General features: G+C 37.0%; 5 protein-coding genes, 1 long non-coding RNA gene and 2 pseudogenes across 6 annotated transcripts; 5 read left to right on the top strand and 3 right to left on the bottom strand.

Moving 5' to 3' along the window:
- The window catches only part of LOC112178486, a 6,765-nt pseudogene extending 6,157 nt beyond the window's left edge, over window positions 1-608 (top strand).
- Window positions 609-13,868: 13,260 nt separating this feature from the next.
- Window positions 13,869-24,021, bottom strand: LOC112176715. Its single transcript, XM_024314774.2, has 9 exons — window positions 23,984-24,021; window positions 23,557-23,876; window positions 22,777-23,307; window positions 21,346-22,524; window positions 19,468-19,623; window positions 16,296-16,400; window positions 15,892-15,939; window positions 15,354-15,787; window positions 13,869-14,480 (listed from the first exon to the last, which is right to left on the bottom strand). Exons 2-9 carry the CDS (start codon window positions 23,861-23,863, stop codon window positions 13,869-13,871), a joined length of 3,372 nt encoding a protein of 1,123 aa, XP_024170542.1. The 5' UTR covers window positions 23,864-23,876; window positions 23,984-24,021.
- A 1,678-nt stretch (window positions 24,022-25,699) lies between these two features.
- On the top strand, window positions 25,700-27,149 carry LOC121048919. The gene is made up of 4 exons (XR_005804037.1): window positions 25,700-25,749; window positions 25,904-25,959; window positions 26,076-26,218; window positions 27,013-27,149. It is a non-coding gene; the product is annotated as an uncharacterized LOC121048919 (long non-coding RNA).
- A 9-nt stretch (window positions 27,150-27,158) lies between these two features.
- On the top strand, window positions 27,159-34,196 carry LOC112178485 (annotated as a pseudogene).
- Window positions 34,197-37,933: 3,737 nt separating this feature from the next.
- Window positions 37,934-58,234, bottom strand: LOC112179747. Its single transcript, XM_024318222.2, has 10 exons — window positions 58,212-58,234; window positions 57,902-57,932; window positions 57,476-57,801; window positions 56,706-57,230; window positions 55,088-56,158; window positions 53,800-53,961; window positions 45,812-45,916; window positions 45,537-45,584; window positions 45,005-45,441; window positions 37,934-38,673 (listed from the first exon to the last, which is right to left on the bottom strand). The coding sequence occupies exons 3-10, from the start codon at window positions 57,786-57,788 to the stop codon at window positions 38,071-38,073; spliced, it is 3,264 nt and encodes a 1,087-aa protein (XP_024173990.1). The 5' UTR covers window positions 57,789-57,801; window positions 57,902-57,932; window positions 58,212-58,234; the 3' UTR covers window positions 37,934-38,070.
- Window positions 58,235-58,953: 719 nt separating this feature from the next.
- LOC112175662 (40S ribosomal protein S6) lies at window positions 58,954-60,990 on the bottom strand. Its single transcript, XM_024313375.2, has 6 exons — window positions 60,895-60,990; window positions 60,745-60,809; window positions 60,340-60,397; window positions 60,148-60,256; window positions 59,777-60,049; window positions 58,954-59,350 (listed from the first exon to the last, which is right to left on the bottom strand). Exons 1-6 carry the CDS (start codon window positions 60,898-60,900, stop codon window positions 59,112-59,114), a joined length of 750 nt encoding a protein of 249 aa, XP_024169143.1. The 5' UTR covers window positions 60,901-60,990; the 3' UTR covers window positions 58,954-59,111.
- A 3,401-nt stretch (window positions 60,991-64,391) lies between these two features.
- On the top strand, window positions 64,392-64,823 carry LOC112178484 (putative fasciclin-like arabinogalactan protein 20). The gene has a single exon (XM_024316625.1). It carries the CDS (start codon window positions 64,392-64,394, stop codon window positions 64,821-64,823), a length of 432 nt encoding a protein of 143 aa, XP_024172393.1.
- Window positions 64,824-67,223: 2,400 nt separating this feature from the next.
- On the top strand, window positions 67,224-68,431 carry LOC112175661 (annexin D5). Its single transcript, XM_024313374.2, has one exon. The coding sequence runs from the start codon at window positions 67,327-67,329 to the stop codon at window positions 68,263-68,265; it is 939 nt and encodes a 312-aa protein (XP_024169142.1). The 5' UTR covers window positions 67,224-67,326; the 3' UTR covers window positions 68,266-68,431.
- Window positions 68,432-71,879: the final 3,448 nt, after the last annotated feature.

The raw sequence follows: 71,879 nt of genomic DNA, 5'->3' as shown, positions 1-71,879 counted from the left end.
TATGCATCGGATTGAAGTGTGCAGTACCTTAGATGTACAGCTAGGTGGCAATGTGAATGAGAATGAGAATGGCAGGATTCTTGTAATTTTACATATTTAAAAATTTCCAGTGCAAACCAATACTTGATGCATTTAAACTATTGTGCCTTGACATCGTTAAGATTCTTGTATATCTTTTGTTTGAAAAGGATGCGTACAATCTGAATTTAAGCAGTCAAATGTCCTGATTCTCTGGTGTTTGTCTTCTGATGTAATCTGTGACTGTTATGGTCGAGATTGCGTTGATGTTTATATTTTACCCATTTATGAAATATTGCCCAAACAATGACAGTGGTCGAATTTGTTCTGGATCACGTGTGTAGGTGCTACTGTATTCTACATGAAGAGAATGTCCTGGGAGCAATTTTTAGTATCTGGGACGAACTCAAGATGGCGAAATCATGGGAAGAAGTTGAACAGGTTGTATGGGGCGAGCTAAATAACTACAAAGGCTTTCCTGGATCATCCACATCTCTCTCTTTGTTGGAGCCGAAAACTCCCTCAACATTGTAATATTTTTGAGAGCAGACATTTATAAATATGCTAGTTTCTTTCTGAATTATTCACTAGTTATTTCTTTATTTTTCTCCATTGCTATTTCTAATTTATTGCTATGTCTCACGGTAGTCTCAAGATAATACGATCACAACGTTAAGGCAGCCTTTGTTTTGAGTTCATTGAAAATTGAGACTATTTAAGAGGCACGTAATGTAAAATGTAAGCATATTTCTCAGGGTAGAGAGTAATGACTAATGAGAGGGCATAATAGATTAATAGCCAACATCAAAAGTTCATTGGCCTCATTGTTCAAAATTTAGAGAACGGAATGTTTTTGTAGTTAAGAGGGTGCTGGAGGGGTCAGTAGCCTGACATCAGGAGTTGATAAACTTTTTTGGTCACACCCGGTCCATTTAATAGGTCTGATAGAATTTTTTTCTCTTGTTGTTTTGGTGCTTTTTTTTTGTTAATATTGTTCTCCCCAAACGCATTCCATGACGCTCTACAGACTTGATTCACGGTCATCTTCTCAACATTGGTACAAGACTTCTCCTAAATCCTGCCTGTCAATCGCCTTGTGGCACAACTCAACTCATTAGCAGACTCATCTCGTGGATGAATTGCACATTAAGCTCTACAGTTATCCATACTTATGAAGTCCCGAGAGATGTACAGTAATTACAATGACTCTTGGTTTGTTGAGCTAGGAATGTACAATATTTCCCACTAATACTCTCTCATGACAGCAAGAAAATTAACTTCCGGAGCTAGCCATTAAATAGGACGACAAAAGATATGAATTTGTTGGAGATAGAAAATCTCACATTTGTTAAAGGAAAAACATATTGTGTGCCTTCGTCAAAGCAACTGACGGAGAGGGAATCAAGGAATCAGTGATTACCATCAATCAGCACAATTATAGATCAATTAGCATTCAATGTATTTAATGTAATTAATATTTCCGTTGTAACTCTATCCCTATATAAAGGGACTATGAAATGAAATGAGTAGACCAATTCCAATCCATTTTTACTTTTATACGTTATCAGCACGCTCAGAGCAAATAGCCAAAGATAAAAAAAAAAATCCTAATTTTCTAGTTTCTTTCTTCTTCCGTCGAAAAAAAAAACCAAAACCTAGAAATTTTTTTTTTCTGCCGCCACCAACAAAAAAAAAATTAATTAATTAAATTCCCAGCGCCGGCAACGCCCTTGCAGTGCGCCTTGCAGCCTCCCATAACCGGCCTGCCTCACAGCCGGTTCGTTCCACAGTCAGCGAACCCCATGGCCTTGCAGCACCCATCTCCGCCCACAGCAGTCTAGCGTAGCCTTGCGCGGCCTCTCACCTCCTGCCCACCTCTACCTACAGCCCAGCCTAGCCGCAACACAGCACAACGCCTGCACAACCCAGCAGCGCAGCACAGTTCCTCACTGCCCCGCCTCTGCAGATCCCAGCACAGATCGCTGAAGAATCCTGCAGCCCATCTGCAGCAGCGCCTCCGCCAACGCTCGCCGGGATCCGCTCGTCTCCTGCACCGGTCCCAGCCCCGCCCCGGCGTCCCTGCCCAGCCCAGCCCAGCGCCCCCGCGCTCTCGTCCAGACCGGCATCTACACGAGTTTCTTCTTCCTGCAAACTGAAAAACGAACAGAGAGAAGAAGAGAGGAAAGAAAAAGAAGAAGAAAAAAAAACAGAGAGAAAGAAAAAAAATCGGCCTAAAGAAAAGGTCCGGGCGGAAAAAAAAGGGTGAATTCCAGCCCGAAAAAAAAAAGAAAGAGAAGGGCCCAAGGATACCCGGCCCAAATAAAAAAAATGAAAAAAAAAACAGAAAAGAAAAGAAAAAAAGAGAGGCCCTGCGGCCCAGAAAAAGAAAAAGTAGGCTTGCAGCCCAGAAAAAAAAAAAAAAACAAAACAAGGCCCATTACTGAAAAAGAGGAAGCGGCCCAGTTTTTCTCAAGCCCAAAAACATTGCTACGCACGCCTGCATCAACACACTCGTGTCCTAGAATTGTTTTATCAAAATCAAGTATTTTATGATTTTAACAAAGCATGCTTTATACTTTATCATTTATGCTTTTATTATATTAAGCATTAATTAGATAATTTTGATTGTTTTAAGCATGCCTTATTATTTATGTTTTATATCATTATATTTAAGCATGATTTATAATTATGTTTAAGCATGCTTTATATTTTATTGCTTATGTTTTTATTATGCAATCGTGAGCATGTTTTGTGAATTTTATTTACTCTTATATAATTATTCCTAAGCATGCATTTATATTATGCTATTATTTATATTTTATTTTACGCATGATATATTATTGCTATTATTATGTGTAGTATATAATTTGTTGTATATTTGTGAAATTTGAGCATGTCATGTAGTTTATTTTTATATGATATATTTAAATGTACTATGATTATTTTTAATGCAACATATCAATACCGTTTGGCCATGATAATGAAAATTCATGCGCATTATACACTCACTTACTGTGATAAAGTATTTTCACATAGCATCGAAAAACAATGTGACCATTACGAATCTTGGTCTTGAAATCTAATTCATACATTTGGAAAATAATTCACGTGGATGTCTTTATGACTGCGTAATTTATTTCTTCTCTCTTGTTTATGTAGATGGCTGATCCAACTCGACCTGAGTTTGACATTTTGGACTCAGACGGACTTGAGTACCACCGTTGGGTTTCCGATGTAGAAACTACCTTTGTGGCAAGAGACTACACTGCCACCATCAAAACTCCCACTGACCCCAAAGACGATGGACCGTCTGATAAGGTGAAAGCAAATGCCTTAATGTTTTTAAGGCGACATATTGATCCTAGCCTACGCTGGGAATACCTTCAGTTGAAGACACCCAAAGAACTATGGGATGCCCTTAAGGGACGTTACATTCATGACACCTTGCTCCTAGAACTGACCGTTCAGTGGAATGAAATCTGCTTGCTTGACTATAAAAGGGTAAATGACTTCAACAAGGATATGTTGCGCCTAAAAGCACGTCTAAATTTCTGTGGAAAGGAACTCACAGAAGATGATATGATCCAGAAGACACTTTCCACTTTTCCTACTTCAGCAATCATACTAGCGAACCAGTATAGGCTGGAGTATAATAACTAAAGAATCACAACCTTTAACAAGCTGATCAACCTACTGCAAGTGGCTGAGAGGCATAATGAGGTTCTGTTAAACAACAATGCCAGGCCTGTTGGAACAAAGAAAATTCCTGAGGCTAATTATGGCAAAATGAATGGTGGAAAGAACCCCAATGCAAAGGGGATTGGACGTGCTGATCCCTACCCACGTGGCAACAATGCACCACGTGGCAAGGGACATGGAGGTCATGATATGGGCCGTGGAGGGCCTCCCAATGTATGGCGCAGAGATGGTGGCGCTGGCCCTAGTGGTCATGGAAACAAGGTGCAAAGGGCACCTAAGAACCCTTCAGTCAAACAGAATAGAGTTGGCAATGAACCATGCTATAGGTGTGTAGTCATTGGGCATTGGTACAAGAACTGCCAAGCAAGCAACAGAGTAGCAGCCAATTACAAGAGGTATAGGGAGTCTAAAGAACAAGAGGCTCACTATATGGAAGAAGGAGGTCATGACCTAGACGTCAACCTCACAATTGCAGACTTTAATGGCAACAAGGAACTTGCTCAGTCAACCGATGCCCCAGATTTTGACTGATCTGCTTTATTGACTTTATTTTCCAAAAACAGTTGTGAAGGCATAATGCTTCATTCATAATTAGACTATTACTTGGTCTTAAAGTTTATTTCAATAATGGTTTGATGAATTAGAACAAGACCTTGATTTGATTATCGTTGGCTCATTAATAAATTTTGAATTTTATTCTTAAGCACTGAATTTATTCAAATTTATTTACTATACACATATTTACATGGTTCGAAATTGCAATATAAAGATGTAAAGCAATACATCTAGAGAAAAATTATTATTAGAATGAAAAAATTATCATTCTACCAAAATAGAATTACTCTAAAGAATCTGAGATATATTTAAAGTCAAAGACGCTCTGTATGCACCAAGAGCTAATCGAACCTTGTTAATGTTTCAAAGCAATTTGTGCCAACGGTTATCATGTAAAAACACACCGTGAGAATGGAACTGAATACCTTGATATTACATCTAATGACTGTGGAAGGAAACACATCTTAGAGAAATTTATGAGTCAATTTAGTGGACTGTACCTCACTACGATTCGGATCATTGAATCCTATACTGTCACCAACAATGAAATGTGGGACACTGACTCATACAGGCTTTTGCATGACCGCCTATGGCACCAAGGTCGTGACATGATGATCTGTATTTTTAAAGAACTCACACGGACATCCCTTCTTTCGAGTGAAAAATGGGAGAAAAATCTGCCACATTGCAAGGTGTCGGTTCTAGGATTGCTCAAATGCAGTCATTGCTTTCTGAAGTACCAGAAGCACTACCTCCCTCCCATTATGCCTCATTGACTATTTCAAAGGCACATCACTCGTTTTGCAAAGCCTGCTCTTTAGCAAAAACAGGATCGAGACCTTCCTATGCTAAAAATACAAAACAAAACATTCCATTCTTACAAAAGATACAAAGAGATGTCTGTGGACCTATCCATCCAGAATGCGGACCATTCAAGTACTTTATGGTTCTGGTGGATACTTCGACAATCTGGTCACATGTCGTTTTATTGTTCACAAGAAATGCTGCAATACTCCTAGCACAGATTATACATTTAAGGGCTCACCACCCTAATCACCCTATCAAGTCTATATGGCTTGATAATGCTAGAGAGTTTACATCAAAAGCATTTGATGATTATTGCATATCTATTTGGATCGATGTAGAGCATCCTGTACCCCATGTGTATACACAAAATGGTCTCACAGAAGCCACCATCAAAAGGCTACAGATGGTGGCTAGGGCATTGGTTATGCACAACAACCTGCCTATATCTGCATGGGGTTATGCAATATTGCACGCAGCTTTACTTATTCGTTTAAGACCCACAGCTAGCCAACCATTTTCTGCGTACCAATTGGTAACTGGATATGAGTCTGACATTTCACACTTACGCATATTTGGTTGAGCAGTATATGTGCCTATTGCGCCCCCACAGCGCACCAAAATGGGTCCTCAGAGACGATTAAGTATTTATGTTGGATACGAATCCCCAACAATTATACGCTATTTGGAAACCTTGACAGGTGATCTCTCTACCGCTAGATTTGCGGATTGTCACTTTGATGAGACAGTCTTCCCGTCGTTAAGGGGAGATAGGAAAAAGGATTTTCCAAGGGAACGACAGGAATTGTCGTGGTTTGTCCCCACTCTGTCTCATTTTGATCCCCGCACTTCACAAAGTGAAAGTGAAGTGAAAAGAATAATCGATCTTCAGAACGTAGCAGATTCGATGCCTGATGTGTTTACTGATATCGTAAAAGTGACGAGATCACATATACCAGCTGCAAATGTGCCTGCAAGGTTAGAAGTCCCCAACAAGGGGCACGGTGCCGCAGATAGAAGCACTGCAACCGCACTAAGTGGAGGTGTGGTTGAGGCCGTGGCTCCCCAAGGAAGAGGGGGAGGTCACTTGGTTCGATTGACACTCACCCAAGGAAGAAGAGGGTGAGTAAGGCACAAACCAATCATCAATATATAGAATCCATCTCATGAGATTATCTCTGATTATAGTTATGTCCATGAATCAATACTGGAGGACCTCCGATGTTTGAAATGATTCCAGAGAACAAAGAAATCTCAAAGGATTACGAGAGTACGTATGAGTTGATAGAAAGATCTTCCATACACATTGATGATATATACTGTTGCTCAAGGAATCATAGAGCACGATGATATCGAACCACGCTCTGTTGAAAAATGTCAACAAAGAGCAGATTAGCCTAAATGGAAAGAATCAATCCAGGTAGAATTAGATTCTCTGATAAAGAGACAGGTATTTGGTCAGGTAGTGCTGACCCCACCAAGTGTAAAGCCTGTAGGACATAAATGAGCCTTTGTCAGAAAGAATAATGAGAAGAATGAAGTTCTAAGGTACAAGGCTCGCCTTGTGGCGCAAGGTTTCTCACAACGCCCTGGAATTGACTACGAGGAGACATTCTCTCCCAAAATGGACGTTATAACGTTCCGCTACTTAGTTAGCTTAGTAGTTTCCAAAGGACCGGAAATGCAGCTCATAGATGTGGTTACTGCATATCTCCATGGGGATCTAGATTCAGAGATATATAAAAAAGTGCTTGATGGCCTTACATTACCCAAGCCAAGTGACTGTAAACCACGAAGTGCGTTTTGCAACTAGGTTGAAACGCGCACTTTACGAATTAAAACAATCCAGACGGATGTGATATACCCGTCTAAGTGACTACTTGATTGGGAAGGGATATAAGAACGATGAATTATGCCCCTGCGTATTCATGAAGAAAACAAGTTCCGGATTTGCAAATTGTAGTAGTACATGTCATAACTGGTACTCTTGATGAAATAAGAGAAACCGCAAGCTACTTGAAATCCAAATTTGAGATGAAGGATCTTGGGAAAACTCGATTCTATCTAGGTCTTGAACTAGAACACCGAGTTTGTGGAATATTAATCCACCAGTCTGCATATGTCCAAAAGTCAGGCGATATGACATGGACAAAGCACATCCTGCTAGCACTCCCATGATCGGTCAAAGTTTGGATGCAAGGAAAGATCCATTTCGTCCAAAGGAAGATGACGAACAAGTGTTGGGAGCTGAAATTCCCTATCTAAGTGCAATAGGCGCATTATTGTACTTAGCCCAATTTACTCGACCAGATATTGCATTCTCAGTGAACTTGTTAGCTAGATTTAGCTCAGCGCCAACGCAGCGTCACTGGAATGGTATCAAGAACATTTTCGATACCTAAAAGGAACCATTGACTTGGGACTATTCTTTCCCTACAGAGAGACAAGAGGGACCGCAGATGGAACTGCAATCCCTAAAGGAAATGTTGATGGCGAAAACGCCACTCACTACACTAAAACGCCAAATGACGTTTTGGTCGGTTTTGCTGATGCTGGATACATATCTGACCCACATATCGTTCCCAAACTGGTTATGTATTTACCAATGGGAACACGGCGATATTTTGGAGATCAACCAAGCAAACCCTTGTGGCTACCTCCTCGAACCACTCAGAGATCATTGTTGTACATGAGGCGGTTCGTGAGTGTGTATGGTTAAGAACTATCATTGCACATATTCGAGAGATTAGTGGTTTGAGTTCTACCACTGAAGAGCCTACTTGCATTTATGAACACAATGCAGTTTGCATCGAACAGATCAAGCTAGGTTGTATTAAGGGTAATAACACAAAACACATATCGCCAAAGTTGTTCTACAATCAGCAACAACAGACCCTTCTCAAGATTCAAGTGAATCAAGTAAGGTCTGAGGAGAATGTGGCAGATTTGTTCACCAAATCACTGCCTAAGGCCACATTTGAGAAACATGTGAAAAGCATAGGAATGCGAAGACTTTCCAAGCTCACTTGATTAATGTAAAGATCAGGGGGAGGTATAGACGTCAGGGGGAGTCTAACACACACATGTCATTCTCAAATGTAGAAGGTGCGTTGTGCTCTTTTCCTTCGACCAAGGTGTATTTTTGTCCCAAGGGTTTTTATTGTTACTTGGCAAGGTTTTTAGTGAGGCAACAACTCATGCACCATTTTGTCTTTGACTTGGCACAAGGGGGAGTGTTAAAGGAAAAACATATTGTGTGTCTTCGTCAAAGCAACTGACGGAGAGGGAATCAAGGAATCAGTGATTATCATCAATCAGCACAATTATAGATCAATCAGCATTCAATGTATTTAATGTAATTAATATTTCTGTTGTAACTCTATCCCTATATAAAGGGACTATGAAATGAAATGAGTAGACCAATTCCAATCCATTTTTACTTTTACAACATTTAAATAAAAATTCATTTACCAATAAGATTATTAGTCTCAGTCAAAGATCCATGCGGTGAATATGCAAATTGAAGTCTCGTGCGGAAAGATAAACGCTGGCGTCTGCTCTGACAGAGTAATAGGTATTTCAATTGTCTAAAAAACTAAGGTTAATTACAGAATTGTCATCATTTTTTTGTGCGCTCCTCTCTCTCACACATAATTTTGCATGTACAGACCACAAAATGCTCCTCACATCACCTAGTAATATTGATAGTCCCTATAACCAAATTTAAAAAAAATAAATAAATAAATAAAATTTGATTAGATACCATACGAACTAAGACATACAAAACCAACAAGGCAAATAAAGACAAAGAAGAGAGACGCAGGCCAAACAACTATCCAATCAAAGTGAGCTGAAGAAGCAACTAGAAAGCAGTCATTCTCTATTGCACAAGAGCTTCCATGTTTGCTGAAGAAAACTTTCAGGGTTTCATTAGAATACTTGTTGCATTAACACCTGAAAATCAATATAACTGACTGTCAATAATATTCGCGATTAGGGTCAGTCACTAAAAGGAAAGTGTGGTTACATTAGATCAAGTCACTTAGAAACAAAATAACCAAACAAAATTAGTACATGTGTATTGCTATCTTTTTAGAAATAAGGTTGCGTATTCTCAATAGCAAACTCTCAATATGAAAATGTTAGTGACCCTCAGCAATAAAAAAATACTACTGACCGTCACTAATGTAGAGTAATTGTTGCTGACACCCAAAACCAAATATTTAGAGCAAAATAGCACTGCGACCAGAAAAAAAAAGAAAATATCATATAAATTTGAAACAAGATAACCAAGCAAGACAAGTATAGTAGCTGGAACCCCTATAAACATGTATTGCTATCCTAAGATAACTAAGGCTACTACTTTTTTCCTGTGAATTAAAAACAATAGGGATGAAATTTGTAATTTAGAGGGAGGCCTTCGAGCATCTCGGAGCGACCTTGTGGGGACGAAACCTAGGGATGAAATCAGTTGCTTTGTTTCGTGGCAGTGAACTTTTGTTCCCTAGACCAAGCTTCGGCGCAGCTTTGAAGAACCTGGTCTGACTGCCGATTTGCTCTCCAGGTTAGGGTCCAAGGATTTTTCTTTTTTAGATGATGGTGATGGTGGAAGCTAGAGGTCTGTCGTTGGATTGGTGACAAGCAGCGGCTCTTTCGATGGCCGGCGTTGCATCTCGATCTGAGGGGAGACAAGGTGAAGATGGTGGGTTATGAGTTGATGGGCCTCTGCCTGCCTGGGTTGCAGCTTGCCTGGGCTAGCCCACTATCATTCCTTTTTGCCTTTTGGATCTGGCTAGATGCAGGCCTCTGAGGAGTGATGTAGGCCTATGCTATTTTAGTTTGAAGCTGGGCCTGTTTTGGTTGCTGCGATGTACAAATGGTGGAAGGGTCAAAGTTCCAAGACAGTGCTTTGATCTAAAATTGTGTAGTTTGTTTTGTTTTTCGAATAACTAAGCTTCACTGTACTCTTAACCCTATTTCATCCTAAAATCAGTTGCTTTGTTTTAGGGTGGGATAGGTGAAGGAGTTTTTATTTTTGTTTTTTAGTCTTTTTTTGCTTTGATTTGTGCATCGAGTTGTAATATGAGGATATTTTTAATTCCTCTAGCTTGATTGAGTGAGGTCGTTGATATTATTAATGGAACCTAATTCCATTTCCCTCAAAAAAAAAAAAAAAACTAAGTCTACTGATTGTCAATAGCAAATAATGTTATTGATTGTCAATAATAAATGTGTAAGTTACACTGCAAACCAAACAGCGGAAATGAATGTGAATCAAAATATCATAAAATCTTGTTGAAACAAAATAAAAAATTAAGATTCTTAAATGAGTTGGAAATGCCATAACATGTATTGTTATCCTATAAAAAACAACTTTACTGACCGTCAATAGCAAATAAAGCTACTGGCGATCAATAGCAAATAAAGCTACTGGCGATCAATAGCAAATAATGTTATTGGCGATCAAATACAAATTTGTACAGTGGTGTTCACCTGGTCAATTACTGACCAAAGAATTTATGCTCAAAAACCCTTAGATTTACATCCAAGGGTGGAAAACAAAACACCTCAACTTAATAATAATTCTCTCTGTCATTGGATTTACATCCAAGGGTTGTTGAGCATTATTTTCTTGGTCAATAACTGACCAGGTGAACATTTTTGCAAATCAGTAATTTTTACTAACATCCCAAACGAAACAAACATATCAAATGAAATGTGATTGAAAAATATCTTAAAATATTTTAAAACAAAAAAGCAAACAGAAAAGTACCCAAACAAAATATCATTTTTTTGTCAACAATAATTATTATATGTAGGTCAATAATAAAGAATCTCAAACTCAGTCAGGCATAAAATCATGAAGGTATAAGGAGCTCTCGAGATGACTCCCTCTTTAGGTGTTTGAGACAATTACTCTACCTATTAGCAAGAAAATCAACATGTAGAACAAATCGATTCAAAAAGAAAACTTTATACTTCAGATTCTTACAATTGATCATTGGGTTCTTTAAAAAATTGAGAAGTTTTCCTCTTTATCACACTAATTTGTAGTAACATTGGTGACCTAGCTCACCATCATATCTTGACCTCCAATCCTAATCTTCTAGCAGAAACCACAATAGATGAGCAATCTCTCTCTCTCTCTCTAACACACCCCCCCCCCCCCCCCCCCCCCCAAAAAAAAAAAAAATCAATCATATGAAGGCCAGAGGAAAATCAGAAATTGTTGTCATTCTAAATAGCAATTATAGGGGAAATCTTAACCCTATTTCTCATCTAACACTAACTTGTCAATCGAATAACATATTCATTAGTCATGTTATATGATTACATCCACTTTCCACCATCAAGTCATCACGATTGTTTCATGCTTTTCTTTATTGAATGCCCAGTCTTCCGCTTATGACGGCTATAATTTGACACAAACTGGAAGGTCTGCCCACATCTTGGCTAAGCACAGACATAGGGATAGGTACCTGTGTGTACCCTAATGTGCTCAGTCTGAGCCCATTCCCACTTGAATGTCATCTTGCATCCCTTCCAGGGGCACCAAAGGGGGTAGTCATCCTCGTGAACTCGACAATGATGCAACAAATACTTGTGCGAGAAGAATTTCTTTCCACACCCCTTGACTAGACATAAGTTTTTCTTGTGGAGATTAAGCTCTTGTTTCGTGCCAAAACTCATGGTGCAACCCTCAATGTCACACAAGAATTATGCTTCCTCTTTACCTCACAATTGAAGCATTTTTGTGCCTCCATAGCTGAAGCATTCTTTATCTTCACAGCTAAAGTAGTGTTTACCTTTATCCTACCAGTTCGTTTCTGCTATCTTGCCTTTTTACTTCCAATTTCTGGATGCTCTTATACCTTTTCCTACCGGTTTCTGGCTGCTCTTTTGGAGGTTTTTCCTAAGTCGCGTGCTAGGCCCACCTTCTGGTTCCTCAACATTTACATCAATTGTGTTTTGTTCAGATTGATTATTTTGGATCCTGGGAGTCTTTTGCTGGGTTTCTTGTAGAGGGCGGTGACATTGGTGACCTAACTCACCACCATATCTTGACCTCTGATCCTAATCTTCCAATAGAAACCATAATAGATGAGAAATCTATCTCTCTCTCTCTCTCTCTCTCTCTCTCTCTCTCTCTCTCTCTCTCACAAAGCAAAGAACTTACCTATATCAAAAGTCCTTCAGTCCTTCAATTAACCACAACAAGTGGTCAAGTTGATAAGGGTTTCTAAGTGTGGAACTCTCACACTCGGGTTTGAATCTGGCCGACGCTGATTGGAGTTAAATCTCAATCTATTCTTGGTGGCGAAGGGCGAAGGGGAAGAAAGCATTATGATATGACCTCGGCACGGATTAGTCTCTGGGCTTAGAAAGTCTTTGAGGATATTGTGTGATCTCGATAAAAAAATTTTTTTATTCAATTGACTTGTTTTAATATTGATTCATGATTACATGATCCAGGCATTTAGACTGAAGTCAGTTTATGAGTAAATGGCCAATTGATTTGCTTGCAAGTAATAGAAGAGTAAATATGAATGACTTGGGATTATGAAAATGAAACAACCATAACCAAATAGAAAAAACCACAAGAGACTTGATCCACCTCCATGGTAGACTGGCAGTGCAACGAAACGAACCGGAACCAAAGAAAACCATCACAAGGTGCAGATCTAAGCTACCTCGATGGCAGTGCTAATTGAAAATAGAAGTGGTTCATTTTCTTTTCAAATTTAAAGGGGCAAAATTGAGACTGACGTAGTTTAGAAAACTGAGGAGTAATTAGTATAATTGAATACGTAATACCTATAAAGGAGTAATTAGTAGACCAATGATAACTCGAGTAAAAGTAATTACATGATCAATTTCACAATCACAATCAAATTCACAATCCAAGCCCGTCAGCTTGTGGGGGTGTGTTTCACGATCCCTTAGGTGGTTTTTTAGGGAGTTTTTGTCAGTCACTTGGCTGAAATTCTTCCTTTTATTCTGAACTTTATGATGTTATATTGGCTATCGAAATTGCCTTTGCTATAGGGTGGTTCTATTTATGGTTGGAAAGTGACTATTAGCGTGGTAGCTTGCTTCTCTTCTAGGTCTTTTTCTCCTCCATGGGATTTAAGAGTTCGTTCGCGCAATTGTTTCTCAATGTAGTCATATTTTTAGAGAAGGTAATGTTGTAGCTGACAAGATGGCAAATCTGGGAATTCCAAGTGCAACGTTTACTTGGTATGATAATCCTCCTACTGAGCTCCATAGGTTTCTACAAGCTGATTATTTGAGCTTTTTAAATTGCCATTTTTCATAGTGGGAGGGTTAACCCTTATTTTTATGGGTGGAAAAAGCAAAAAAAGATAAGGAGTGCCTCTTTTTCTTGTCTTTTAGTACTATGTTTGTTTTGGAAGCGGTCTTGACCTAGTCCCCCGCTTCTCAAGGATCTTTTGTACTTCCAAGTCCTTGGGAATTATCATACGTACTTTCCAATTTTGTGTTTTCTCTTGGCAAGGTTTGGTCTAGCCCTCCTTGCTATGTGTCTTTTTTTTTCTTGATTATAATAAATTCGGGTAAGAGCGGTGAGTTAGCTCTTACATCACTTCCTTAAAAAATAAAAAAAAATACTAACATGACTACTATTAGATATTAAGGTGCAGCAATGAGGCACCTAGCTAGGTTGAAACCTCTTCCCATTAAAGAAAAAACATGACTACTAGACTTTTACATAACATATTACATGAAACCTAGGATAATAAGACCCATATCAAAAATAGCATCAAATTATTAAATCAGGGTTTGACTTTATTTCTTTTGTCAAATATTCCAGGTCCATAAGTAGACATGAAAATTTTTCCGAGGAGAGGAAACAATAACCATACAAATGATATGGCTGGAACACTAGCAAACAAAATACTTGGTATAACAATCCATGCTTCTCCGTCAAGCACAATGACAAGTGCACAAGAAAATGCAATCATCATGGTGGCAATAGAGAAAAAAAGTGTGAACAGGCCAATCATCATCTTTGTGGGCAAAGATTTGAGGAAATCATCTTTTGCATAACGTGAAGTGAGTACTCCCAGGAATGTAATCACTGAAGTTGTGGAAGAAACAAGTGATATAGTATCTGAAATTATAAGAACCTTGAACAACTTTCTATATAGTACCAAGGGAAGGCCTGTGTTGTCATTATTTCCCCCAGGAACTGTGAAAGCTACAGCAAACGTCATTGTAACAATAAGAGCACCTACAACTGTACAAGAAGTTGCTGTTCCTTTCGTCGAATTTTCTGCAACCTCTATCAATTTCTTGTGATTCTTGGTAAATAGTTCATGTGCTGTTATACTGTCTGAACGATTTCGAGATTCATGATAGTCGAGAGGTATAACACTTTCCACCTCCTACATTAAATTGAATAAAGACTTAAACATATGAATGTAAATAAAAATGGTATTAGGTATAGTGCGCCTTTTGTCAAACTCAATTTCAACTCTAGCATTCAGTTCAAACCGGGATTAGGCTTCGAGAGGCTTTTGGAGATGCTTTATGGAACCAGGTCAGGTCTTGATCCAGTTACAAAATTTAATATGGTTTTTGACCTCTATGCATCTTCCGGCTTTGGATTTATAATTTCTGACAACTTCTAATTGACTAAGGATCCAATTTAGTAAGACTAAGAAAATTAGGCTCAATCACTATTAGAAGTAGATCAAATGGTGCAAAACAAAACAACTCAACCTAAGAATAAATATTTCCGCTATTAGATTTATATCTAAAGATGGTTGAACATAATTTTTTTGGTCACTATTGACTATGTGAACATTATTGCTCATTCAAATAACACGTCTTCTTTCATGATAATAAAAAAGATTCTTTCATAATAGTAAAAGAAATTCTTTTAGGTGGAGGGATTATTGATTTCCTGAGGAGGTCATTAGATTGGTTTATATGGGATTGTTTAGTCATCTGAATTATTGCAGATGTTAATTTTCAGTTGTATTTCATCCAGCTATATATGTTTTATCTCCTATTGTTTTCTTTATTATTATGCAACTTTGTTGTTTTCCACTAAAAAATATTCCATGGAGAGTAAATTAGTTTTCCCGCACTTCAATTGGGTGCACATTTTCGTCACAATCACAGTGATAAACACATGGTTATTTTTTGTTTTTCCTACGAAATAATTGCTGGAACATTACTTTCATAAAAATGTAAATTCGAAAAGTAAATGTAAATATGTGTGTGTAGGTGTATAATGAGAGACTTGATCTTACCTTAAACCATTGTAGTTCTCTTTGCATTTGCAAACTTGCATCTTGAATATCATCAAATTGTGGAAGTGAGGATAAATTCGCGGCAAAATGTAGCATACTGCCAGAGTTCAAAAACCAAGCTGCAATCTCATGTCGCTTTTCTTCTTCAAGCCCATATATAAGACTATAAACCTCTTTTTGACGATTTTCGATGGCAAAATGAAATATGTTCCTCCCCTTTTCATCTTCAATGTCCAAGATTAGTTTTGGATTTGCTTTACACAGTTCAGTAACAAACTCATGATGCCCTTGTTCTATAGCTTTGAAGATTGATTTTTGCACCATGTCAAGTTGATCCGGTGTGAGATTATCAATTCTTGTCGCTTCACCCATGCAATGTAGAAATTGAAAGATCCACTTATGTGTCGATTTCATTTCATATATACAATGGATTCCTAGGTCGACATTGAAAACAAATTTAAACTTTGTTATTTTCTTTAAAATATTACATTTAAAAAATAGATTAAAAATAAAAATAAGGGGTGTGGATGTAGCATACCGCAAAATATATAGAGGCTCTTAGCAAATCTTCTATATAAACTCATAACTGCATTGCATTGCATTGCAAATTCAGATATGTTGGACCAAGCTCTTAAAAGTAATATGTCAATTATAATTATGACTGAGTGTGTTCGTGTTTGCTGTAACAACATATAATTTAAGACAGAATAGGGAAAAATATTAAACTTGATTTACTTCATTAATGAACTACTTGCATGAACCAATTTTAATTTATCAAAACAAAATAAAACAAACAAATAGTATATATATGTTTGTTTACGATTTTGAAGGGATGGATGGTAGAACAAGGTAAGAGATCTTGGTGCTGCAGAGAAAATTATATTGCAGATTGAAGATCTCTCATCAATATGTATTATGATCTTATGTACATGTACAACGTACCTGAGGAAATGAAATCCCTTTTATTGCTATGACCTTCTGTTGATTCGGCAACATTTATAGATATATCATGAATGTTAACATGATCAACTTCTCGTATGTATATACCTATTGCATAAAAAAGAAAAAGAACATAGATGCACAATGAAAATTGAATCATAAATTTGAAATAAGAATCTTTGATGTACTCTATATTTCAAAGAATCAACATTACAATACAGTTGGTAATTGTATCAATTTGTGGATAACCACTTCTATTTATTTTATATTATAAATTGAGATTAAAATATACACAAACTACATTCTTTTAATCTTAAGCATTATTATTTGGGTGACCAAATAAACATAACTGTAAGTGTATATATATATATATATATATATATATATATATGAGGTTGTCTCCGATTTGGGAACGACCTCGTTGCAGTGTTTGGAGTATAATTGATCAAGATTTGGGATTTGGTGGAAGGTTGAAGCTCTGGGGGTGAAATTGATGCAGAAGAAGAGGAGGGGGAGGGGAGTGAATTGGGATTATGAGTTTGTAAAGGAGTGGTTGGGGAAATTGGAAGAGCGCTAACCCTAGCTTTGGGCAAGGGAAGTGAAGAAGATGATGGGGAATTGGTCTCCATCGCTCTGCCAGCAATGAAGGAGAGAGCTAGGAGACGAAGCCCAGGATTTTGAAGAAGCTCTTAGCTCTTGAAAAATATGAGTGAGAGGGAGAGAGAGAGAGACTATGAAGATACCAAACTACCCTTTGAAAAATGTATAATGACATAAAGTTAACAGTCTTATTGACGGCATGTACGAAATGTGTGTTGGGTTTGTTAGTCCAGATTGCTAATTTTTGGAACTTAAGGAAGCTTAATTATCAGTGGCAAAAACTTCATGCACTGTTTGTAAAAAATTTCCCTATCAAAATATGACATATGTTTTTAAAAAACAACCATTCATATTTTAGATTGTAAGGAATCGAATAAGTACTTCACTCCAAACATATCAATCTAGTTAAGATATGTGTGTGGAACCATGTCACAGAAGAAGTTACTTGGGAACTTGCTTAAATGAAGAATGCATATCCACTTCTATTACAAGGTATGTCATATTCAGAAGATTAATTCCTTTAAGGGGAAATCAGGTAAAACTCCAAATTTTACTAGGATTTATTAGTCCAAATGACTTGAAATCTTGTGGACTATTGACTTGTAGATGTGTCTATTGAATCTTGAAAATGTGCTCATTGCTGAGTTTTCTAACAGCTTTCGATAACTGAGATTAGTGACCTAGAAAATAGCTAAATTGAAAAAATAAAAGTTGTTAAAAGTTTCTTAGTAGGTATTTTGAATTTTATGCTATTTCTTTGATGTATTTCATCAATTATTAATATTTATATATTCACTAGGTCCTAAAGAATACTACAAAAATTATTATTATATGCATTTAGCGAGGTTATTATTTTAGTACAATGGCTCAAGTTGGGACAGGAGAAATTTGTTATTAATTTATCGAACATTCATTTAACAAGGTTTCACTATATTAAATTCAGTTCATTAGTTTAGAAATAAAAAATAAAAAAATTGGTCAACTAGTTTTAAGTTCATGGTGAAGTTTTAATTAATTATAAAATCGGTATATGTTTAGAAAGTCTTTGAGAATTTGTGACTTACCACTTGTGGCTGCTGTTGAAGAAGACCTCATCTCTTCATATTGTAATTTGTAGTTCTCTACTTTTACGTGCAAAAGATATTCGAATTTAGTGAATTTACAGATTATAAATATTTTTATTCGTTATCAGCATATATATTTTCTTCACTTGGTGTTTTTTTTTTTTTTTTTTGAAATAAGTGCTTCATTGGATTAGATGACCAGTTAAAAAGACAGAGACTACAAATACTTACAGATAGAAATAGGCAGGGCAACAACCAAAATTCATATCTAAGCATTGCAACTCATGACAAGGCAAATTGAGCTCAATTTTTATAGAGAACCTATAAATAAAGATTAACTCCGTGTCTTCTAGGGAAAAATCATCAACTAGCCCTCCATCCGCCTCACGTAATTGTGGTACGAAACATAATGCTACTTCCCAGCAAACAAATAGGAGCCAAGTTCTCATCCATAAGCCACTTTCACCGGTCCAACTCCAGATAATTACTAATTCCACTGGAATCATGATCTAAATTAAACTGGTATTTTAGAGACCATAAAAGGCCCAACACCACACAAGTAGGTCAAATTCTCAGGCCAGGCCAGCCTAAAGTACTAATTAATGGATGAGCGTGTCAAGACACCCTCCCACTTGGCCCAATTCTAAGGAGAACAAGACCTACTCTCATGGGCCCAAAAGCACCCAAATGGCCCAGGCCCAAATCCTGATGCCAAACCTAACCCAGAAGATCATCATCTTGTGCTCGCAGCACCGTCGTCAAGTCCAGAGGACGCCCACCCCAGCCTGCCATTCCCACCACCACCGGAATGCAGCCGAGCACCAATCAGCTAACCATAACACCGATACCCAATCACCAGATTAAACCGATCTCCTCCACTCGCAAATCCAACTCAACTCCGATCAACAGCCTCGTTGAATCAAAATCAGAAACCGACCTTAAAACTCTCTCCCTACACCAGAACCAACGACTCTTCTCGACACGTTTTCTCCAAGGAAATTCGATCACCATTTCTCACATTGATCGACAACGATCACAACTCGAGATCGCAGACTCGACGAATCAATGTCAGCTTCCTCAACCCCTCTCCTCACACCAAGAGCAACACCCAGAGAATCAACCTCGCCTGGCCTAAACTGGCATCTAATTTGGACGATCAGGCACTGCCGATTTGCACAAAACCCGAAAGCTAGGGTTCAACTCGTTCTCACTTGTTGTATTATGAATTAATGATTTTTTTTTCTTTCTTTAGGATTTTGGGGAATCTACTACTACTCGGAATGTTGAATATAATTTTGTTTGATCGAATAATATTTTTTATTTTACAAATATAAGATAATGATTGTTTTACCCACTATCATCTGGTCTAACAACATTATTCTTTGCTTTGTAAGTAGAGGTCTTGAGTTCGATTCATAAATGAGTAATTGTTATGTACTCCTAACTGTTAATAAAATGAATATTAATTACTTAATATTAAGACAAAAGAAAATGAAGTGTTTTGTACTCACAATCATAAAGCCACCTTTGCCAGCATGTGAGTCGTGTTCCACTTAAGAATGCAAAATGCATACGAGCCAATTTCAACATAGGACTAGTTTTATCAGGCGGTTTAGTGATAGTGAATGCCAAATTTGGGCAACGTTGAAGCAAGTCCCATGCCAAATCTAAAGTAGAGTGAAAGCAAAAGAATTGCACAACAATTAGCATGTATCATATAATATAATCATATATCATCATCGTCGTCGTCATCATCATCATCATCTATACTATATTTAAGAGAATACATTTTGTCAACCAAAACTACCTTTCTTAACATATGTACCCTTTTTATATTAAAATACATTTGATATCAATTTATTCAGAGAATGCAATTAAGTCAAATAAAAAGTAACAAAATAGGGAAGTGAAATCCATACTCCACATTTTACAATCCACATTCTATGTTTCATTTTTAGTTATCTTAAGTTTTGTCCTTTTGTAGTGTGGATTGTAAACATGTGATGTTAACATACTATAAAAGGAAACATGAAGTTTGGATTGTAAATTGGGGAGTGTGAATTTCACTCCCCACAAAATAAACCCAAACCTCAGACTCCCATGTTTTTCTCCACATACTCTTTTTAACCCTACACACAGTGTGCTCCATCTACAATATACTAGACACTATACTCGATCATTTAGTTAATTATTATAAAGATGTTGGGGAAGTGTCTTTTTATTTATTTTTATTTTTTTTAAGAATAATATTGGAGAAGTCATGCTTTATTTTTAAATTAAAAAAATTATCGTTGAAAGAAAGTGGGTGAAAAATATGGGTCCTAATTATTATTTATATATTGACTTTGCTAATTACTATTATATCCCTATTTTATTAAACTTTTTTAATTGAAAATGATGTTATGAGAAGTTTTAGACAAAGTGGGGAAACAAAGCCACCTCTCTTAATAATTCTATAGATTAAGCAAACTACCTAGAAAACAGTTAATATATACCCTTTCTTAATTTAATACTAGAAGGAAAACACGCACTATATGTGTGCCTTTTATTTTAAAATCTTATTATACCCTTTCTTAATTTAATACTAGAAGAAAAACACGCACTGTGTGTGCCTTTTATTTTAAAAATTAAAATAAAAAAATAATGTGTAGAAAACATAGAGTGAAGGGTTAGAGGGAGAGTGAGAGATCTTAGGGAGAAATAATCTAAAATATAAATTTTTTTTTATTAAAAAGTAATTCAAAATAACTTATGTCTAAAGGTGTAGTAATTCAACTGACAAAGGGAGTTCTCTTTATTATAACTAGCATTCCTCCACACATGCTCTGCATGTGCAAGTAAATTTTTTTTTTCTTCAGAAAATAAAAAAGAAAAGATAATGGAAGAAAACGGTTATTGCAGAGAGAAGTTAGTGGGAGAGAAAAGTGGGTTGTGGGATTTATTTTGTTTATTTTTATTAAGAAAAATATAATTTGTAATTGTCGTAATAACCCTTGTGATTTAATTAATTCTCAAAGTATTTTAATCTCTTAAGGTCATTTCTATCCAAATTTTTGATTTTGGCTAACAAAACCTCTTCTCTTAATAATAGTATAGATATGATAAATTAAAAAAAAAAAAAACATGAATATACAAAGGTGCATTCACTTGCAGATTTTTTTATTTATTATTTAATTGCATTTTTATATTTTGCCAACTTTGAATCGGAAGCAAAAAAAAATATTTTAACAATTAGTTTAAAATGAATTTGCAGATATATAGAATAAGAAATAATTTAAACGTGTGTAAGCGAGTGAAAAAGTTAATCATATATTAAGCAACTAGTCTTTCCAGATGGTTAAAATTCTATTCATTCAAGTCTTACTTATAAAAAGTGAAAGTAGTCTTACCAATCGTTTTGCTAGAATTGAGACAAAAGCAAATAAGATCACTGCCATTGGGTCCCTCGAGCACTTCAAGTGGAGTGACAGAATACATATAGCGAGCCGACTTCCATTTACTAGAACGACAAGCTCTGACAACTGGAATCTCATCATCGGGAGCGGAGGGTATGCCAAGTACTTTAACATTCTTTTCAGCCATGTATTTAGCCATTTCGCAAACGTCTCCATCCTTGAAACATAAAATAGCAATACTTAAAGCTGTATAACCTTCACCGTCTTTTTGTTCCAAAGCCTCTGGTCTCATCAATGCCATCAACTCTTTAGCAAAATGCATATGCCTATTGTTGACCGTTTGGTGAAGAGCATTGGAACCGTTTTTGTTTTTTATTTCCAAACCTTCTTGTCTCATCGATTGCACCAACTCCTTCGCAATATCCACATGCCCTTGTAAGATTGCAATGTTAAGAGCTGTGTCTCCATCAGCGTCTTTTATTTCTAAACCTTCTTTTCTCATTACTGGCACCAACTCTTTCACAATATCTACATATCCCTTCAATGCTGCTCGGTGAAGAGCATCGGAACCCTCTTTGTTTTTTATTTCCAAACCTTCTTGTCTCATCGATTGCACCAACTCCTTCGCAATATCCACATGCCTTTGTAAGATTGCAATGTTAAGAGCTGTGTCTCCATCAGCGTCTTTTATTTCTAAACCTTCTTTTCTCATTACTGGCACCAACTCTTTCACAACATCCCCATACCCCTGCAGTATTGCTAGGTGAAGAGCTGTGGACCCTTCAGCGTTTTGTATCTCCAAAAGGCTGCCAAGTGTTCTCTCACACTGTTCAACCATGTATTTGGCCCTTTCCGTGAGGAATTCTTCACTGACCCCTAAAGTTATATCAGAACCAAATGTTGTGAAATCTTCAGCGGTTTTCAATTCTAAATCTTCTTGTCTCATTTTCAACAACAACACCAATCCTTTGATAACATCCAAATGCCCTTCCCGGGCTGCTAGGTGAAGAGCAGTGTCTCGGTAGTCGTCTCTTGGATCTACTGTTGTTATTGCACTGCATGGATTATCTAGTTCTCTAAGACACTCATTTGCCTTATCCCAATCACCATTTTGCACATAGGTGGTAAACGGTATATAACGCTCAAAGTCGTCGTCGCCAATATTATTCTCACCTGCAGATGAATTAAATTTGTATTAGTTTGTCATATACTCAATTTAATATAATTGCTTGTCCTACAGACAATTCAAAGTTGTTTTGTTTTACCCTGAATTATACTAAATCATTTATCCAGCATATCTTTTTCTGTTTGTAATTTACTTGACATATGGATCAAGAAAAATTAATGTAATAACAAGAGAAAACAAAAATCGGTTGAAGACTGCAAATGATCAATCGAGTCTTTAATTTGAAAAGATGAGATTACCTTTTTCTTTTGTAACTAACTCTTTGACCATAGGCACGTTCCCCTTATTGACTGCTAGGTGAAGAGCTGTGTAACCAGCATCGTTTTTTATTTTCAAGTCTTCTTGTCTCATCAACAACACCAACTCTTTCACAACATCGGCCTGCCCTTCTTGGACTGCTATATGAAGAGCCGTGTCACCATCCTTGTCTTTTACATCTCCCATCAACGGCACCGGCAACTCTTTCACAACATGCACATGCCCCATCCCTGCTGCTACGTGAAGAGCTGTGTGACCTTGTGCGGTTTTTGTTTTCAAATCTTCTTGTGTCATCAAATGCACCAACTCTTTCACGATATGTGCATGCCCTTCCTTGGCTGCTACATGAAGAGCTATTTCTCCGCCATATCTGTATACTGTTTTTACTACTGATACACTACGGACATCAACTTCTCCAAGACACTTCTTTGCCTTATCCCAATCACCACTGCTCAATGATTCTATGAACGATTCATAGTGCACTAAGTGGTCGGCATTGTTCTCATCATATCCTGCAGGGCAATTGTTTTGCAAAAGTTGTTATCTTCATTAATTTTTATCACTTTCCTCCATCCCAATTTTTTTCTAACTAGCTAGTTTTATCACAATTCTATCCATTTTTATTAGCAGTAGACAACAGATAAGTTTATTAATAAAAGATGATGAGTACTGCAAGAAGCAAAACGGCACATAATTCGATATTGAGAATTAAGAACAAATTATTACTAATGAAAATGTATTGTAGTTGACCAAGAGCATACCTTGCACAGGTTTGCACTCTCGTTCCAAAGCCTCCCAGGCGCCTTTTGCCATCTTAATTTCACTTATGAAAGAGAACAGCTCCCTCCCGCATGAATTTTGGATTGCATACAAAGCCTTTGCATTCTTTTTGGTCCAAGCCTTATATTCGGCTTGATCATCTTCGAGTTTTGGCGGGATTGCTTCAACAACCTCCCAGAGATCTTCAGCCAACAAATAAGTTTCTAACCGCGAACTCCAATGTTTATAGTTATCGCGGTTAAGAACTTCCAAAATAAGTGCATTAGAGCCAACTTGAATACTTTCCATGCTAGCTATCAATCTGAAAATTTATCCGACCAAGAGGTTAATCGAACCTATGTCGAGCGTACGTGAAAACAAGAAAAGTAGAATTAAGAAAGTAATTTGAATGAATTCAATTGTACTCACTTCAAAAATGCTGCTGCTCCTAGATGCCAATATGTGCACAGGACCGTAGGCATTGGGTGAAACTTCATATATATATACTGTGAAGTAAAATAATTAACAACTCGGCAATTAAAAAAATAATTTCCTAAAAAAAAAAAAATTAAAAGGAAAGGCTTGTTGCTGTTCATTGAGTATGAGCCTATGAGGTCGTCCAAAAAGAGTAGAAACAAAAATTTAATAGATGGAGCCTGAAATTGTGTCAGACTGTAATGATCAACATGTGATGCGCCAATGATCAACCGAGTTGTTATTGTGTTGTTAAATACTAAAACTATTTTAGTTCGGTGGCTTTAGAGTTATTAATTGATCAGATTCTACTTGGCTTTAGAGTTATTAATTGATCAGATTCTACTTGGCTCATGGAGTGACAGCAATTTGATATAATAAAAAATAACGTAAAAATTAGATTTATCAAGAGAAAGACCACGTTTCACTCAAATTGTTTTAATTGACTTGATTATCAGATTTAAAAAAATTGACTTGATCGATAATCGTAATATAACTGCTTGATAGGCGTGCAGTAGCTAACATGCAAATAACTGGATTTATATGCAGGGGAGTGATAGAGACTAAACTTGTAGAAACAAAAATTTCCAAAATTAGATTGACCCTGAAATTGTGCAATGTTAACTGATTCGTTAAGATTTTTGGTCGCTGGCTTTTGAATTATTAATTGATCGGACAACTCCTTTCATCTGCAATACAGCTAGTTGCATTAATCCCTTATATAATCTTTTTATTTTTAATTTCCTTTCGTCAGAAGCTGATCCCACAAGCAAAGGAATTCATAAAGTCAATGGATCTAATTTTTTTGAAAAGGTCAATGGATCTATTTTGATTATCAAATTATAGTATGACTTGACTTATAAATTAGAGAGAAAGTAAAATAAAAAGAGAATAGCTGGGAGGAAGTAGAAGTGTACTCATTCAATCTTATTAGCCTCCTTTATATAGAGGTAGGGTTTACATCAAAGTACATAATTCATGAGTATTTACGTGGACAGTCACATAGATTTATTTTTAGCTATTTCGCTCATAAATATAAAGAGCCAGATGAGACTCTTTATAATTTAAAACATTCATTTTGAGTTATTTTATGTAATTTATAAATATATTTAAACTATTTAATCTTCATTTAAATAATAATATAAATTTAAAATTAGTTAAAATAGAGAGTATTGATACAGACGTATTTCTAAAATGGCTAGCCAAAATAACTTTTTAACTACTTTGATTAAAATTTGATTAAAAAATGAGTAACATTACTAAAGATGTTTAGTCTTCTATCAGATTCCTGTATTTTCATTAGCTTGCCGCCCTTTTATTTACGCCGAGTTGATTGCATGGTTGAATGTTTTGAATGTTTGATTGCTTAGTTGAAAGTATCAAAGACTTAAAATTGGGCCTTCAGAATGGTCCCAAAAAAAGTCCTACAAAGCAGGTGAAAATTTAATAATCTATAATGAAATGGGCCTTGAAAATGGGCCAAAAAGTCTGAAATGGCCGAATTCGAAACCGAACCGGGCAGACCCAAATTTTCGACCCAACCGAAAGTTCAGCGTGCAGTTCTCCGATGGAGGTTTCTGAAGCCCCTTCCTTCCGGCCAAGAGATCGCCGGCCCGACGCCCTCGGAAACTTCCTAGTCCTCCCCGACGAGCTTATCTGTGCCTTCTTGATTCTCTCTGTGGATTTTGAATTTTCGGATATAAAATTTGAAATGTTTGCTGGTGAGATTTTGTTTGTGGATTTTGATTATAGTTTTGTGTATAGAATATCGAATTCTTATCTGTGTTTATATGCATTTGTATGTCTCGGATTTTATGATTCAGTTTTCGTAGTTATGGTTTTCATTTGATAGCAGAAGTTGTGCATTTCGTGCAGGGAGAATGTGTCGTATGAACGCGACGAGGCTTGCAGAAAGCCACTGAGTTTTGATGGTAAGGATGTTATGCCTTTCGAATAGCATCCTCATTGTGGTGGATCATTTTGTTTATGATGCTGAAAACTTTCTTTTGAGGTTTTCCCTGGCTCATTGCCTATCGACTTGGTGCAGGATTTGACTCTTTGTTCTTGTACAGAAGATTATACTGGTGTCATACCACATTAGATGGCTTTTCTTTTGACAGTGAGAATGTGGAAAGAAAGGACAAAATCAGAGTGGAAGAGTTTTCTTGTGACTATGATGGGAAGAAACCGGTATAGTGACAATGATTCATATTTTTAGTTCATAATACAGATTGAGTTAAAACAGTGGTCGTCAAATTTCTATTTTCACTCTTCAATTATGTTTGGGCACATCGTTCTATTCAAAAATGATTTTACATTTGTGAAAGAAGAATGCTCTTATATGATACACCATCTAGGACATGTATCATGATCTAGTACACGTTTTTTTTTTTTTTTTCCTCCTCTCCGGTCAAAACATACTACACTGTGTTGAGAACCTAGAAAGTGACAGTATATCAAAGGGAAAACCAGTTTGTTTTGCACTTGAGAAAATTTACTATTTCAGTTCCTACCCCACTCAACCAACACCTTACCAGACCATATTTCTCTGATTGCTAATTCCGCTACACCAGTGATACCACCACCCTCTCTATCACCACAAATTAATATTCTGGTCACAAGGGCATCAGCATTACGGCATTTCCTCAGCTGAAATTGTAGTACACAATGCTCTATAGGGCCGTTTCTTTTTTTTTATGGAAACTCCCATTGTTTTTCTGGTGACTCAGTTATTTTTCTGGTAAGATGTGTTGTGGTAACTCAAAAGATTTTCGCTGCAGATTGAACCAAATGTTCAGATTTTAATTGCAGGCATCAATTCTGTTAGAAAAGGGGGAGATTGAACCTTTGACCTTTTTTGCCAAACTGTTTCCTTAATAGATTGGCCTTGTACTTTAGAAAATTTTAATCACTAAAAATGTGCTAGTACCTACAGACTGGTGGGTTATGTTGTTCACATAGACTGTTGCTGATAACTTCATCAGGTTTTGCTCACTGGATTAGCTGATGCATGGCCTACAAGGCGTACATGGACACTTGACCACTTATTGCAGAATTATGGAGACACAGCTTTCAAGATTTCTCAAAGGAGCTCACTGGATTAGCTGATGCATGGGCTGCAAGGCGTACATGGACACTTGACCACTTATTGCAGAATTATGGAGATACAGCTTTCAAGATTTCTCAAAGCAGCTCACGTAAAATCTCAATGACATTCAAGGATTATGTTTCATATATGAAAGTTCAGCATGATGAGGATCCGTTTTATATCTTTGATTACAAGATACTCACTTGGTCCCTATGTGTGGTTGAGAAGTTGTTAATTTTCATGTTATTTCCCTTTCTTCTTTTGATGTGTGAAGTGACTTCTCTCTTAAACAGTTTGGAGAGGTTGAACCTGGTTTGTTGAAAGATAACTGTGTACCTTATCTATTTCAAGAGGACCTTTTTGATGTTTTGGACAAAGATGAGCGACCTCCATTTAGATGGCTCATTATTGGTCCCCTGAGGTCTGGTGCTTCTTGGCATGTTGATCCAGCTCTGACTAGTGCCTGGAATACACTTCTATGTGGTCATAAAAGGTAAAACCTACTTCCTCTTTTTCTCTCTTCTTAGAAAACTCATGCATTTGTGATCTTGATAGTGTTAATGTATTTTGCCGTGCTTGCATGTAGTTAAGGACTTCGGTTTGGTTTAAATCTTGCACGCTTTGAAAATACTATATTCTTCAGCATTTTTGTCGTAAAGGCTCCGGCAGTGCTGTTGCTAACTTGCACACTTGCTGGACATATTTGCTCCTTTGTAAGAAAGGTGAATGATTGGGTTTACTTTGGTTTGTTGAGTTTTTCTTTATTCCGTTCATCTCCTCAGTCCCCCCTTCCACACACAAAGAGGAGAAACCCTTCATCATTTGGAATGTTGATCTGTTGCATGCTTATACATTCTCCTCTATCTGTATGGTCTGTGGATGATTTGGTCATGATCTTATGCTATTCATTTTTTTATTTTTTATTTGATGAAAATCATTTTTCTCCTTTTCTCCTTTTCTCCTTTTTTATTAAAGTATCGGACATCCAAGAGCTAATCAGCTATTCTGTTTGTTTAGGTGGACCTTGTATCTTCCAGGAAGAGTACCTATAGGTGTCACAGTACATGTAAACGAAGAAGACGGTGATGTCAATATTGAAACTCCAACTTCGTTGCCGGTATTTATTTTAGATACCCTAGTTAGTTGTCTGCAACTTCTCGTAATATCTGTTGCTTTGCTGTTTATAAAGTTATCTTTTGTGTATTTATTTATTTGTGTCTTCAGTGGTGGCTAGATTTTTATCCACTTCTTGCTGATGAAGAGAAGCCCATAGAGTGCACCCAAATGCCGGGGGAGACGATTTTCGTTCCTAGTGTCCTAAATCTTGAACCATCTATTGCTGTTACCCAGAACTTTGTAAATTCTAAGAACTTTGAATTTGTGTGCTTGGATATGGCACCTAAATATTGTCATAAGGGAGTTTGCCGTGCTGGACTACTTGCAGATGATGAAGGCAGTATTGAGGATTCCACAAATCATATACTCTATGGCAAAGATGATTATAATTCCTCAGATATGACTAGGAAAGTAAAAAGAGTTAGAACTCTCAAACCTGGAGAATATCCAAGTAATGAAAGAACTCGTAATGGTGCTCAGCGTTTTTCTTATGATGTAATTTCTTAGCCATGTATCTGGATGAAGATAGAGATCATTACAACTCTCCTTGGAGCTCAGGCAATTGCATAGGGCAACAAGAAATAAGAGAATGGTTATTCAAGCTTTGGGTTGGAAAACCAGGAATGAAACACTCAATCTGGAAGGTGTTTTTCTTATTACCCTATTCTTTAGCTTTCCAAATTGGCTGATATACGCACATGCACAGACAAACGTTTTTTTTTTTTTTTGGTCAAATAGAACTTTCATTAGATGAAGCACATATTACAAAAGTAATACAGAGAAAATAGGAGTCCTAGGCTCAAGAACCCAATAGACAATCCATACCTAAAACTAAAACCGAAGCCCAAAAGCCCAAAATTCCAAAAGAAACCTAGACCTAACACCAAACTCTTCACTTCAACGCAGAGGCTGGCCGCCATGGTGATACTGCAACCAACTGAACCCGACAGAATCTTGACATCCAGAGGCCAAGTAAACTCTCCACCATCATTCTCCACACCTAAATTGCAAGCACAGGAAGAACAACAAGAACAAAACAAAGAACTTAGTAAAGGTAGTCGTGGAGGTGGAGACCACCATGCATCACAACACCACTGGTCCGGCGATGTCCACAATCTTCGGTGGTTTGCCGGTACTGCTGCAATCTTCATGTGTGGAGTTAAGTGAACAAGTCTCTGTCGAGACACCCAGGGTTGAATGTGAAGATGAGGTTGTGGAAAAAGAGAAAATTCGGATGAAGATGAGAGGGTGAGGTGTTTGAGATGGAGGAGAATGTGAGATTTGATAGTAGATCTGGAAATTTGATGAACAATTGGGCAAGAACAAGGAAAGATAGAAAGATAAAGAGACATAAATAGATCTAAAACTGAGACCAAGCTCAGGAAACTCACCACAAAAGGGTGGAGACGCACCACAGAGGGTGGAGAAACCGGAGACTTGCCAAACTAGAAAAAAAACGGCAGAGGAGAGACTGGAATGCTTTACCTTTTGACAGAGATCGACCTCCCCCCAACTCTTAGGCCTTCAATCTAGATCCCAAGGGATTTAGATTTGGGCAAAGAGAAGGGGGAGGGGTTTTTTTCCAGATCTACTTTCTCTCTCTACAGTTTAGAGAGAGAGGGTCTCGACTTGTCGAAGAGCGATTGTTTACGTCATATGCACAGACAAACGTTACAATGAAGATATTGGCAACGATATAATATATATATATATATATATATGCGGACGTCCGTACCGAAAATTCGGTACGGATTTTCTGTTTTCGACCATTTTCAGGCCACATTTTTACATTTTAACCGTTCAGTTTTTAGGTCCTAGTGTATAGATCATCTCTACAAAATTTCAGCCAATTTGGTGATCGTTAAGGCATCCAAAACTGCATTTTACACGAACGGAACAAATCTGTCTAACCGGAACCGTTCGTATTTATAATGGTAAATTGCAGTTTTGGATACCTTAAAAATCACCAAATTGGCTGAAATTTTACAGATGTGATCTATACACTAGGACCTAAAAACTGAACGGTTAAGATGTAAAAATGTGGCCGGAAAGTGGTCGAAAACAGGAAATCCGTACCGTCCGCTCGGTACGGACGTCCGCACCTGAGACAGACTGTATATGTGTGTGTGTGTGTGTGTGTGTGTGTGTATATATATATATATAATGCTCATTTTTATCTGTCTACAAATACAACAGTTGTATTACTTTGATTTTCATTTCTCTATGAAGTGCTTGACGAGTGTCTGGAACATTAAGATTTTTACACTTAAGGGCTGTTCTCTGTGACATTAAACAATCAAACAACAATCTTTCCAGAAGACAAAATTACTCTTTTCTTTGTTCAGTCATGTCTAAACTGGTAGGCTTTTTGTCCAAAGATGTAAATCTACCTTTGAGAGGTTTCCCTCTACATTAGTGACTACCACTTTTACTTTCGTGCTTACAACTAATAACCTTATTCATGTCTAGAAAACACGGGTTGTTCCCTCCTATGCGCAAGTTATTTTCTTTTGGTTTGTGAAAAGCTGAAGCTCTGGTTTCATTTCCTATACGTTTCACTTGTAATTCAATTATTTGTTCTTGTGAATGTCAGGGAGCACGTCTTGCACTAAATGCGAGCAAATGGTCAGAATCCATGGCAGAAGTTTGTGCCTTCCACAAATTGCCTTCTCAAACATAAGTTTGTTACTCATGTCATATAATTGCAACAATTTAAATACTCATGTGCACAGATATCTCCATACTTGCACTTATTACTCCTTCTAATATATGAACTTCTATAAAAAAGGAAAACAATGGCTAGCCATGATAAACTAGTTTTTTTTTTTTTTAGTGTAAAGAAGGTTCCCCTATATTGCTATTAAATGTTAATTTACATCTTGAATTCGTGGTTTCAACAATTTTTAGGAAGACCAATGCCGGAAAAGTCTAGAGTAGTTTCTTACATAATGTATTTATGATGAGATCATTAACCATCGAGTCTGTTGGATCAAAGCTGTGGGTGGAGGGGACTATGGGCATATTGGTTAACAGTAGGCCCCATAGCAAATTAATGTTGGACTGAGCCACCACAGAACTAAATGTATTTAGTATTCTAGACATTTTCACTTTGCCCATTGAAAGTTACTTTAACGAGTGAGGGGTTAGGAGATTTAATTGATGACGTTGAGGCAGAAAATAGTATTCTGTTGGTATCCATCTTGTTATTTTGTTTATTCATTATAGTCAAAGAAATTGTAAGTTCAGATGTTAAGTAATGTAACAACAAATGCCATGAGTATTGAGGCACAGAATCATGCCACAGATGTTCCTATCTGCCTATGCATTCTTGTAAGGTTATCTGATGTGTCTTTTTCCAACAGGTTTATCTCATGAGCAACTTGAGATCCCTCTAATATCTCAGTGCGCATTTGCAGCTTGAGTTCTATAGTCTCCTAGGCAAAGTCAACTCCCCTCTGAAAAATCACATACCTGACGTTTTGGCAAGTGGGATCATTTATCTTGCAAATGGAACCTATAAAATTGTACCTTGGGATGGCAAAAGAGTTCCTGATGTGATTGCTAAGTGCAATTTTATTCCGGAGAAGGTCAAAGGAGATGTTTCTCCTTTTGGTGTATGGAGGAAGAAACAATTTGAATACAGAAAAGCTGGGGTCTCAACAAACGAATCCATCCGTTCAGCTGAATATACAAGGATATGGCCATATCTCATAACAAAACGATGCAAAGGAAAAATATATGCAGAGTTGTAAGTGCTATAGTTTAAGTTCTTTCTCTTAGTTTCAATCCTCTTTTTTTTTATTTTTTTTTCTGTCTTCTGTTTTAGATATGTCATATGAAGCATTAGCACAAATTGGTCATGGTTTTTATTGAACTTTGCAGAAGAGATACTTTGTCACAGGAAGATGAACTGAACTTAGCTTCCTTCCTGGGAGAGCAGCTCCGTTACCTCCATCTCTTGCCCCATCCACCTCTTGATATCTCTATTTTCTCAGATATTGAACAGGAATCAGATTTTCCCTTTACCAACGGTGGTATGGAAGCTGTTCCCTATAAATCAAACATTCCTGCTGAATGGGATATATTCATTAGAACTCTATCCAAAAAGAAGAAGAATGTCTCAAGTCGCTTGATTAAATGGTATCTCTCTCTCCCTTTTACGAGAAGGTTTTGTCTGTTACTTTTTCAGAACGTGTTTAAGTTGTAGCAAGTGTTGGCTATTAACTATAATTACCTTCTTCCACCTTGTAGGGGAGATCCAATTCCTAGCCCACTCATAGAGAAAGTTGGCAAATACATCCCAGATGATTTTGCCGAGTTTCTGTACATGTTTAAGCTGGGCCTATTCCACATTCCACCTTCAATGAACATGTGAAGATGGGTTTCTGTCAAGGTCAGGATGTAAATTGTGTAAGCAAATTTGGTAAAAGTTGTTCGTGGATACACTGATATCATGGATGACAACATTCACATGGAACTATGTGGTTTGGCAACGCCAAAAACACTTGCCTGGAAAAGAATGGTTCCTTGAATGTTGATGGTGACCGTGCATAGAGGAAACATGGTGCCCTAGCCACATTCTTGACTTCAGTAATCTTTCTATAGGTTGGTGCTTATTTATCATTTTGTGGTTACCTTTCAATAAACTACGATATTCGATTTCTATTATTACATATAAGTTTTTAATTCTTCGTTGCAATATGGGGATCTGGACCCTCTCATCATGCACTTTTTCCATGCGTCTATGACCTTGATATAGAGTACACACATAAACTCTGTATCAGGTGCGAAAAGTGTGATGTTTAAAGCAAGGCGAATTGTATAAAAAGCAAACGTTTAAAGCTTGAGTTAGGCCACAAATGAACAGCAAAACACCTCCACTAAATAGCGATTATACAACTGAAAGTCGCCAGAAATACAATTGGGATGTCTCTGATCTATTGCTCTCTATTGGCTTTCTATATCTTGATGACTCAAATGATTTATTTTCAGGTGATTCCATCTATGATTTGTCAAATTTGTTACCCTTATACTTACAATATTCAGAGGTGATTGCTACCTCTTTAAGCAATTTCTAGATAGTTATAAACTTCCTCATGAGTATATTGAGGGTGGCGACAAGTTTGGACGACTTTCCTACCATGCCATGTAAGTAATGATTTCCTCTGTGTACTTGCTTATGCTGTTTTGTCAATTTATATCTTCTCAATACATCAGTTAATGATCTTATTTATCAAGGAAAATTTGGCTCTATGGTCTGAATTATCTACGTCCTATATCAACCATGAGAAAAATATGGTATGCATCAGATTGAGGTGTGCAGTACCTTAGATGTACAGCTAGGTGACAATGAGAATGAGAATGACAGGATTCTTGTGATTTTATATATTTAAAAATTTCCAGAGTGCAAACCAATACTTGATGCATTTAAACTGATGTGCCTTGACATCGTTAAGATTCTTGAGCAAGTATATCTTTTGTTTGAAAAGGATGCATACATTCTGAATATAAGTAGTCAAATGTTCTGATTCTCTGTTGTTTGTCTTTTGATGTAATCTGTGACTCTGTTATGGTCGAGATTACGTTGATGTTTATATTTTACCCATTTTGTTGGTAACTATTGCCCAAACAATGACAGTGGTCGAATTTGTTCTGGATCATATGTGTAGGTGCTACTGTATTCTACATGAAGAGAATGTCTTGGGAGCAGTTTTTAGTCTCTGGGACGAACTCAAGATGGCAAAATCATGGGAAGAAGTTGAACAGGTCGTATGGGGCGAGCTAATCCACGTCTCTCTTTGTTGGAGCCAAAAACTCCCTCAACATTGTAATACTTTTAAGAGCAGATATTTATAAATGTGCTAGTTTCTTTCTCATTTATTTTCCCTAGTTATTTATTTATTTTTTCTACCTTGTTAATTCTAATTCATTGCTATATCTTACGGCAATCTCAAGATAATACAATCACAATGTTAAGGCAGCATTTGTTGTGAGCATCATTGAAAACTGAGGCTATTTAAGAGGCACATGTAACGTAAAGTGTAAGCATATTTAGAAAATCAGGGTAGAGATTAATGAAAGGGCATAACAAATTAGCCAACATCAAAAGTTCACTGGCCTCACTGTTCAAAATTTAGAAAACAAAAATTCTTGTAGGTACAGGGTGCTGGAGAGGGTCAGTAGCCTGACATCACAAGTTTCTCAACTTTTTTGGTCACACCCGGTCCATGTAATGGGCCTGTAGAACTCTAAACGCTCTACAGACTTGATTCACGGTCTTCTTCTCAACATTGGTACAAGACTCGCCTTGTGGCACAACTCAACTCATTAACAAACTCAACTCGTGGATGAGTTGCACATTAAGCTCTAAAGTTATCCATACTACGAAGTCTCAAGAGATGTACAGTAATTACAATGACTCGAGACTTGTTGAGCTAGGAATGTACAATATATTTCACTAGTACTCTTATGACGGCAAGAAAATTAAACTTCCGAAACTAGCCAATGAATAGGATAAAAGATATGAATTTGTTGAGGATGGAAAATCTCACATTTAAATAAAGAATCATTTACCAATAAGGTTATTAGTCTCAGTTAAAAATTCATGCGGTGAATATGCAAATTGAAGTCTCGTGCTGAAAGATTAACGCTAGCGACACTAACAATCAACTCTGACAGAGTAACAGGTATTCCAATTTTGTCTAAAAAATAAGATAAATTACGTAATTGCCACCACTTGTTTTTTTGCCTCTCTCTCTCTCTCTCTCACACACACACACACACACATTTTTGCATGTACAAGACCACAAAATGCTCCTCACTTCACCTGGTAATATTGATAGTCCCTGTAAGCATTTTTTTTTTATTTTATAAAAATGTGAAATACAACAGTTGAGACCTACTTTGATTCAAAACTAAGAGTGAAGGGTCCAAGGGACAGGCAAACAGCTTTCTATCATAGTTGCAAGGGTTCCAAACCTTAACTACTTAAGTAGCAAAGGCTGTTTTCGGTTGGTTTCATAAGGGGGTTGTTCACCACAAGCTATCGATGTTGTCTTAGGTTGAACGGCAATAAGATAAATCAACGTACGTATAATATGGAATCGACTTGATGATCTGATTTGTAAGTACAAGAATTTGTATGCATTGTGTTGGCATTCCCATACAAAAGTAAGTGAAGTACTTTATCTCATTTCATCCTTAGAAGCTGGCAAAAGGACCTCAATACTAATCTCAAAGAAGTTTCAGGTAAATGCATCTCATGGTTCTGCATATCCATTGGGATTGCAACCTGTGTTGCAATCCCCAAGTCAGTCATACGTTTTAGGAAGTTCGTTTTCGGAAAATATCTTACTGTTTTTAAATATTGTTTTGCATATATATTTTCCACCTGTTAAAATCGTAACATTGAAGTCCTAACTGATGTAGGATCTGTTTATTTTAATTGGCAATCTTTTATTAAAAGATTATTCATATTAGGAGCCAGTTAGTGTAAAGTCTTGATTGAATAAGGATTCGATTTTCCTCCACATATTCAGAAGAGTATGCGTTCATTGGGTGTGACTTTTAAGCAAGATTTGTGCGCCTCTTGTTTGCTTAGAGAGAGTCTAATTCATTCTTGAAACATTTGTTCCTTGTCAAAGTGTTTCATCACTCATTCATTCATTTGCATGTTTCTCTTGAGATCAGTAGAGAAGTCATTGATGCAAGAAGAGTGATTGCTGGAGATCGTCCAAGTGAAGAAGGCAGGGAAGATTCAAGATAAACACCTTACATAGTTAGTCTAGTGATTGTAGCTGAGAGTAGCGTTATTTGTGTTTGTAAAGAAACCTGTTCTTCACCATTAGTGGATTGATTATCTCTTTTGGGTTCTCAGAGTAAGAGCCCAACAGTATTTTTAATCTCAAATTGAGGTTTTCACTGTGTAACCAAATATGTGTTTTTCTATGTGAATTTCGGCTATCTGCCCAGTAAGAATTGCAATATAGCTATCAATCTCCGATATCCAAAAACACGTTCATTCTAGCATTTTCAAGATTATATATTATAAGTTCATAATTGTTGTTCGGCATCTTGGACTAGCCACCCCTTAGAAGGTATTGTTAAAAGATCATCAATTCCTAATGTTTGATTTGATACAATACAAACTAAGACATACAAAACCACCAAAGCAAACAAAGACAAAGAAGAGAGGTACGCAGGCCAAACAACTATCCAATCAAAGTGAGCTGAAGAGTAGTCATTCTCTATTTCAAAATAGCTTCAATGTTTGCTGAAGAAAACTTTCAGGGTTTCATTAGAATACTTGTTGCATTATCACATGAAAATCAATATAATTGACTGTCAATAATATTCGCAATTAGGGTCAATAACTAAAACGAAAGTGTGGTTAAAAAATATCCAAGCCACTTTGAAACAAAATAACCAAACAAAATCAATGCATGTGTATCGCTAGCCTTTCAAAAATAAGGTTGCATATTCTCGATAGCATCTCAATTATGAAAATGTTACTGACCCTCAGCAATAAAAATTAAATACTACTGACCATCAATAATGTAGAGTAATTGTTGCTGACACCCAAAACCAAACATTTAGAGCAAAATAACACTATGACCAGAAAGAAAGAAAATATCATATAAATTTGAAACAAGATAACCAAGCAAGACAAGTATATAGCTGGAACCCCTACAAACATGCATTGCTATCCTAAGATAATAATGCTACTGATCGCCAATAGCAAATAATGTTATTGATTGTCAGTAATAAATGTGTAAGTTACACCCCAAACCAAACAGACCAAAATGAATTTGATTACTGTGACCCAAAAGAAAGAAAGTATCATATAAATTTGAAACAAGATAACCAAGCAAGAGAAGTATACAGCTGGAAGCTTTATAGACATGTATTGCTATCCTAAGATAACTAATGATACTGATCGCCAATAGCAAATAATGTTATTGATTGTCAATAATAAACGTGTAAGTTACACCCCAAACCAAACAGAGCAAAATGAATATGAATCAAAATATCATAAAATCTTGTTGAAACTAAATAACAAACTAAAATTCTTAAATGGGCTAGAAAACCCATAACATGTATTGTTATCCTATAAAAAAACAACTCTACTGACTGTCAATAGCAAATAACGTTATTGGCGGTCAATACAGATAATGCTACTGGCGGTCAATAGCAAATAATGAAACTAATAGAAATTCAAATAAAAATAGCTCGAAATTATTTTTCCTTTCAAAAATAGGAAACTGAAATTTTGAGATCTCACATGTTCTGACGCGTTGATGCCAATAGTAGTGGAGCCCCGGGAAAGCTGATTAGTTTGCAACCTAGTGGAGGATAACTTTCTAGCTCTAATTATTTTTGAATTAGATTGCCTGTACTTGGTTCAAGCTATCCAAATTGTTGGAGATGACACGTCACAGTTGGGTAGAATTGTTGACGATATTACTTTGTCTATTTCTTCTTTAGCTGGTTTTTTTCTCTCTCATGTTTACAGTTGTATATGCTAGCTTACAAACTAGCTAAGTATGCTTTGGCTTCAGGATTGCATGTTTCTTGGAATGGGCATGTCCCTTCAGAACTTGGCAATTTCTTTTGTAATAATTAGTATCTCTCAATGAAATATGATGTCCTCTCTTTTCAAAAAAAAAAAACAAAAACAAAAACAAAAAAAGAAGAAGAAGAAGTTGTACATACAGATCCTTTATTAATTTCAAGAAATTAATAAAGAAAATTCAAGTCATTAAATTACAATGTTGAATGAAATTTAAAAGAAAAGAGACCTATATCATAGATAATGTCAGATTTTTAAATCATGGTTTCATTATCTTTTTCTTTGGCCAAATATTCCAGGTCCATGAGCAGACTTGAAAATATCGACGAGGAGTGGGAACAGCCACCATACGAATGATATCAATGGAACACTGGCCAACAAAATACTTGGTATAACAATCCATGCTTCCTTGTCAAGCATAATGGCAAGTGCACAAGAAAATGCAATCATCATGGTGGCAATAGAGAAAAAAAGGGTGAATACGCCGGTCCTCATCATTGTGTGCAAGTATTTGAGGAAATCTTGTTCCGCATAACGTGAGGTAAGTATTCCCAAGAATGTAATTACTGCAGTTGTGGAAGAAAAAAGTGATATAGTATCTGAAACTATAAAAACCTTGAACAACCTGTTATTTTGTAATAAGGGAAGGCCTGTGTTATCATTATTTCCACCGGGAAGTGTGAAAGCTGCAGCAAACATGATTGTAACAATGAGAGCACCTATAAGTGTACAAGAATTTGCTGTTTCTTTCATTGAATTTTTTGCATCCTCCATCAATCTCTTGTGATTCTTGGTAAATAGTTCCCGTGCTGTCAAATCGTCTGAACGATTTCGATATTCATGCATTTCAAGGGGTACACATCTCTCCACCTCCTACATTAGATTAAACGGAAACTTAAACTTATAACCACAAATAGGAATGGCAATTCGTTTTAGGGTCCAACAAAACTCTTTTTCACCCTACTGATAAATTTTTGAATTGTAATTCAATTAGTTATCCATTTATATTTTCCAATTTGCGAGTAACATTTCCTCACAACTTAAAACAAAAGTTTATTATCTCATGAGATTTGGAATGAAGGATTTCTGTATGTGCCAATTTTCGTAGGATGTAATAAATATGATTAAATACTTGTTACTCCCTATACTTTGCTCCGAAAAACAGTTCAGTCCCTCACCTTTTAAATTAAACAATTTAGTCCTTATTCTCTCTAATTCTCACACAATAGGTCCCAGAGCGACCATTATACCCCTTACTTCCTTTTTTTTATTTATTTTTTTATTTTTCTCTCTTTTTTATTTCAATTTTTCCTGCCTCTCTCTCTCTCTCTCAAAATAAAATCCCTAATTCATATTTTGGGTAGTCAATTCATCATCTCAATTCAATTAGTACAATTCAAAGAAAAAAGCAAATCTATGGGCTGGACCGTGGAAGAAGACGAAGGTGTGGCACATTCGACATGCCGGAGGAGGTAGCTCTCACCTATGACAGCGCTGCCAGGTCTCTCCGCGGCAATAAGGCCAAGACCAACTTCCTAACACCGTTGACCAGAGGATATCTCTCCCTCGACCTTAACATCTCCTCTGCCCAGTGGGCCTCCCACTCCGGCCGTCTAGTTGAGTTTCTCCACACCGGCGTCCTTAATGACGTCGTGAAGAGCAAAGAGGCGGCGGGGACGTCGTTTGTTGTGTCCAATGTTGTCTGAACCCGCTTGGATCTTGAATTGTTCAAATCTAACACTCTGTGGTGGTTAAAATTAAATGGGTCGACAACGGCGGAGCGACGATCAGAGTGGAGGTCGAAGAGGTTGATGGTAGGGATTGGTTGGGCGTCGAGTCGAGTTGTGGGCTGGAATTGGTGTGATGTTACAGGTGGGTGGATAAAGATTCGAGGGATGGAGGAGAGACCTGAGTCGACGAGGCCTTGACTCCAAGCTTGGAGTCGTCGAATTGCTTTTATGTCACTGTTTTTGAGCTCTGCTATCAGAGATTTCAAGTCAGAGAGGTGGGGGTCCGATCAACCTAATAAGCTCATAAATGTACATGATTTTGTATTGATTTCTTCATATTTTCTTAGCTAGTTTTCCATCTATTTGATTCATTTACTTTATTTATATGTCTTGTTGGTGTTATGTAGCAAAGTAGAAGAAAGGAAGCTAAATCAGTAAATCTGTCTGTGCAGATCAGTCAACTTCGACATGAAACTAAGAGCAGCTCAGCATGAACCAGACAGTGAACTTTACATTCTTGAAAAGCCTTAGATGTCTAGTTTCTTGGACTTTTAACGGTTTGTTCATATCATTTTTCTATAAGAAGTTATGGTCGATTTAGTACAGTAAGGTCGGGTAGTCCAAGAATCTGACACTTTGACAGAAATCCATGATTTGAGGCCCGAATTCCTTTTAGAAGCCCAATGACAAGTATTAACTGAATATCTCTGTTTATTAGAGATATATGACATATTTTTATGGGTGAAAATTATTAGAAATCTTAAAGGAGAAGCTACTTGATTCCTAAAAGAAAAAGAAGTGAAAATCTCCTAACCTAAGCAATAAAGAAGGGACGTCTACTCGAGACGTAGGACGGCCGCACAAGAGGAGAAAGACCGATATCCTTTCTGCCATCATCTAGCCATCAATCTCTTCCTCTTCCTTTTTTCTAGTTTTTGTTTTCTTCATGACTATGTCTAGCTAAATACTTTTGTAGCTAGGGGCAATTTTAAAGCCCCGAACATGTTCAATTCATATTGATGACAATTCAGTTTTAGGTTTTCTATATTATCAATTGAGTGTTTGTTTCACCGTGTCTACAAGATGAATCTTTACTTGTTTGCTTAGGTGCGCAACTAAATGAATAGGTTAGGGTTCTAATGCTAGGAGTAACACTAGATTCGTATATGTCGTGTGTTGATTCCAATTGAGTAGCAAAATGTTTTCTTGAATTACAGGTGACTCAAACCCTAGGTTTAGCAAGACTACCAATGTACTTGTGACCCTAGATTTATCCAAACTCTTTTATTGCTTAATGATTTTGATATGTTAAACTTAGCGAGCTTGTGTCTAGGTTGCATAATCGGAAATAGATTAAGTGGTGAGCTTGTATTCACTTAACGAGGAACTAAGAAAGGGTAATGGGTTAATTCGAGCTTGTGAGTTAACTTCGGGTAAATTCAATTGAGAATTAGGATTCCATAACTGAGCTTTGATATGATTGAGTGTGTTTGGTGGTAGAGAATGAGTCCTTAGCTTTGTTTCGATCAATAGTTTTAAAGTTATAAAACTGCTTTGTTAACTTACTGTGTTCAGTTTTACCGTTTACGTGAATTATTTCATAGGATTAAATTCTGCTTATTACCTTGTACTTTCAAGGGTTCATCAGTTCAATCCCTGCACTTCTAATTTAATCAGAAAAGTCTTTGCACTCTCCAATTTCATCAAATCGATCCAATCCGTCAATTTTCGCTATTAAAATACTGACGTGGGACCTTCTCACAGGGAAAATTCCCAAACTACCTATCGCTAGGCAGCCCGCCGATACGTCAGTGTTGTGAATGCAGATGGGTAGTTTGGAAATTTTCCCCGAAAATTGACGGAGTGGTGACGGATTGGATCGATTTGATGAAATTGGAGAGTGCAAGGACTTTTCTTATTAAATTAGAAGTGCTGGGACTGAACTGATGAACTCTTGAAAGTACAGGGTAGTAAGTAGAATTTAGTCCTATTTCATATATCAAATCAACTCCGATTATTCTGAAATTTTGTATGCGTGTTATTCACTGTGTTTTTAGTGTCCTGTAAAATTTACAGAAAATTCTATCGAGTCTAGGTTAGTTAATTAATTTATTTTCGTTAACTGTTCAGTAGCATGGTTTAGAGTAGTTTGTGACATTTAGTTAGCAGTTTAGGAACAATCTTCAGCGGGTCATGACCCTTGCTTGATCACTATATTACCAGCGATGATATTTGAGTGCAAGGTTTAAGTTGTGCATCTTTAGACGTACCAATTTTTAAACCCTGACTAGAAAATGGGTTGCCAATAATGTGGATGAACTCGAGGTCAGAGACAAATTTGGGGGGGGGGGGGAGAGAGAGAGAAGCAAGAAAAATTGAAATAAAAAAAAAATTTTAAAAAAGGAAGTGAGGGGTATAATAGTCATTTTGGGACCTGTTGTGTGAGAATTAGAGAGAATAAGGATTAAATTGTTTAATTTAAAAGGTGAGGGACTGAACTGTTTTTCGGAGCAAAGTACAGGGAGTAACAAGTGTTTAATCCTAATAAATAAAACAAAATAGTTTCTAATACAACATTGGCTCTAAATGTAATTTTCTATTTAGAGTTTATGCTTTCAATAAATGAAGCACACGGGGGTAAACAAAGAATTTAGTAGGGTGACAATAGCATATTCTAGTTTTGTTGGACTACAAATGCTTAAACATTTATATTTTTAAGGTAATTAAATGTGTGTATTATATGAGTAAAATGTTTAAAATTTATATCTGTTTAAGGACACCTAGTTTGTGTGTCTGGCCCAAACTCTACGGAGGCATTTCAATCATTTTATGATTCAGTTTTCCTGTAAAACACAGATTCTTTGCTTGTGATTCTTTATATAAATAGACCCCTATTATCAATAACAGCACATCCTGTACTAGATATTAAAGAACACATGGAATTACTTAGGTTATAGCTCTTATGTTGCACTGGTGGAACATGTGGAATCAATCGACCCTTATGTCACTAGACCGAATTGTTTTTCTTGATTTAAAGATTTACTTTTGTAATATTATTTTTGTTATATAATAATTGAGAATACACAAATACTAGTTTGTGAGTTGAACTCAGGACTCGGCACCTCCCACGTATAAAAAGGAGGCTAATGTCACTACATTAAATGGTATTGGGCTTTAGTTTTGGGTTGGGGTAGGGGTCGTCAATGGGCAGCCCTGCCCAAAATTAATGGGCTCGGGCCGGGCCGGGTAGGGCCAAAATATTTTTTTTTTATTTTTCGGGCCGGGCAGGGCCGGGTTTCTCTTAAAAATCAAGGCCCAGGGCCGCCCATGGGCCCAGGGCCTTACGGGCTTTTTAGGGCCGGGCCGGGCCGGGCTTTTTTGGGTGGGCAGGGCCGAGCCCATTATATTTATATGTCATATTATTTTGTTAAAAAAATACAAAAAGCTATGAAAAAATGATGATATGTTAATGATTGAACAAAATAAAATACAAAATTAAAAAAAAATATGGCCTAATGCAATAATTAGTTCAATATAACTACATAAAAATATATTAATACAAAAATTGAATGGGTTTTCGGGCGGGCTTATAAGGCCGGGCCGGGCGGGCTTTAATGGGCATATAACGGGCCGGGCCGCGGGCCGAGCTTGGGCTTTGAACCCTCCGCCCTAGCCCTGCCTCGTGCCCAATGAGCAGGGCCGAGATGAGCTTTGCTGCAGGCCGGGCCGGGCTGGGCTTTTGCCCACTGGGCCGGGCGGGCGCCCATGGGCTTTTAGGCCCGCGGGCCAAATGATGACCCCTAGGTCGGGGTGCTTTCAGGTTGCTAGTTGGAGCTATTTGTTCTTTTTTCTCAGTTGGATTGTTAGCATTTGCAGTGGTTGTCTTGCATACAAATTCTTCGAGTAACTGTAGATGCAAATGTGTTCGGAAGGCTTTTTTTGGGTCAATTCTTCTTATTGATGGATTATTGTTTTGATTAGATGGTGGGTTGTCGATGGGTGGAGTTGTAAGGAGAGTGCACCTTTTGTCAAACTCGTTTCAAAATCTGGGATGCGGAATCTAAATCGAGATTTGGGATCCAAGTGGCTACTATATTTGGTTATTTGAACTCGGTCGGGTCTTGATCGGTTTCAGATTTTCATAGTCGTCATAAGGACAATCATAGGGAAGAAAAAAAAAAAGGTTAAATACTAGTTACTACCCTGTGGTTTAGATCCAAAATCAATTCAGTCCCTGAACTTCTAATTTCATCAAAAACACCCCTGTACTTTCAGTTTTGATCTAATAGGTCCATTTCGTTAGTTTTCCGGTAATTGAGTCATTTGACTTGTTGACGTGAGTCATATATGGCCTATATTTTATGATGTGGTGTTGAGATGGCATGCCTAGTCAATTTAGGAGTGGGTCTCACTATTAGAAAGCTATCAAATAAAAAGTTTTTCAACAAATAATCAAACTATAATTTGAAAGGCTAAATACAAATTACTACCCTGTGGTTTAGGTCCAAAATCAATTCAGTCCATGGAATTCTAATTTCATCAAAAACACCCCTGCACTTTCAATTTTGATCTAATAGGTCCAATTTGTTAGTTTTCCGACAATTGAGTTATTTAACTTGTTAACGTGGCTCATATATGACCTATGTTTTATGATGTGGTGTCGAGGTGGTCTGCATAGTCAATTTAGGAGTGAGTCCTACTATTAAAAATAAATAATTTTTCAACAAATAATCCAACTATAACTTGAACCCATAACAAAATATTAACGAATTGGACCTATTAGATCAAAATTGAAAGTGCAGGGGTGTTTTTGATGAAATTAGAAGTCCATGGACTGAATTGATTTTGGACCTAAACCACAGGGTACTAACTAGTATTTAGCCCTAACTTGAACCCACAACAGAATATTAACAAATTTGACCTATTAGATCAAAATTGAAAGTATAGGGGTGTTTTTGATGAAATTAGAAGTCTATGACTGAATTGATTTTGGACCTAAACTACAGGGTAGTAACCAGTATTTAACCCAAAAAAAAAAAAGGAAAAAAAAATATTTTCTCTCTAGAGAAACCCTAGGTTGTGCTAGGTCTCTACGCCGACGACGACCGATCTACGGTTCAGGCCATCTGAACAGATGCTCCAATTTAAGATTATCACAATTGTAGGGGGTTAGGCTAATTTTCACTCGTATGCATCCAATCATGCTTTATTGCCTGTAATTTTATTTATTTATTATTTATGTTGTCTTCCACTCAAAAAATATTCCATGCAGAGCAAATTAATTTCCCCACACTTGATTTGGCTGCATATTTTTGTCACTATCACGTTGACATGTTAGGCATATGGTTTTTTATTTTATGAATTGACTGATGGAACATTGTTTTTCTAGGTTTGATGGGACATTACTTAATTAAAAGTTTCATTCAAAAAGTAATAATGTAAATATGTGTGTGCGTGTAATGAGAAATTCTTACCTTAAACCATTGTAGTTCTCTTTGAATTTGCAAAGTTGCATCTTGAATATGATCAAAATATGAAACTGAGAATAAATCGGCGGCAAAATGTAGCATACTTTTGTCACAGTTCACTAGACGAGTTCCAATGTCATTTCGCCTTTTTTCCTCAAGCTCATATATAAGATTAAAAACCTCTTCTTGACGATATCGAATTGCATAATGAAATATTGTCATCCCCCTTTCATCATAAGCCTCCCAAAGTAGTTCTGGATTTACTTTACACAGGTGAGTAACAAACTCATGATGCCCTTGTTCTATAGCATTGAAGATTGATTTTTTCACTATGTCGAGTTGATCTGCTGTGAGATAATTAATTCTTGTCGCTTCACCCATGCAATGTAGAAATTGAAAGATCGATTTATGTGTCGATTTCATTAAATATATATGACGGATTCCTAGGTCAACATTGGAAACAATATTAACTTCTTTTTTGAACATTTACATATAAAGCATAAATTAAAAATTAAAATAAGGTGTGGTTGAAGCATACCGCCAAATTTATAGACACCTTTGGCAAATCTTCTAAAAAAAGTCATAACTGCATTGCATTGTAAAATCACAGTTGTTGGTGCAAGCTCTTAGAAGTAACATGCTAATTATATAATTTAAAACAATAACATGTTAATTATAATCATAACAAGATATATATAATTTAAAACAGAACCACTTGCATAAACCAATAATTTTAACTTATAAAAAAAATAAAACCTTTTGAAGTGATGGATGATACTTAAGGACAAGATAAGAGAAGTTGATGCTGCATACCTGAGGAAATGAAATCCCCTTTATTGTCATGATCATCTTTTGATTCGGCTATATTTATAGAGATATCATGAATGTTAAGATGAGCAACTTCTGGTACGGGTATACCTATTTCCACAAAAAAAAAAAAAAAAAAAAAAAAAAAAAAAGGTAGATGTACAATTACAAATTGAACCGTTAATTTGAACTGAGAATCTTTCATATATTTCAAAATATCAACATCAGAAACCCCCAGATTTTTATTATGACTGTATTTCTGATGCGTATTTCATGTAGCAACTGTCATGTATATACAAATTTTAGTCCCAAACTTCAACATTACAAGGAGGCTTGCTCACGTAAGAGATAGTTTTTAATAGACTATGAGGAACAAGTGAATTTAACGGCTGAAAATAAATGCACAGTTTTAAATCGTTATAACTTCAGCTTTTTAATTTAATACATGTGTTCAAAGCTGACTCTGAGATTTCCGGGGCTCTAGGCAAAAGAAAAAAAAAAGTTGGGGCTCCCTACCAATGTAAACCCATTTCAATTAAAAAATACAGCCATAAAAATTATATTTAATACCATTATCATAATATTAAACCCAATTTCAATTGATAGTCAGCAAAGCAAAACAATTTTCTTTAATCTCAACTATAAAATTGGAGTCAGTCAACTAGTCAAGTTGGTTGTTTGCTTAATTCATTGTTTTGTAGTCTTAGACTACTGAGACTATCATAAACAAACAATTCGAGATTAAAGGAGAATGAGAGACATAATTACCTCTCGCACCCAAGTACAAACTTATCATCACACAAATACAAAATTGAAGAAGTCGTCTCCTTCTACCCAACCAGTGGCAGATCTAGGATTCGAAAATGGGGAGAGCTACATATTCATGTGTCCCAAAAAAAAAAATTTAGTACAATTATGCACAGGTGTGGGAATGCAAGAGTGGGGAGATGAGAACTTGAGAGTTCAAGTGTTCAAAAATTGAATTTAGTCAGGAATTTAGGCCTTTTTGGGAAGAAGAAGAAGAAGACGAAGAATGAGAATTTGTGATGGACGAAGAGAATGGGAGAGCCAGAGAGGAGTTTGACTTTGATAATTCGGGAGTTCGGGTGGGCTTCGTTAAACAAACATACATATAAACAAAAAATATACATCATATATAGGTTTTTTTTTCAACCCAAAAGTTTGGGGAGGGCTTGAGTCCTCCCCACCCCATACCTAGATCCGCCCCTGTACCCAATTGAAGAAGAATTCATCTCCTTCTACAGATAATCAGATAAAACAAGACTGTAATAATGGATCAATTAAGAACCTACAACAAGCTTTCATTTCTACCCAACTGAAGAAGAACTCGTCTCCTTCTACCTCCTCAACAAGAGGAAGAGTCAAAAAGGCATGAAATTGGAGCAAGAAAAACTTAATTACCTTGAGAAGTTTCATCTGAGAAGTGAGAACGAGAGAGATTCAGCAATGAAGGAGAGAAGAACAAAAGTGGCGTATAGGGCTACAGGCGTACAGCTATGAAACAATCCAAAAAATTTCAGATTTTTTTTTTAACATATATATATATATATAGAAAGGAGTTATATTTTTTGGGGGCCCATGAAACCGAGGGCCCTAGGCCTGTGCTTATTGGGCATATGCCCAGGGCCGGCTCTGCATGTAATTGAGATGCATTTGTCCCTCACAGTCTCTTAAACTGTCCTTTAGGTGAGCGAACTGGTACTTTCAAGAAAGTGTAGAAAGTGGTTTTATATCAAGAGCTGCACCGAACCAGCCGACTTGGTTCGGTTTCTCGGATCATTTTGCCCAATCCTAAGAGATCATTCTCATGTTGTGTGTTTAATATTATTTGGACCTAATATTATCTACATTAAGTAAACAACAAATTGATTAAACTTATTACAATAAATGGGAAATATATGAATTATCTACCTAGACACCTAGTGAGCTTTGGTATGTCACTCATATGGTTAGGAATTCAATTTGATAAAGATAAATATCTAATTAGTTGATATGATAATTATAGCATCTTTCATAAATAACTCATTGGCTAGAATCAAGGATTCTTTTATGGGAAGACTTATCTAGCTTGTATATATAGGTGCTTGAAGTCCCTATTCACTGTGTGACAAAATATTTAGTCCTGCCCCATAGAGAGGAGTTAAACACATAGTTGAGTAGAAGATTTCTTGCGTGTGGTTGCTTGAAGTTTTGGAGCTCGGATTATTTGTGTTTAATAGCTGTGTTGCTGCTACTGCTTTTGAAGGAATGATTGTTGTGCATGAAGCAGGTGATGCATCTCCTCTTGTTGTATTCTAGTTCATATTGTATTGATCATTTGGTTGTGTTTATGCATTTTGTGAAATGATCTTGGTTTGCTCATTAAGTTAACATTGTGGACTTCGAACAACTTCATAGTAAAAATGACATGTGTTTTGAAGAACAGCCGTTTTAGATTAGATCGCAATAAGGAACAATACCATAGAAGAAGAAACGAGGAACGTATATCCTCATCTATTCCATGGTACGGTGCATTCACAAGACCAAATTCAATTTAAGGTCCAGATTTTAATTGATATTTTTATGCAGTAATTTAAGCAATACCTTGAGTTCGGTTTTAATTTCTCTTTTGCGTTATCGTGAGTTTATGAAAATTTTGGTGTGGTATGCGAACAAGTATATTAGCTTTTTGTTGGATTAGTAAAGAGAGATAGATCGGTTTATTGGACAATAAAGACACCCATTTGTTAGTTAAGAAGTCTTGTTAAAAAAAAAAAAAAAAAAAAAAAAAAAAAAAAAAAAAACCAATGAGAAAGGGGGGTTTGCAAACAATGACAGAGTGAAGGAAAGAAAAAGAGGGTTTCTGTTGGAGGGAGGAAGGAGGAAAAAGAGGTGGTTTCACGTAGGAATCAACAAGCTTATTAGAGGAAACTAAAATTTTATATTCAGGCAAGGAAATCATGAGCTGACTATCTTAGACTCTTGCAATTGCTTAAGGATAAAAAGTTGAAGTTTGAAATGATTTCACTTTAGACCTTAGGTTTGTCTTCGTATGTTGATAAAGTGTCCTGAAATTTTTTGGTAAAGAAGAATATTGTAAAATTAAAGGGTTGGAACAACAATTGAAATCACGCGGAGAACTTGAAATAGTTGGACTATTTTGAAAGATTTTCTAGGTATTTGCTAGGTTTTGTAGAGTCATACAAGAGAAATTTCTAGAGTCGTATACTTCACCAGAATTTTGTTATGCTACAGTAATGTGATTTTGTGCTGCGACTATGATTATTAGTCCAAATCACCTGAAATCTTGTGGCCTCAGTTCTAAATGTGTACTTTGAATTTCGAAAACTGTGCTTTTGTCAAATAGTTGAATTATGGTGATTTTTTTAAGTTGCGTGCTCATTACTAAGTTTTTTATTTTTTTAAAATTACGTGCTTATTACTAAGTTTTTTATTTTTTATTTTTTTTATTATACAGCTGGAGATTGGTGACCTAGAACTCATACGCAATAGCTAAAAATGACTTTTGAGCCGTTTGAGTTCTCTGCCCAGGTACCTATACTTCCATTCTGGTAATTTTCTTATCCACCAGGTTAACAATTTGGTAGAATAAATATTCGTTTTGAACAACTTTTGAGAGAATATTGCTTTGTTGCATTACATCATATTAAGTGACAAAGGAAATTTATGAAGGCTTGCTTACAGGGAGTGATCAGGCAAGTAGGAACTAAGAAAATTCTTATGACACGTTTACTTACTTGGAATGAAAAATAATCATGAATCGGAGACAAGTGGAATGAGAGAAGAAAGGAATCGGTATTGATTCCGGAGGAATGATTCCTAAACCCATATTCCCCCTTCATAATCGAATTCCTGAGTATTCAGGAATCGATTCTTGATAAGGAGGTGAGACCTACATCTATTCCGATTCCTTCATGTGTTAGTAAACGCAGGAATTCTTTTAACCGGAATCATTCTGATTCCTTTATATATTAGTAAATGCAGAAATGTTTTTACCCCGTAATCATTCCCTTTATGTGTTATGAATAGTTATCACCCGTCGAGTCGTCCTATTGTAGCCGTTAGACAAAGAAGAGATAAATATAATTGTTAATTTTTTAATTATTAATTTATTTTTTTGAGTAATTTTATTTTGATAATTTAATTATCTTGATGATCGAGTTATCGAGTTATATAAGATATGGTTGAATCTTTATATATTAACTCAAGTGGAGCGAAAGCTATTAAACTTGGTGACTTATCCAGCCACAAGTTAGTACGGGTTGACGAAGTTATTTCCTTTCTAATTAAATTAATTCTTTTATTTACCATACTGCCACTCAAGTACTAAAAAATAATTTAAAATTAATATAAGGGTTAAGAATTTTATTGACTTTGTACATCTACTTTAAAAATATAGTATAGATAGAGTCAGTATATGCTTAGAAAGATTTAAACTCTAACCGTTGAAGAAAACCTCATCTCTTCATAATGTAATTTATAGTTGGGTAGTACAAAAATAGGCTAAAATTAGCCCACTTACACTATTAAGAGAATTTTGTTCCCACTAATCATATTTAACAGTTCAATGATGATTTTGGGCTCTAGAAATTTAAAAATTACATATTACCATCTCTCTCCCCTCTCTCTCTCTCTCCTCCCTTTCCTCCCTTTCTCTGGCCACCTCTTCTCTCTCTCTCTCTCTCTGCTTGGTATGACGCCTACCTATTCACCGACCACACCGCCACCACTCTCCGACGCTATCCCTCTCTCGCCGGGAAGAATCGACTCGAATCGCGAAGCAGCAAAAGTGGGATGGAGGCCTCATTTTCCTCTTCGAAGAGTCGTTGCCGACGAAAATCGGAGGACTCCGATTCTTCCAATTTTGCCAGAATGGATGCCCTGTTCAACTCAATCAACTCCGAGCCCTATTTGATTCCCACATCTCTGGCGAGGCTCGAGAAAGTGAATTGCTAGCGGTGCTACTCCAAGCCCTGTTCGGTTCCAATGAGGCTCAAGAACGTGAATTGCTGGCTGTGCTCGGCACGAGGGGTTCCGGCAAGTGGATGCAAAGCCTCACCTAAAGACGGCGAAAAACTTAGGGTTCCGTTCTCGGGTCTGCAGGAGCAGGAGGGAGAAGAAGATGTGTGGGTGCCCAAATCCTTTTTTTTTTTTTTTCATAAAATGGGGCAAAAGGCTCAGAAGGAAAGAAAAAAAATTTATTAGGAGGCAATAAACGTCTATTGCCCCCCCCCCCCCCTAATAGTCGTCTGATAAAAGTCTATTGAGGGCAATAGATGTCTATTAGGAGACAATAAATATTTTGAATTGGTATAATCTCTTCGTTTTTTTCCTTAATTAAAGTTTTATTTGTCTAATTTTACAGAGATTAGTTCCCATTCAGGCGACCGAAAGTTCTACTTGGGGGGGAGGGCAATACAAGTTTATTCAAAAGGGCAATAAACGTCTCTGGCCCCATATAAAATCTCCACCAACCTCTTTGGAGATTTCTTGCAAGGTTTCATAAACCTCTATTCCCCCAACAAACTTCTATTGGGGGGCAATAAAGGTCTACTTGAGGGCAATAAATATTTCCGACAATCTATAAGATCTCCGACGACCTCTTTGGGAACCTCCGGCTAAATTTTCAGAGAAGTCCAGTGGGTCGCAGCAGCAAAAGTGGGATGGAGGCCTCATTTTCCTCTTCGAAGAATCGTTGCCGACGAAAATCGGAGGACTCCGATTCTTCCAATTTTGCCAGAATGGATGCCCTGTTCAACTCAATCAACTCCGAGCCCTATTTGATTCCCACATCTCTGGCGAGGCTCGAGAAAGTGAATTGCTAGCGGTGCTACTCCAAGCCCTGTTCGGTTCCAATGAGGCTCAAGAACGTGAATTGCTGGCTGTGCTCGGCACGAGGGGTTCCGGCAAGTGGATGCAAAGCCTCACCTAAAGACGGCGAAAAACTTAGGGTTCCGTTCTCGGGTCTGCAGGAGCAGGAGGGAGAAGAAGATGTGTGGGTGCCCAAATCCTTTTTTTTTTTTTTTCATAAAATGGGGCAAAAGGCTCAGAAGGAAAGAAAAAAAAATTTATTAGGAGGCAATAAACGTCTATTGCCCCCCCCCCCCCCCCTAATAGTCGTCTGATAAAAGTCTATTGAGGGCAATAGATGTCTATTAGGAGACAATAAATATTTTGAATTGGTATAATCTCTTCGTTTTTTTCCTTAATTAAAGTTTTATTTGTCTAATTTTACAGAGATTAGTTCCCATTCAGGCGACCGAAAGTTCTACTTGGGGGGGGAGGGCAATACAAGTTTATTCAAAAGGGCAATAAACGTCTCTGGCCCCATATAAAATCTCCACCAACCTCTTTGGAGATTTCTTGCAAGGTTTCATAAACCTCTATTCCCCCAACAAACTTCTATTGGGGGGCAATAAAGGTCTACTTGAGGGCAATAAATATTTCCGACAATCTATAAGATCTCCGACGACCTCTTTGGGAACCTCCGGCTAAATTTTCAGAGAAGTCCAGTGGGTCGCGGTTGGTGACCGGTGACTGGATTCCAGCGATTGGTGGCCAGAATCCTGCAGTCAGTGACCAAACTCCTGCGAAGTCTCCTATAGTCTCTCTCTCTCTCTCTCCCTTTTTTTATGTAACAAAGGGGTGAGAGTAAAATAGTTAAAAAAAAAAAAAAAAACTTAATATGGTATTAGGGAATACCTCCTTAGGGTGGTTTGGGTAAGAGGGAATTAAAAAAATTTAATAGGATAAATAGGAAAAAAAATCCCTACAATTGGGGTAGATGGACAAAATCCCTTTATAGTCCTCCATATTCTCCAAACACACACACACAAAAAAAAAAAAAAAAAAAAGAGAGAGAAATTTATGCTTACTACCCTGTACTTAATTTGAAGGATTCATCATTTCGGTCCCTGCACTTCTAATTTAATCAGAAAAGTCCTTGCACTCTCCAATTTCATCAAATCAATCCAATCTGTCACCACTCCGTCAATTTTCGCTGAAAATTTCCAAACTGCCCATCTGCATTCACAACACTGACGCGTCAGCGGGCTGCCTAGTGATGGGTTGTTTGGGAATTTTCCTTTTGAGAAGGTCCCACGTCAGCATTTTAACAGCAAAAAATTGATAGAGTGGTGACGGATTGGATCGATTTGATGAAATTGGAGAGTGCAGGGACTTTTTTGACTAAATTAGAAGTGCAGGGACTGAACTGATGAACCCTTGAAAGTACAGGGTAGTAAGCAGAATTTAATCCTAATAATAATAGTTCTCCATTTTTATGGGCAAAAGGTGTTACAATTTAGTGAATTTACAGATTTATAAATATTTTAATTGAGTAAATTTCCATTAACATTCCTGACCACACTTAAACTCATTTGTGTCCATACACTTTTAATTTCATTATATGCCCACATGTGTTCCGAACTCACCAATTTTAATCAATCTCATGCAACCCTTATGTTTTTTCTTTTTCTTTGAAATTATCGTCATGTGTTATATGGTTTTCCATCCCACCTCAATGAAACATCATCATAGAATAGGAGCCTCTAAAGTTAGGTTGTCAATTAACAAAATAATTGATGGACTAACTAATCAATACAGGAATAGTTTAGGAATAGTTTAACTAGTAAGTACGTGGGTAAATTGAAATTTATCTATTTTATTTTATTCTTTACGATAATTAATTTTTTTTTCTTCACTTGTTGTTCGTTTAGTATTTTGCAGAATGTATCAGGAATGTTGAATGTATTTGAATTCATTTAGTATTGTGCAGGATGTATTAGAAACGTTGAACATAATCTTGTTTGATAAAAAAATATTCTCTATTTCACAATTATAAAATAGTGACGGTTTAGATCAGTATCATTTGGTCTAATAGATGAGTAATTGTAATGTATTCCTAACTATTAATATACTAGATATTTTTACTTAATAATAAGATAAAACAAAAAGAAGTGTTTTGTACTCACAATCATAAAGGCGATAAAGCCATCTCTGCCAACGTGTGAGTCGTGTTCCACTTAAGAATGCAAAATGCATGCGAGCCAATTTCATCATAGGAGTAGATTCAGGTGGTATAGCCACAGTGAAAGCCAAATTTGGGTAACGTTGAAGCAAGTCCCACGCTAAATCTAAAGTAGAACAAAAGTGGAAGAATTGCATAACAATTAGTTAACAATACATATATCCTATCATATAATCATATATCATCATCATCCATACCATATGTAACTGAAAACCTTTTGTCAACCAAAATCCTTTTGTCAACCAAAATCCAAAACTAACTTTCTTGACATATATAAGCTTTTAATATTGAAAGAATTAAATATTATTTACTCCCTATACTTATAGGATTTTTTCGTTTTAGTCCCTGATTTTTGAGTTTCACCTAAAAGCTATTCGAACTCTCAATTTCCTCACAATTGGTTCCTGCTGTCAAGCTCCATCTAAATTGTCCGTTAAATTGCTAATGTGGCATTCCTCACGCACTGAAAAGTCTAATTTACCCTTACTTATTATTATTATTATTTTTTCCCTAAAATGAAAGGGGAGTTATGAGAAGTTTTGGACAAAGTGGAGAAATAAACCCCACTTCTCTTAATTATAATATAAATTAAGCAAACTCCCTAATAAATGGTTAAATTTTTGAATAACTTATTATACCCTTTCTTAACTTGGGAAAACATTAACTATGTGTGTGTCTTATTTGGAAAATTAAAATAAATAAATAAATTATGTGTAGAATACATGGAGTGAGAGGTTAAGATAGTGAGAGATCTTAGTGAGAAATAAACTAAAATATAATTTTTTATTAAAATGTAATTCAAAATAACCTATAGTCATGTGTAGTTGTATTTTCATATCCACTTTTATTGACAAAGTAGGTTATCTTATTACACTAAGGTACAATTAAAAAACAAAAAACAGTAGCACGTGAATATGTGCAACTACAGGTCTGCAGTACTGCATTTGCAGTTTTTTCTTTTTTCTTTTTGAATTTTAATTGCATTTTATTTTTCGCCAACTTTGATTTAGAAGAAAAAAAGGTACTTAACATTTAATTTAAAATTAATTTACAGATATAGAGAACAAAACAATAATTTATACATACATGAACAGGTATAAAGAGGTTGGTTTATATTAAAGCAAAACGTGTTTTGAGATAGTTAAATTTTTAGCTCTTAATTCGTCTTATTTTGAGATGATTAAATTTTTTTTCAATCAGGTATTACAATTAAAAACTGAAAGTAGTCTTACCAATCGTGTTGCTAGCGTTGAGACATAAACAAATAAATGAACTGCCATTGGGTCCCTTAAGAGCTTCAAGTGGAGTGACAGAGTACATATAGCGACCTGATTTCCATTTATTATGACGAAGAGCTCTGACAACTGGAATGTCATCATTGGGAGCCGAGGGTATGCCAAATACTTTATCATTCTTTTCAGCCATGTATTTAGCCATTTCGCAAACGTCTCCATCCATGAAATATTGAATAGCCCGACTTAAATTTTCTGCCAAAGCCTCTGGTCTCATCAATGCCATCAGCTCTTTAGCAAAAGGCATAAGCTCATTCTTGACCGCTAGGTGAAGAGCATTGGAACCTTTTTCGTTTTTTATTTCCAAACCTTCTTGTCTCATCGATTGTACCAACTCCTTCGCAATATCCACACGCACTCGTAACAATGCATTGTTAAACAATGCATTGTTAAGAGCTGTGTCTCCGTCAGCGTCTTGTATTTCTAAACCTTCTTTTCTCATTAATGACACCAACTCTTTTACAATATCCACATTCATGTTGTTCAGTGCTGCCAAGTGGAGAGCTGTGTCACCACTAGCGCCTTGTATTTCTAAACCTTCTTTTCTCATTAATGGTACCAACTCTTTCACAATATCCGCAAACCCGTTCTCTGCTGCCAAGTGGAGAGCTGTGTAACCACGAGCGTTTTGTATCTCCAAACAGCTGCCAAGTGTTTTCTCGTACTGTTCAACCATGTACTTGGCCCTTTCCATGAGAAATTCTTCACTGACCCTTAAAGTTATACCAGAACCAAAAGTGGTGAAATCCTCAGCGGTTTTCAATTCCAAATCTTCTTGTCTCCTTTTCAGCAACAACACCAATCCTTTGGTAACATCCACATGCCTTTCCCGGGCTGCTACGTGAAGAGCAGTGTCTCCGCGGTAGTTTCTTGGATCTACTGTTGTTACTACACCGCATGGATTATCCAGTTCTCTAAGACTCTCATTTGCCTTATCCCAATCACCATTTTTCACATAAGTGGTAAACGGTATAAAACGCTTAAAGTCGTCTTCGCCAATATTATTCTCACCTGCAAATGAATTAAATTTGTATTAGTTAGTCATGTACTTTTCTTTTTTTTTTTGGTCGAAATGTAGCATCAATTAACAAGGCTCATAGTCAAACAATAGTACAAGGCACACAGCCCAATACAGACAAAGTTTGCAAAGCATGATTCACATGGTCATCTGCCAGAACAAGCAAAACCAAAGAAATCAACATACAAGAAAGAAACAGCTGAAAACATAAAGGCCAAAGCAGCCAAAAAACCCAAATTCTAATCAAAGCTTCTTCTTCATCTCCAACTTGCAGCCGCCATAGCAAATTCGACTCCGGAGCTTCAACGGAAGTCATGAGCGAGGGCTGTCGATCTAATATATTTGCTATTCCCACATACACTTCAAAATTGTTTTGTTTTACCCTGAATTATGTTAATTCATTCATCCAGCATCTTTTTCTGTTTGTAATCAACTTACTTGGACATGGATCATGATAAATGTAATAAGTGGAGAACCAAAAATAAACCGAAAACTATGCAAATGATCAATCAAAGTCTTTTTAAAGACGAGATTAATTACCTTTTTCTTTTCTCAGGAACTCTTTGACCATAGGCACATTCCCCTTGTTGACTGCTAGGTGAAGAGCTGTGTAACCAGCATCATTTTTTATTTTCAAGTCGTCTTGTCTCATCAACAGCACCAACTCTTTAACAATATTGGCCTTCCCTTCCTGGACTGCTATATGAAGAGCTGTGTCACCATCCTTGTCTTTTACTTCTCCCATCAACGGCACCGGTAACTCTTTCACAATTTGCACGTGCCCCATCCACGCTGCTACGTGAAGAGCTGTGTGACCAAGAGTGGTTTTCGTTTTCAAATCTTCTTGTGTCATCAAATGCACCAACTCTTTCACGATGTGCACATGCCCTTCCTTGGCTGCTACATGAAGAGCGATTTCTCCATCTCCATCTACAGCCCTTACTACTACACTGCGCATATCAACTTCTCCAAGACACTTCTTTGCCTTATCCCAATCACCACTCCTCACTGATTCTATGAACGATTTATAGCGCCCCAAGTGGTCCACATTGTTCTCATCATATCCTGCAAACCAATTGTTTTGCAAAACTTGTTATCTTAATTAATTCTTATCACACCCCCCATCCCCATTCTTTTCTAGCTAATTTTACCACAATTATAGCCAACTTTTTTAGCAGTAGACAACAGATAAGTTCATTAATAAAAGATGAGGAGTACTGCAAGAAGCAAAACGGCACATAATTCGACATTGAGAAGCAACAACAAAATTATTACTCATGAAAATGGACTGTAATTGATGAAGAGCATACCTTGCATAACTTTGCACTCTTGTTCCAAAGCCTCCCAGGCACCTTTGGCCGTCTCAATTTTCCTTATAAAAGAGAACAGCTCTCTCCCGCATGTATTTTGGATTGCGTACAAAGCCTTGGCATTCTTTTTGGTCCAGGCCTTATAATCAGTTTGATCATCTTCACGTTTTGGAGGTTTCACGATTGCTTCGACAGCCTCCCAAAGATCTTCAGCCAACAAATAAGTTTTTAATCGCGATCTCCAATCTTCATAGTTACTACGGTCAAGAACTTCCAGAATAAGTGCATTAGAGCCAACTGGAGTACTTGCCATGCTAGCTATCAATCTGTCGAATTATCCAGCCACAGGTTATTCAGATCTATGTCCAGCATGTGTAAAAATACGAAGAACAATTGAGAAGAATGAATGAAGCCAATTGTACTCACAGTTGAATTGAAGAAATCTTCGGCAACGCTGCTGCTTGTAGATTCCGCTAGGCATCAGGGGCAACTTCATATTATTAGATACAACTCTAGTTGTATTACTCTTTATGATCATTTCAAATAAAATAAAACAATATTAATAATAATAAAAAAGACTTCGACGACCAAAAATTAATGGCTTTGGTTTCGAGAGTCTAGTTCGTCAGACTCGCACAATCAATTCAATGTGTGATGTAATCATAACAAAATGTGATTTAATATGAAAAAGAAATATTAATAATAATAATAACAATGATGAAACCAAAATACCCACCTGTATAAAAAGAAGCCACCAAAATGCTCACAGATGATGAACTGGAGAAATCTTCAGAAACTGGAATTATTTCTAAAGTTGGGGATTAAGGCAAACTTCAAATCCAAGTAATGTATCTTTCTTTTTCTCAGAAAAAAAAAAATCAGAAAAGAGAAAAAAAGAAAAAGAAATGAGTAATGAATCTTTCTTTTTCTTTATGTTCATTACTTCGATTATAATGCAGAATAAAAAGACTTAAGGTAAGGTATCTGAAGCACAGTTACTCAGATCTGGCGTGTAATTTCTGACATGAATGGCAATCAAGATTCTCAAAGTAGTGGATACATCAAAATTTCAACTCTTCAAGCGCCTAATTCTGATAATAGGGTTTAGGGTTTAGGTTCTGATAACTTCCTTTTTATTTTTTTCTGATCAGATTTTGTGAAAGCTTTATATTATCAATTTCTTGCCCAAGAATTCCAACCAAAAACACACTTAAAAGTAGGCCAACTCTCAGTTGTTATAGGGTTCAGGTTATGATAACTTCCTTTTTTAATTATTTCTGATCAGATTTTGTGATAGCTTGATATTATCAGAACACCACACCGTTCTTGAGCACAATATTTCCAACCAAAAACGAACACTCATTCTTAAAGTAGGTCAACTCTCAGTTGTTATAGTAGAACTATAATTTCTTCATTTTGATTTTACGCGGACCACATTTACCAAGCAAAGAGAGCAACAAGGTGATACAAGCACCATATAATAATCAAAAGCAGGGTTTTAATAAAATACTCAAACATCCAATAAACTCAGCAGCATTAAAGGAGAGTAACTTGAGCAGTCAAAAACAGAAGACACATGAAAATAAAGTTGTAACATCCATCTTTTAAACCAAAACTTAATGACTTGAGAATAGATCTAAGCAGTAATAGACGGCTTTGAAGCTGCAGACAGCCTGGACCTTTTCTTGGCCAAGCTCTCACTGCGTCGTTCTCTTTGTTCCTTCAATCTTGAGGCGAGGAGTTTCTGGTACTCAGCAGCCTCAGACTTGGCTTTCACAACCCTCTTCTTCTTGTCTGCAATTCTTGCACGCTTCCTTTGAAGGGTCAAAGGAGTGACTAACCTCTGAATCTTAGGAGCCTTGCTCACCTTCTTACCTGCCAACCAAGGAAGGTTACCAAGCTCAATAACAGAAATACGATCAAACTATTTATTCACTATCTGACAGTACGAACATATATGGATGGAACTGTCCAAATTTTCATTTGAAGCAACATGAAAGGATTGATCTGAAACACACATCATTTCTGAACACATTTAAAGCATCCGACAATCTAAGAAAAGTAAATCACATGACCTTATAAAGTTTCATATAACAACGGATACTACCAGATACAACACCCAACACCTAACTCATTAAACTAGTCTGCAAGATAATAGAGGGTGTTTAACTAGCCTGTATGTCTACGCATCATCAAAAGTCTAGTAAAAGCTACAGCAATCAACCTCAACTAAATGAGCATACCATAAGTAAACGAGCAAACATCAAATGAGAGCAATTAAGGGACATTAAGAAACCTTACCAGTCTTTGATGTGAATGATCTACGGTATGTGTTCACATACTTTCGAACATCATCCTCCTTCGAGAGATTGAAGAGCTTTCGGATCTTAGATGCCCTCTTGGGACCTCTCATCCTAGGCTTCTCAGTGTCAGTCAAACCAGGAAGATCATTGTCACCCTTCTTCACAATAACCAAGTTCAGAACAGAAAGATCAGGACTGACAATGCACCCACGGACAGACTTCCTCCTCCTCTCTCCGTTCCTCCTTCCGTGACCACGGAAGCAGGGGGTTCCTAGCCAGACATAGTTTAGATGGTTCATTAGTAGCCAATTAGAAATCTTCCAGGAATCTGTATACTAAATGCTTCTAAAACACACAAGGGTTTCTCACCTCGGTGGAGCAAGAGGCGAACACGACCAGGGGTCAACACTCCCTGCTTCATCGGGAACCCTTGCTTGTCACAGCCTCCCATAATCTTAAACACATATCCCTTAAATTCCTGTTTCACAATTCAAAGTCTCGTTAAGACATGGAACTCAAACTAGGGTCATTCAAATGACAAAACAACAGCAGGTTCCCTACCTCTCCAAGGGCATCTCCGCTCACTTCCTGGGAGATCCTCTTGTCGAAAAAGGCACGCCTGCAGCCAGAATACAAGTATCAACATTTATATAAACAAGAAAGTACACATCTTTATAAACATCATAGCTCATTCACAACTATATGCACATAAAAATTTGCTAAAACAGATACAAGATTATAAATTTATAAATATGCATGAACGCTTATTTAGAATAGAAAAGACAGTATAAATCTAAATGCAACAACGAATCTGATACACAAAGCTAATATCAAACTAAAGTGCATATCACTTGGCCAAACACAAAACTCTCTTGAAACTACAAACACAGTGGCTACAGAAAACTAAAACCAACACTGAAATTGAATGACATGAACAAGCAGAACCCAAATCGAAAGAGACATTACAGTTTGTGGTCGTCATCGATTTCCAGCTTCTTCTGGCAACCGGTGGTGGGGTTGGCGATGTTGAACTGCAAAACACAAACGAAGAGTTTACATCAGTGAGACCCAGGCAAAGGAGTTAGAAAGAGAGATAAGAAATTGCAGAGGGCGAACCTTCATGTTGGCGGCCGCAACAGAGAGGGAGGCGCTGAAAGAGTGAGGGAGCTACTTATGCCTTCTCGTGCTAGGGTTTTTAGGGTCTGAAATCAATATATATTCGTGGCTTGCGGGTTAAATGGTAGACGGGTTGGTTTTAGTGAAGATGTTAAAGCCCAGTTTTTTTTGTAGAGTTTGGGTTTGGACCAAGAGCAAAAATGAACTGGGTTCTGTTCACTTGGTTAATGAATTTTATTATTTTCAGATTTTGTGTATAATTTTGATTCAGGACACAGATACATACTTGCATTTGGTTAATAAATAATTTGGAGGTATGAACATTTTCAAAATTTTGTAGGTATGAATAAAACTATCCTTATGTTATTTTTCATGTCAGGCCAAAATTATTTTTATACAAAAAATTTAAAAATACGTGATTCTATTTATACTTCATAATTTGAAATTTGGATCTCCTTAGACTTCTTATTTTACCCCATTTTTGTCTTTATCTCCTTTTATATTTATTTTCATATCCATGAAAAAAAACTAGAAAACCAAAAAAAAACACAACAACAACAACCCTAACAGTAACAAACCACACCACCTTCACTCGGTCCGTTTCCATCCTAGATGACATCACACAACAAAACTATTTTCAATAGAAAGTAACAATAATTTTATTTAACAAGTGAAATGGTAATGGGTTGGAATTAATTTGGAAACTTTTGGTATCTTCTTACTCTTTATAATTTAGAAATGAGAATTTTCTTTGGTTTTGTACCTTGCGTTATCAAATGAGTCAGTATCACTTTTGGCTTTCTCTAATTTCATTTTAAGTGACTGAAAAACTAGAAGGGAGGGACCGACCCAAGAGTGAAAGTTTCGATTATGTTGTATGTGTACAAGAGGATATCCTTATGCCATTAAAAGATCAAGTGTAGATATAGCCATCAAAATAAAGCATTTTGGATAATTTGATCTACATCCAGGAAATGAAAAAGCATAAAATTAAGGTTATATACTATCTAGCCATGACAATGTATTCTTATCAACTAACATATGCAATTAGAGGTGTCAAACGAGCCTCTTTAGCCTGAGCACAGTACGAACTGGGCTCATTTAATAACTGTCCACCACAGCCCAAGCATGATTAAGGGCGGGTTGGACCGGCATAAGCCCCTTAAGGGTCTGACACGGCCAGAGTAAGGACTTAGGGCTAGTTTGGGATAACTGTGACTTTTAAAAAAAAATTGTTGCTGCTGTGTTGTGAGAATAATCAATTGTGAATTAAAAAAGTGTGAGGGTGCTTTTTGAATTAAACATTGACTAGGCCAAAATCAACCCAATAATCCGATTATTAGGACGACTTTGTGCGTGATTCAGATAATGAATAGGGCTTGACAACATGAAGCATGGTGTGGAAGCTAGAAACACACTGCGGTGAGAGAATTTGGGGGATTTCTGGATTTGGGTTTTTGGAAGATGGGTTTGAAGGAGTTTTTGGGAGACAATGGCTAAGAGTTAGGTTTTGTTCTTAAAGGCTTGAGAGCTTGATTTGCTGTAGGTGTTTCTAAGTATTTTGGGTATTGCTCGATTATGCTGGATTGTTTCTTTACACTGGCAAAACTCCGCTCATTACAGTCCCAAATCTCCGTTTATATAGGCTTCATTAGGAACACATGATTTTTGGATAAAACATTTCTTCTTCAACCTAGACACAATTTATGCCTTAAAGTCTGGGGAAAGAAAGCTTACTTGAGAGATGAAGTTTTGGGAGAGGGAGAAGGTCGTTGTCGCCGTCAACAAAGATTGCAGTAAAAACAGTTGCGGTGGCACAAAACCTGGAACGAGGTTGACGAGGAAGTTTGAGAATTGTGAGCCTATCGTTTAAGGAAGAAGAGGATATCTCTCTACTGGTTAGAAAGTCTCTTCTTTACCAACTAACAGGAGGGATCGATATTTCTCAAGGATCTTTGGGTTGAGCAGTGTATTTGACAATCGCAGGGAAAGAAGTCGAAGCTAGCAGAAAGATAAAGAAGTCTTGGGCTGACTATTTTCTTTAGCTTTGAGTTTTAAGGAAAAGAGGTTAGCCCAAATCTCATATTCACCAATTCGCAATTAATTCAAGTTATCAGGCTTGGATGTCAGGCCCAAGACCGAGACCATGATGACGCTGAATCAATAGATGAGCATTATGTGTTTCTGTAACCTTGCACACCATAGCCACTTCTGCAAGCCCCAAGAGAGTAGTTGTGGCTTGGGTCCACATGTTTGGCATGACGATTCAAAAATATATGTAATTTTTGTATTTTCAAATGTGGTTTGCATGTGTATTTCCTTATCGGGGTTGAAATACGCATACGACATGCTTTGTGCTTTTTTGGGTATCAACAAATAGTTTCACGTTTAGTAAATAATCTTTTAAAAAGTGTTGTCAGTTCATAAAACAACTTCAAAGTGTGTTTTTATCCATAATAGCTTCTAAAAGCAACATTTGGGTTGCTTCTAAATTCTACTGCCAGTGACTTATAATTTTCAACTAAAGTTACTTTTTATCTATTTATTTATTTACCAAATATAATAAAATATAAATTTTAAACAAAAGCAGGCTTTTTTTAAAAGCGAAGCAATTTCAAACGGGGGCCTTAATTTTAGCTGGCTTGTTATAAACGTAAAATTTTATATTATTTAAAGATATGAACAATTTTCTATAATGAGATTTGAATACAAGATAATTTATTTCTAAATTCACCTATGTTTTAAAGTAGGGAGAAGATGGAGAAAAAATAGTTGGGAGGAAGTAGAAGTGTTCTCATTCAGTCTCATTAGCCTCTATATATAGAGGTAGAGTTTACATCAAAGTACATAACTAATGAGTATTTACGTGGACATCCACATAGAATTACTGTTTAGTACCATGTGGTTTGGGTCGAACATCAATTCAGTCCCGCAACTTTCAATTTCATCAAAAACACCTCCATACTATCATTTCTGATCCAATAGAGTTATGATTCCATCAATTTCAACCGTTTAGCTGCTGACGTGGTAATCCAACTCAACATAGGTGGGCCCTACATGGAGGAGAATTTCCCAAATTGACCCTGGCCAGCCAAATACGGAAAAATCCAAAATAAATTCTAGATTTTGAGGTTGGGGAGACTTGAACCCCTCCCAACACGCATGAAAATAAAAGCCCCAACCACCGGACCACTTGCATGGTATTGATATATTTCAAACTAAAATAATATATATAGTGCAGCTGTCCACAATTTCCCGCCAAAAGAAAAACCGCCCCTCTAAATTCACCTCCCCACTCCCATTTTCACTCTCACACACTCTACATTCTGCAACTGCCTAAATCTTTCTTGAGGCTCCATCAATGGCGTCGCCGTTGATCACCGCCGTCTCTCTCTTCCTCCTCCTCATCTCCTTCCCCTCTCTCTCTCCCCTCCGCTCTCCCCTCCCACAACATCCTCAACACAGCCGAAGTCCTCTCCGATTCTGGCTACCTCTCTATGGCTCTCACTCTCGAGGCCGTCTCTCAGTCTCTCATCCCCAAGTCACTGTTGCTCACCATCTTCGCTCCTCCGGACTTCGCCTGCAAGAGAGCCAGCCAACCCTCCCTCTCTCTCCTCCAATTCCACTTCGCCCCTCTTACTCTCCCCCTCCAAACCCTAAAATCGCTCCCCGCCGGCACCAAGATCCCAACTCTCCTCTCTAGTAGCTCCCTCTTTGTCACCTCGCCTCTTTCCGCCACCGGAATCTCTCTCAACGGCGTCAGGGTCACGACCGCCGCCTCGCGGATCTACTACGACGGGTTCTTGATCGTTCTCAGAGCTGAGGACTTCTTCGACCCAAACCCGAATTCCGGTCATGGATCCAATGTGAAAGTTACCTTTGTCGAACGGTATAAGCACGATTGGGTTTCTGGCGACTTCTTGGTTTGAAGGAGCCAAAGGCGTGATGAGGTCCAATGGATACAGAGTGATGGCCAGGGTCCAATCGAACATCAATTCAGTCCCCCAACCTCAAAATCTAGAATTTATTTTGGATTTTTCCATATTTGGCTGGCTAGGGTCAGTTTGGGAAATTCGCTTCCATGTGGGGCCCACCTATGCTGAGTTGGATAGCCACGTCAGCAGCTAAACAGTTAAAATTGACGGAATCATAACGGATGGACCTATTGGATGAGAAATGATAGTGTGGGGGTGTTTTTGATGAAATTGAAAGTCGAGGGACTGAATTGATGTTCGACCCAAACCACAGGGTACTAAATAGTAATTAGCCCTAATAATATTTACAACACTCCCCCTTGGATGTCCACCAATGAATGATGGTATTGGACGCGCTTATTGTTGTCTCGTTAAAAACCTTACCAGGTAACAAAAACCCAGTGGGACAAAAATAACTCTGGTCGATGGACAAAAAGAGCACAACGCGCATATGTCCTAGGTAGCATACTTCCGGATGCTCCCCCTGATTGTTGCAAGCCTCATTTATGTATGCAATAAGCTACATGTACCATGTATAGTAGTTTGATGTGTGTATCACTGAAGTGAGACCATGTGTGCTTTGCATATAGAGGCTGATCACAAATTTTCATACCTACAAAGGTTAAGCAATACCAACAAAGGTAGACTATTTTCAATAAGCCTTACCTCATATGATAAGGTTAGAAACAATCTCACATGCTCAAATTCATACACAAAGTAATAGCTAAACAATATAAAGAAATTGACATATTTGACTTTGTATAGTTTAAAACATTGAAAAATCATCATGGCATACCTAGCCATGCACTGCACATCAATATCTTTGTGTATTGATATGTCTCATACAAGCTCTTCAAGAGCTCTAAGTAATTCATAACTTCACGAAAGTTAAAATATGTTGCAACACAATAATCATAATTTGAATTCAATAGTAGTATGATCATAGTACTCATTAAGGCAATTTAGATCTCGTTGACTATAATGAAATGAGTACATATGAGCTTGCTTTAGACTCTTTGATTCCATGAGTGAGTTTTAGGCTCTTTCAACCTTTCATTGACTTGCATTTGAATCTCTTGAGGATTGATAAGCAATACACTTATAATGACACTTTACTTTTGAGATTTTGCTTTTAGCAATGTGTCTTTAAGATCTTCATAATATACGATGACAACGTGCCATAAATCTCTCGTCAATATAATAACCGGTACCATGATATTGTTCTTGGATATATAATCGATATGCATATGGACTGATATACGGCATCTAAGCCAAAAAGCCAATAAGATGGACTAGGATGACATTTAATTAAACAATCAAAACAAATTCTCAATTTACGTGACCACATACAGAGTTATAGATGGTTCACATTAAGTAATAATGAACAAAATTGGTCAATCGATAAGAGATAGAACAATAATTAGAGGTTATCAAGGATTCTAAAGCTACCTAGCTACGTAATATGTCATAAGAAGTCTATTCAGAATGAAATTGCAATTTTCATGATTGTGTAATTATGGTATGACACAATAAATAACGAAACAAACAAATAAAATAATATACAAATAATATTCCCAATGCAATATTACATTCAAGTTGCATGTATGATCAGCATACTTGAAAATGAAAACTGTAGAAACCATGAATTATGGATGCAGGATTGTCGATGAAACAAAAAAAAAATCAAGGTAATTGACGAAATTATAATAGCTGTGCCATGATATAATCTAAAAAATTTTGACTCGTAGATTATGAGTTATGGTCAAAAACAACAAAGTTGCACTAAAAACTCGTAAATCATCATAGAGTGGAAAAAAATTAAGAGCAAGTGTGCTGATAATGTGTTATAAAGTAGGGAGAAGATGGAAAAAAAATAGTTGAGAGGAAGTAGAAGTGTTCCCATTCAGTCTCATTAACCTCTATATATAGAGGTAGAGTTTACATCAAAGTACATAACTAATGAGTATTTACGTGGACATCCATATAGATAATAATATTTACAACAACCTATGATATATCTGTATTTCAGTTCAGCTAATAAGGCTTTATGTAAAATTTTCAAAATCACAACAACTGCCCCTCTTTAATTAAGTTCAAAAATAAACAATTTAGCAGATAAAAAAAATAAAAAACGGTTAAAGCATATTTCCCGCAACTAATCCAATCAGTTTCTTTAAATTATTTGCCCTTCTCCTAAACCAATTAGTCGATGTGTCACTATCTCACTGGGCATTTTCATCCCACGTGCTCCACACTATACGTCATGAAAATTGACCATTGACCCACACGAGAAAAAGAAAAGCTTTGGTCCTTTTCATCACTTATGTCAAGCGGTTGGCTCCTTTACTCACACGCGTTAGAGATCCGTTACTCCTCTACCTAATCCAAATCGGTTTCTCAAAACCCCTTGCCACGATTTCCCTGTCACAATCAATTCGATAATTTTTTGCAACAAACAATGGCGACTTTAACCACACCCCAACCCCCGACCTCACCGCGCACCGACGCCATCGACCTCCGCAAAGCCTTCAAGGGCTTCGGCTGCGACACCGCCGCCGTCATCAACATCCTCGCCCACCGCGACGTCGCCCAACGCGCCCAAATCGCGCGCGAGTACAGTACCATGTACTCCGAGGACTTCACCAAGCGCCTCTCCTCCGAGCTTAGCGGAAATACCAAGAAAGCCCTCCTCCTCTGGACCCCCGACCCCGCCACCCGCGACGCCACCATCGTCCGTCACGCCCTCACCGGCTCCGACCACCGCGCCGCAACCGAGGTCATCTGCTCCCGAACCCCCTCCCAGATCGCCCTATTCAAGCAAGTCTACTCCTCGATTTTCAATACCCATCTGGAACGCGACATCGGACTTTACACCTCCGGCGACCTCAAGAATCTCCTGCTGGGTTTCGTCACCACGCAGAGGTACGAGGGCTTCGAATTCGATAGGGTAGCGGCGGAGAACGACGCGAAATCCCTGTACATGGCCGGAGAGAAAAGACTGGGGACTGATGAGAAGAAATTTATCGAAGTTTTTAGTAATCGAAGCCGGGCTCATCTGAATGCGGTGAGCTCGGCTTATGAGAGCATGTATGGGAATTCACTGAGAAAAGCGGTGAAGAAGGAGACTTCCGGGAACTTCGAGCATGGCCTGGTGACGATTCTGGAGTGTGCTGATCATCCAGGGAGGTACTTTGCTAGGGTACTGCACAAAGCGATGAAGGGTTTGGGGACGGATGATAGTACATTGTTGAGAGTGGTGGTGACGAGGGCGGAGATTGATATGATGTATGTGAAGATTGAGTACCAGAAGAAGTATGGTAAGAGTTTGAATGAGGCCGTAAAGTCTGAGACTTCTGGGAATTTCAGGGCTTTTCTTCTGGCTCTTTTAGGTCATTGAGTTTGTGAGTGTGGGTTTTTTCTTTCTTCTAATGTGTAGGTCAGTGAGTTTGTGAATGTGGGTTTTCTTTCTTCTAATGTGTAGGTTTGTCTCCAGAGATTGTTCATCCGAATAAGTGCTTGTAATTACTGATGCACTAGTTTAATGCCATTACTGATTCACTACATTTTTTTCAAATGCAGGACAACATGATGGATGTTCCATTCAAATACTTTTGAAATAGTAATTTTATGATGACTGTTCAGTTTTTTGAAATCAAGTCTGGGAAAAAAAAATGAATCAAGTTGAAAAATCTTTAATAAAGGTATTTTCGGCCTAACGGTCATTTCTTTGATTATGGATTGTTTTTTGCTCGAATGATGGGGACTTTATATGTAGAATGAATTGTTGGAGTCACGACACTACTTTACGAGATGGGTTGGACTGAAAACGAGAATCAGGGGTTCACTTTTTTTGGCTGCAGTGTCACCGGGCACTCTGTTTCTGAGAGTATGGAGGGCTACGTTTGAAGAGGTCAAGGTCTTGGTCTTGGTCTTGGTCTTGGTCTTGGTCCTGGTGACATGTCTGAGATGGTGATTTGGGTTATTGTGAATTTTGGTTGTAATTGCCCGTCTGCATCATCTTTTTGTTGGGAGAGACAAGAAGAGGTCTGGAAAGAGATGGACTTGTTGAAAGAGGGGGTGAAAGTAGTCCTGGTAGCTTTGAGAAATTTAACAACCTTTTTGTACACAAACTTGACTTCAACCTCCAAGGTAGGCAACAACATAAAGCCCGTTTATGCCATACCCAAGAGGAAGAGATCGTGATTAACTCCCATCTAAGCAAAACAAACATAAGCACTAGCCTTGTCCACCATTAGAAACCTACCAAAGCGTACCCTATACAGTACGCCTAATCTTCTATGTGCGCAACCCATAAGGCAAGTTGTGTAGTTATACCCAAACCATAATTGAAGATAAAAGAAACAAGAGACAAGTCTAAGAGGTCATCGTGTTGTAGTACCATGGGCCGATATGAAGAACATTTTCCCTAGCCATTGTAAATTACATTGTAAAACAACCATATTCTCATTTCTAATTTGTAACACTTCAATGCGTTATATCTTACCTATACACGTTGACATCTAAAACTTCACAAGAAGAGACTTGCTAACTAAGTAAAAACTATCTACGGTAATCAAATCCACCTTTACTTCGCGTGAGATCCACGACATCCAAATTTTCCATCCTCCAACGCAAGTTTGGAAGCCAAACAGGCCATAAAATCAACAAGACATACAAGAGTGTTGATAGGTTCATAATTTCATACATTTTTATACCCTTAAATGTAGGATTCTATGCTTAGTTCTTGTTATTTTTGAGTCATTTACTTTGTATTTGTGTTTTGTAGGTTAAATTGGAGAAAAGAAAGATTTGGAGCTTAAAGTCAAACGCAGGATTGAAAGCATGCTTGCTATCCTGAGCTTCTAGAATTGCCTCTGCTGAGCGTCAACTTTGAGGATTGAATTTTACCTTCTCACAAGGAAGTAGCAGGCGAGCCATATACCATTGGAAAGATACGGATGTTAGCTTTCTGAGGAATTTTAGGGAAGTGGATTCGCATTCTTCTAGAGGAAGTTATGATGATTTAAGTGAACCTAGTTCGGGAAGGCAGATTCTGACAGATTTTGCATATCTTTTGGGAATCTGACTTGTGCGGCCTAAGTTTGTTGTTCTTAGCACTCGAATGGAATAAGACTGAACGTGTCTGACATATTTAGAGTAATTTCTTGCGTTGACTAGAATAACCTTGAGTTTCTTTAAAGAGAAGAAATCTATTCCAAGTTGGACTAGAAGACTTAAGAAGCCCAAGTCAAGTACAAATGGAAAGAAACATACAACACAGAAAACCTAGAATGTCTAGAGAAAAACAAGAGGCAACATATTCCACAAAGAACAAGGAGAAGAAAAGCTCTCACCATCGCTGGACCCGAGTTCCTCAATTCTTCCATTGTTTGTTTCATGTTTTCTTTGATTCTAGTCCTACTTTTCATAGTTATGGATTGCTAAACTTCTAAGCTAGGGCTGAGATGAAGCCCCTAGTATGACTATTTTATTTGTTTAGTTGGTTTGCTATTGAATTTTTGAATTTCTATTTCTATGTTAAACTCTTAATCACTATTTCAAATAACTTTTATTCAAAATCTTTGCTTGGGATCAATAAGACCTAGGTTTTGTTTATGAGTTATTTGGTTGGAGAACATGATGCTTGATCAATGAGTAGATGTTTTCTAGGGTGCCAAAAGATAATTCAATCTTGTGATTAAAGAGTTGTGAATTAAGGATACAAGTGCTTGATCATAGTCAATATTCTTGTTTGCATGATTTCCTAGTTCTTTTGTGCTTAATGATATTGAACATGTTTGCTTGAACCTGATCATTAAGTGGAGTAAATTATAGTTTGGCTACTTGAGTTCTATACAGGATCAATAAGTTGGAATTCATAGGAACTTTGGCATATGTCTGGGATCAATAAGGCTTATGTACGGAAATCTTTAGCATGAAATCTAGGGAATTCAATTGTTATCAACTAGAGAATCGGATAGAACTATTAAGTGGTGGATTCAGTGCTTTAGCATCTTCATAATCTGTTCTTAAACTCTAAAGAATCTCATTGCTCATTATTGTCTTTAATGTTAGTTTTTATTTCTTTAATTTTCTGTTTAAAACTCAATCACATCATAAAAATCAGTTTGTTTCACTTAAGTTTAGCATTGTTATAACAAAATTGTCTCAATCAATCCTTGAGGGAATGACCTCGTACTTGCACATCTATTCTACAATTGATTCATGCACTTGCGAGTACTAAATAAAATTGACAACAAGTGTGAAGGTGCTAATACAAAAACCCTAAACCTTAGGAAAGGATGTTAGAAAAGCAATATTGTGCTCCGCTCATATTAAATGATTACACGAAAACAAATTACTAGTACTATATGGAATATTTAACCAAAATAAATGTTTTATTTCTCAAAAATATGTGTGTGTGTGTGTGCGTATATATATATATATATATATATATATATATATATATATATATATATATATATATACAGCCCTTCTTGGCTACGGACGTCCGTTCCTAAGCTAAAGAACGGATTTCCAGTTTTCACCCACTTTCCAATCATATTTTCACATCTTAACCATTCAGTTTTTAGGTCCTAATGTATAGATCATCTCTACAAATTTTCAGCCAAATTGATAATCATTAAGGCATCCAAAATTGCAATTTACCATTATAAACACGAACGGTTCCGGTTTGACAGATTCGGTTCGTTCGAGTAAATTGCAGTTTTAGATGCCTTAATGATCATCGGCTGAAAATTTGTAGAGATGACCTAAAAACTGAACAGTTAAGATGTAAAAATATGATAAAAAAGTGGGTCAAATATGGAAATCCGTACCTTTTGCTTAGGTATGGATATCCACACCTGAGCAAAGTTGTGTGTGTGTGTGTGTGTATATATATATGTTTTAAAACGTTTATAGTGTCCTATAATTCTCAACACAACTTCACACCAAAAGGATGCATGTATATCTATACTATTATTAAGAGAAGAGGCTTTGTTAGCCAAA

Source organism: Rosa chinensis, chromosome 7, assembly GCF_002994745.2.
Source record: "Rosa chinensis cultivar Old Blush chromosome 7, RchiOBHm-V2, whole genome shotgun sequence".
Taxonomy (NCBI): domain Eukaryota; kingdom Viridiplantae; phylum Streptophyta; class Magnoliopsida; order Rosales; family Rosaceae; genus Rosa; species Rosa chinensis.
The sequence above is the reverse complement of the archived record's forward strand: the minus strand, read 5'-3'. Positions and strand labels throughout refer to the sequence as shown.

Coding starts and splice junctions, on each gene's coding strand:
- LOC112176715 (XM_024314774.2), bottom strand. CDS start 23,863: ATGGAAAGTATTCAAGTTGGCTCTAATGCACTTATTTTGGAAGTTCTT. Junction 23,308..23,556: donor AGAGTGCAAACCTGTGCAAG/GTATGCTCTTGG, acceptor ATTGCCCTGCAG/GATATGATGAGAACAATGCC. Junction 15,940..16,295: donor AAGGGATTTCATTTCCTCAG/GTACGTTGTACA, acceptor AATGCAATGCAG/TTATGAGTTTATATAGAAGA.
- LOC112179747 (XM_024318222.2), bottom strand. CDS start 57,788: ATGGCAAGTACTCCAGTTGGCTCTAATGCACTTATTCTGGAAGTTCTT. Junction 56,159..56,705: donor GTTCCTGAGAAAAGAAAAAG/GTAATTAATCTC, acceptor ATTCATTTGCAG/GTGAGAATAATATTGGCGAA. Junction 53,962..55,087: donor CAACGCTAGCAACACGATTG/GTAAGACTACTT, acceptor GTTCTACTTTAG/ATTTAGCGTGGGACTTGCTT.
- LOC112175662 (XM_024313375.2), bottom strand. Junction 60,257..60,339: donor GCGGAGATGCCCTTGGAGAG/GTAGGGAACCTG, acceptor ATTGTGAAACAG/GAATTTAAGGGATATGTGTT. Junction 59,351..59,776: donor ATCATTCACATCAAAGACTG/GTAAGGTTTCTT, acceptor CTTGGTTGGCAG/GTAAGAAGGTGAGCAAGGCT.
- LOC112178484 (XM_024316625.1), top strand. CDS start 64,392: ATGGCTCTCACTCTCGAGGCCGTCTCTCAGTCTCTCATCCCCAAGTCA.
- LOC112175661 (XM_024313374.2), top strand. CDS start 67,327: ATGGCGACTTTAACCACACCCCAACCCCCGACCTCACCGCGCACCGAC.